At 40.9% G+C, this 72,089-nt stretch overlaps 1 protein-coding gene across 1 annotated transcript; it reads left to right on the forward strand.

Annotated features, from left to right (window-relative positions):
- The first annotated feature begins 5,310 nt into the window (after positions 1 to 5,310).
- Positions 5,311 to 60,007, forward strand: LOC134568877 (protein Wnt-7a). The gene is made up of 4 exons (XM_063427569.1): positions 5,311 to 6,071; positions 14,786 to 15,012; positions 25,644 to 25,915; positions 59,031 to 60,007. Exons 1-4 carry the CDS (start codon positions 6,001 to 6,003, stop codon positions 59,508 to 59,510), a joined length of 1,050 nt encoding a protein of 349 aa, XP_063283639.1. The 5' UTR covers positions 5,311 to 6,000; the 3' UTR covers positions 59,511 to 60,007.
- The last annotated feature ends 12,082 nt before the right edge of the window (positions 60,008 to 72,089 follow it).

Genomic DNA, 72,089 nt, shown 5'->3' on the forward strand with positions numbered 1-72,089 from the left:
ATACACTAACTGACAGACATACATTCAGCGACAGACACATACACATTCACTGACAAGACACACATGTACACTCACTGACAGAAATGCATACACACTCACTCAGTGTTAGACACACACACATACACAGTTACACACACACTCACATTCATTAGACAGACACTCATATACACTAACTGACAGATACACACTGAAACTGGGACACACTCACTGAAAGATACACACTGACAAACACACTGACTGACAGATATATATGCACTCAGTGTCAGACACACACATTGACTGACAGAAAAACATGCACTAGCTGACAGACACACACTGACAGACATACACATTCACTGACAGACACACACTCTCAGTGGCAGACACACATACACATACTGACAGACACGCATACACACACCGACAAAGATGCATACACATACTGACAGACACACACACTTACAGACACACAAGTAGGCAGCAATGGAGCTCTGATCCTCCTGCTCAGCTCCCTCTTAGTGATGTAATATTTCGGCTCCGGCATCACTGCGGTGCGCATGGGAGCTCAGGGCCTCCTTCATCAGGAGATGCCATCCTTGGGGGGCTCTAAGGTTGTCAGCCAGCCAGCTCTTGTGCCCCCCAGGACAAGAGGCTGGCAAGGCATCTGCCAGGGCGATTGGGTGGTGGCTTTTTTTGCCGCCCCCCTTGAAAGTGCCACCCAAGGCAAATGCCTTGTCAGCCTCATGCTAGATATAGCGCTGGCTGTATGTAATGTGTATGGTCATGTTATGTATAGCCCCATCTTGCTTGGGTTTCTTCAAGGAAGGGAGGTTATAATCTCTGGTGGTCCAATGGGGAGGTCATACTCTCTAGTGGTCCAGCATGACTTTACTCCGAAAGGTGGTCTAGTGGGGGTCCTGAGTCCCTGATGGTCCAGCGGCAGAGCTTATGATTTGCACTACTAGCAACTTCAGGCAGAACCCCCTCCCCCCTCCCCCCCCCCCCCCCCCAGACACACCTAATAGAAGCTCCACCAATCAGGAGAAGCTCTTGTTCTGGTCTGTGATGTCTGACATTATCCCATAAGTGTCTATTTATCAGGGATTTATGAGATAAGTAGTTTATCCCCCAGTCTATGTAGCATTATCCACATAAGATAAATAGGAATGATTTATATAGTAATGGTAGCTATACAGAGGTTACTATCAGGTTAAACATATATGGGTTCCCAGTTTGCAGTTATCCAAGGCGATGGGAGAGATCGGTCAAAGTTGCACATGTGCATGTTTTAAGCACAACCTGGACTACATTGTCCTTAGCAGGGCTGCTATTTTATAACTGCAACCCTTTGTACCCTCTGTATCATCAACATGACAGGTGTTCAGTGTGCACATAGAGGTCACATGTAACTCTGCCCATCATGAAAACAATACATTTTGTTCACACAGGCATTCGAGCATTCCATCCACAATGCACAAATATTCTACATGAAAAGTGTTGACCTAAAGTTTGGAGAATTCATATGTTGCAAAACATAAATCCAGTATACATTGGTCCATATTAAGCATTTGGTTATTTAATTGATTTTCATCTTGCTGCACAAAGTGCACATAGACTCTACATCAGGCTTCCCCAAACTCCGGCCCTCTAGATGCTGCTGAACTACAACTCCCATGATTCTATGAATGAAATAGATAGGCTGAGAATCATAGGAGTTGTAGTTCAGCAACATCTGGAGGGCCGGAGTTGGGGGAAGCCTGCTCTACATGTTGTGTCACTTTTAATGTATTGTCCTATAGCATATACAATTCATATACGTCTGTGAACAGGGAAGATCTTAAAATCTCGCTTACATTTTAACCCCTTAAGGACCAAACTTCTGGAATAAAATGGAATCATGACGTGTCACACACGTCATGTGTCCTTAAGGGGTTAAATATGCATTTAACACACTTTTAGGATTTATCACTAATCTAAAATGAAATTTAGAAAAAAAAAAACAACAGATCTGAAAACCATTTCCAACTTGGTTTCAGTATATTTGCCTTAATTTTGCAGTCTGGATTTTCATATGCTATGACTAAAGTGAATAAATACCGTCAAGTCCAAATACCTGTTATTTAGCCTTTTGCATTTAAGCTCTATACATTTATTCACAAATTCTTCATTATATGTATATCTGTCTGTGGTAATGGAAGTGAGGTTGCATTAATACGTGTGGTGGTTGCAATGGCTTGGCAAGGCCTATAACAGCAAACTCCTACATATATTTATTAATCCACAGGTTAGTCTAAATTGGACATTTATGGAAAAAGCAGCAAATTAATTTGGACCCCTTGGTTAGAGACCCCTTCTATTTGTTTAGTAACCCCATCCACATTTTTTCCCCCTCAGCCTGTCTATATTTTTCCTCTCCACTTCTTGCCTCTCTGATATTGCCCCCTACCCCATTCCCCCTTTTTCTTCATGTCTTTAGCATTGTGAGGTTACAATAGCTAATAATTAAATATCACAGCATAATATACTTTAGACTTTGGAAAATATTCCTTATTGTATTTCACATTATTTTAATGTTTTACATTTTGTTCCGATGCTGTACACACATAACACATGAGTCCTATGACGAGGAGGTCCAAGACAAATTAACACCGCCTGTCTGCTAAATCAAATAGCATATTGATTTCAATTGTTTAATACAGCCCTATGAGATCCCTTCACCTTTGTTAGGAAGGAAATGACTAATATATATTTATACATTATACTCAGACACCTTTCACAGCAGTTGCAAACACTACATTGTAATTAAAGTGACATAACATGTTCCACTTCACAATCCTTGTTACTATATTTCCTATAAATGGAAACAATTGCAACATATATAATCAAACTATCTCCCCACAAACATTTTTAATAACCTGCTGTTATTTACTCTTGATTTAACCCCTTAAGGACTAAACTTCTGGAATAAAAGGGAATCATGACATGTCACTCATGTCATGTGTCCTTAAGGGGTAAATCTTGTTACTGAAAGAGCTCCCTCTAGTGGATACATATTGATGTTACACTGGTAAACACATTACCTGAAGCTCCCTCGGTGACTAGACCATTGAGCAAACTCGGATAGAAAGAAGGTGTGAGAGTTCTCTAAATTCTTATTACGCAATACATTACAGAACAGGTAGGTTTAAAACTAATTTCAGGGGGAAAAAATGATTAGCTGTGTTTGTTTAACATGTAGGAAATCGTTCTTGTTCTAGTGGTTAATTTAGTTATTTCAAGGTTTTTAGGAAACAATCTTTAGCGTGTCTTTGAATTCCTTATAATAATGGCTGCAACCATGTTTATTTAACAATGAAACATTTTCCAAATTCCTGTAGGCAAGAGCCATGGATTCAGGTAAAAGATGATACAATGAGGGACCAATAACACCTCTATTCAAATCCTCTAACAAACCTTTCATTGTTATAGAAGCTGCAGTACCTTCTCTTCGCCAGCAGATGGCACATGAACAAAGATCCCAACTTAACCACTTTGTGTCTGAATGCACATTCAGTCTAAATTCTATTAGGTGAGACTCAAACACTTATACATATAACTAAATTTATTTTTTTTAATTGTAATTTTGTTAATTTCTTCTAACTGAAGGAATGTAACAAGTATAGTAGACAGTGAACATATAGGGTCATGTTTTTCATAGCAAGTGTATAACATTTGAAGATGAATACAATAACATTCAATGAAAGGGTTAATTTCACTTCTTCAATGTTATTTTAAGTTTAACCTTAGTTTATTTTCTAATTTGCGAATTGGAAACCACATTTAATAAATGCAACTTTTATATTGATGTTTAAACTTGTTTTTCAATGTACACCACTCTATTTTTCAGTGGATACATTTCAGAAGACTATTAAACATTACAGAAGGGAGATTTTTGCAAGTGTTTTGCTTTAATTCATATAAATAGATTTCAGAACAAGTGACACTGGAAATAGCTGACATGAAAATGTAATACAATGACATTTTAAAAATAGGGTTTGCCTTGAAAAAGAGCGCAACTCTGAATACTTTAGGAATTATTCACTAAACAGTGAATTGTGGAAAGTAAAAAAAAAAACTGAATTACGCAATTCTGAGTAAAATAACCAAGCTGTATCTATAGCCCAGTTAGATATTTTTTATTGATCTGATTTTACAATGTGGATTTAAATTCCCTATAATTCACTGTTTAGTGAATAGACACCTTTTTATTTCAATAAAATAAGATACAAGATACTTAAATGCTCTTTTTTTTTTTGAATATTTGTCCCCGTAATTTTATTTCTAAAACATTCTTTGTTTTTCCGTTATATTTTCAACAGTAAAAGTGTATCACACTTCGCTTTTCCTCTTCCAATGAAAAGTTAGATTGCAAGCTCTTTAGGCAAGATATCTGCATTTTGGTGGTACATAAGTAAATTGATATGGATTGTTTGTTTTATGTTTCTTATGTAGCATCTTTTACCATATACATTGCATTAATGTAATCGCTGTGTGACTATCCTGGCACCACCTAATTTACCAACTTTCCTGCTTGATTGTAAGCTCCGCAGCCCACAGGTGTCAATGCTCCTTATCTATTTTCATTTTTCTTACATTTGTCTCTTTGTCTTCTCTTTGGGCAACACAATAGAATATGTTAGTATCTTTAAAAGAGAAACCAATATATGAATATGTTCATACATACTTACATACATACATAGAATTAATCCAAGGCTGGTATAATCGCCTAATTCCAGCAAAGAACAACTGTGGACAAAATATAGGTTACCCCTCTTAGTACGTCTGTCTCAGGTGCTCAGTTAAAGGAGAATGGGTGACAATGAGTGCATGAGAAGGGGACATCAAATGAGGTACTGTGTATCTTACACTAAATCAACCAAGTCTCTGAGATAAATGACAACTGACTTAGACAACAATGCTCTTTTTCTTTATGAGGGCTGTCTGTTAAAATAAATGTTGATAAGATCTCCCTAGTCCAGCAGCTGTGAGTGAGCTTCCCATCTCTATCACAACCACTAGCCAGGATTCACACTGCACATCATTTGGAATGTCTGACAGGCAATGCATAGGAAGCACAGAAAATTAAAAGGAATACACACTAGTCAAAAAAAGCCAAGGAACATGGAAAGGGAGGGGCAGTTAGCTGGGTGGTAAAGTGATAAACCTGCCCCCTGTCAGTAATACAGAACAAAACAGGAAAAGCATCTAAACATAAAGTTCAGACCTCCATCCCTGATAGGCACTAAAGGGTGGATACAATTTTGCTCACTGTGATCCAGTTCTGTAAAGTTAATTTGGAAAGAGATTGATGTGAAGCAAAAAAAAAAAAAAAAAAAAAAGAGCCAGGAATGTGTGCAAGTGGAACAGGATCTGAATGTCACATTTCAAGGTATTTTACCTGCTGAGATCTGCTCCTCTCTGCCTATTATCTCATGAAGGGCTTGCACACACAGAGCAATATGACAGCAGCGACATACAAATTCTGCAGATCTTATTCTTCAGGAAACAGGTGAATACTTCGCTGCTGGGAGGATTTTTTTGAATTTTTTTTACATTTTCATATTTTTGCTTGATTTTTTATTTTTTGGACAAGAATTTTGTTTCTTTGTTGCTTTTGTTTCTGGTTCCAAACTTAAACCAAGTTTGAGAGAAGACACAACAGGGTTGGTGAAATTGTGATCACTACTAGTGCCTGTCTGCCTCACCCCCTCATCACTAAACTACACGTGTGACCCGCATACAAATCCCCAGTACCCCTCAGCAAGGAGGAAGAGGAGAGGGGGTGGGAGGTCCTCTCTGGCTGGACATGGTGAATATCCCTTGGGATTTACAAACACTTACTGACTGATCTGGGTGCTCACAATATTAAAAGGGGGCTGGTGTGTCTGTGATACCTGGAACTGCCCTGTCTGGGACCAACAGGAACCCCCCCTCCCAATCTGTCAGCTCTGACGTCTAGAGTGGACCCTGCAATCCAGGAATATGAACAAGAAGACCAGACGCTGGATCTTTCACATCTTTCTGAGTCTGGGGATTGTCTACATCAAGATTGGGTAAGTAACGTAATGTCACAGACAAAGACTAAAGAGCTACTGACAGGGGCCAGTGATTAAACACAAAGGACCAGTGACAGGATCTAGTGATGAGAGTTAGGGAAGGAATGGTGGTAGAGAAAGTTAAGTAGGAATCAAGGGGCAGTTGTCAGGAATCGCATTTCATTGCCAGTAACCAGAAGCCCAGTAATAGGGGCCAGCACCATTAATCAGGAGCCCAAGGTCGGTGACTCGGGGACCCAGGAAAAGTGCCAGCCATGTAGAATCATTATTACAGCAAGGTAGCCAATATTCAGAGGCTCAGGGGATTATTATTATTAGTGACGAGGGCCAGCACGCACTGAAAGTTTCCTGGGTAGTTTGCCATTCATTCATTTGAAACATTAAGTAAAAACTGTGATTTCCTTCCTGATCCCTCAGAATACATCTGGCGGCAACAGGTAACGAGAATCCCAGTACTTCAAAAAGCATCCAGCAGCTGGATATACAAAACCTCTTATACCTCACTTTATGCCCAACAGCTGCAGGTTCTCTATGGAGCCATCCAGTACCTGTAGGTATGGAGCTCCATTATCCCTTATAATGCATCCAGCTGCAGGCACAGGTCTCCCTAATCCCTTATCATGCATCCAGCTGCAGGTACAGGTCTCCCTAATCCCGTATCATGCATCCGGCTGCAGGTACAGGTCTCCCTAATCCATTATAATGCATCCAGCTGCAGGTACAGGTCTCCGTAATCCCGTATCATGCATCCGGCTGCAGGTACAGGTCTCCCTAATCCCTTATAATGCATCCAGCTGCAGGTACAGGTCTCCCTAATCCCTTATAATGCATCCAGCTGCAGGTACAGGTCTCCCTAATCCCGTATCATGCATCCGGCTGCAGGTACAGGTCTCCCTAATCCCGTATCATGCATCCAGCTGCAGGCACAGGTCTCCCTAATCCCGTATCATGCATCCAGCTGCAGGTACAGGTCTCCCTAATCCCGTATCATGCATCCGGCTGCAGGTACAGGTCTCCCTAATCCCTTATAATGCATCCAGCATGCAGGTACAGGTCTCCCTAATCCCGTATCATGCATTCAGCTGCAGGTACAGGTCTCCCTAATCCCTTATAATGCATCCAGCTGCAGGTACAGGTCTCCCTAATCCCTTATAATGCATCCAGCTGCAGGTACAGGTCTCCCTAATCCCTTATAATGCATCCAGCTGCAGGTACAGGTCTCCCCAATCCCTTATCATGCATCCAGCTGCAGGTACAGGTCTCCCTAATCCCTTATAATGCATCCAGCTGCAGGTACAGGTCTCCCTAATCCCTTGTAATGCATCCAGCTGCAGGTACAGGTCTCCCTAATCCCTTATAATGCATCCAGCTGCAGGTACAGGTCTCCCCAATCCCTTATCATGCATCCAGCTGCAGGTACAGGTCTCCCTAATCCCTTATAATGCATCCAGCTGCAGGTACAGGTCTCCCCAATCCCTTATAATGCATCCAGCTGCAGGTACAGGTCTCCCTAATCCCTTATAATGCATCCAGCTGCAGGTACAGGTCTCCCTAATCCCGTATCATGCATCCAGCTGCAGGTACAGGTCTCCCCAATCCCTTATAATGCATCCAGCTGCAAGTACAGGTCTCCCTAATCCCTTATAATGCATCCAGCTGCAGATACAGGTCTCCCTAATCCCTTATAATGCATCCAGCTGCAGGTACAGGTCTCCCTAATCCCGTATCATGCATCCAGCTGCAGGTACAGGTCTCCCTAATCCCTTATAATGCATCCAGCTGCAGGTACAGGTCTCCCTAATCCCGTATCATGCATCCAGCTGCAGGTACAGGTCTCCCTAATCCCTTATAATGCATCCAGCTGCAGGTACAGGTCTCCCCAATCCCAAATTTTATATTCCCTTCAAGCAGTTATAAGTACAGGGTTTCTTTATTCAGTAACATGTACCCCACATCTGCAGGTGGTTGGAAAACATTATTGTTAATGTAATTGTGCACGTGCAAATACCAGACTATATATATCTCATGTATCATAACACGTGTACAACACATTGTTTTACCTGTATCTGCATGTGTGTAATAGTCATTGGTATGTGCTCAGAGTGCATGTCTGCTGGTGGGAGTTACCACAATGAGTTCTCAGTGAATGAGACATAGTACTAACTTCAGGTCCCTCACCGTCTGCATTACGTGTCTCTATTAATCAGTGATATTAATCCAAGGATTGATTTCTGAGGATGATAGTTGCTAACAGCTAGACTATGCCTCGTTCTGTTTTCCCCATAAGGAAACAGATATTCAGTCATTGATTGAGTTGGGTTTACAGGATCTCAGCTGATTTACTGAATAAATTGATTCTCCAGAAATCACTGGATCAATCTATTATATCTGAAGGGATTCATTCGTTTTTATGGACCAATAATGTTCCACTCCGGAGGTTTCTCTAGAACGCCAAGGAATGTATTTTCTTGAACTCTATAGATACGTTGATCGTGTCTGTTTCTGGACTCACTGTTGAATGAGTTTGCATGGTTTCGAGAGATCTACTTTTTAAATTTTCTTCATCTCCAGGGATATATATATATATTTATATATATATAATGTTTTCTGGATATGTAATGGTAGATGCTCTGAAGAATGGGTTTGATGGGTCTTTCAAGATCAACTAAATAAGTTGAGTTTTTTTTTGCCTCACTGTCTCCAATTTTGGATTTAATTTGGGAAAATTCAAAGTTTAGTGAATAATCCTGTTAGTCGATCACCAACACATTTGTCAGTTTAATTTGAGTGAGTTGTATTTATATGTTATGTTATACATTATATATCCAACTGTTTTATTTTCCTGGCTTATAAACTAATATTAAAATAAACCAGAGCTTGTGGCAGATTTGTTTCAGGACTGCAACTCCAATAGTTCTCTTAAAATCTGCTCAGCACTGTTTGTCCAAGTCAAGAGCTCTTATATTCTAAGTAGACTTACATCCTTTCCATATTTCTGCTCTTACTCTCTTTAATTTATAGTTCAGGATGTTTCCTCACTTTTTGGCAGGGGACACACGTTTTTTTTCTTTTTTTTAAATCTGTGTTATAATTATAGAAAAAAACAAACTGATAGGGAAAAGGCGAGGTTTTGATGGGCATACAATTTGCACAATCTTTCCTCCGTACGTCATATGTCTTTATTATGGACTGCCTTTAGGAAGGGTTACAAACTTTCACTGACTGATGAGAAAGTGTATAGTGAGAGCTAGCAGACCAAATAAATAACATGGAGTGAACATGGGGCAAATATTTTATTCTCTTTGCTATTTAAAGAAAAAAAAAATCAATGAAGGAGACAGGTTAGGGATTAACCAAGTGTGATTATTATCTAAAAACACACACACACACACACACACACACACACTCTCTCTCTCTCTCTCTCTCTCTCTCTCTCTCTCTCTCTCTCTCTCTCTCTCCCCCCCCCCCCACCCCCCTTTGTGGGACATACATGTCACAGCCTGCCCAAGATTAATGTGAGTCACACTCCTAAACTATTTGTGACCTCTGATATTAAATCAGTCCATCTCCCCTGCCTGCATACTGAGAACAGTGCTTGGGGGAGAGAGAGAGTCTGTCACTCTCTAGTCCAGTGCCTTGCTTCCTGAGCTAACATTGTAAGAGTTTTTTTTCGTAATACTGAAGTGGCCATGGTATTTGGAGTAATCCTTTAACTCACTGTGCTGACGGAGTTTGTATTTTTGAATGTGCTATGTCGGTGATTTCTAATTATACATTTTATGTCAACTGAAAATGTTTTCTTTTACTTCTTAATGCATGATTTTTGAGTCTGTTCATTGTCTATCTTTAGTAAACATGATGCCATTAGAACATTAAATGCAAATGCCTGTCAATGTCACACATCCTTCTGCCATTCACACCATCCACCATGCAATGTACATTGATAACTGTGACTGGACTGCAAAACTAACTAGGCACCACATTATGGTAGGTTCGTATATGGCAAAGCATACCTCCTATACCTCTTAGCATTGAATTCTGTTAGTTAATTTCCTACTTCCCCAGCTTTAAGCCAGTTAGTTAACATCTAAAATGGGTACTTGGCTAGCCGAGCAAGAATTAACCATAAGGTGACCCTAGGTAGCCACATAGGGCCCACAAGTTAGACAGGGGCCCCGAACGGTGACTTTGCTTGTCCCCATCAACCTTCCCTATGTGAATAATGAAAAGGGGGTCCTGAGCAGGTGACCTGCCTGTGGGATATTAATCCTCTGGTAAATCCTCTGGTAAATAGGAACAGAGGTTGCCACCTTAAAGGTTTGCCTGTAATTGTTTACCAACCTGTATTGAGGCACTTGCTGTATGAATAACACACACTATATGAAGAATAGATGGTTTAATTTTCTGTAGCGTGAAGAATTTCAGTGATTTCCCAAGTGTACCCTTTAGCCCACGAGTAGCCCAGGGACTTTTAAAAAAAATAGGAAGAATTAGGAAAGGGGTTATTAGTCTAACTCCTCCGTCAGGTTGTAACTAATGTATAAAGTGTGTTAAATAATGTTTAATTTAGACAGATAGGATATGAACCAAAACAAGGGGTGTCAATATGGTTCATATTTCCTTCATACTTCCTTCAGACGAGGGGGGGGAATGTGCTAATGTATAGGTTGGGCAACGTTTTAAATCTTATCCTCACTTGAACTCCCACAAATAAGGTTCTGTATAGTCTTGTAAGGCAAATCCAGCGTGAACTTACCCAATAGTTCTATATAAAATAAGATATTTCTATCCAATTATTTCCAGGATATTATTTGTTTTTTTTTCTATGCTTTTTTTTCTGAGCGTTTTAAGAATAAATTTATAAATAGAATTATATATCACGTGTTTAAAGGGTTACTCCAAGCATCATAACCACCATTACTGCCGTTCCACATTAATTGGGCAAACCGTTTTGCATCAACTTGCCCTCTTAGCTTGGTCCTGCCAGACGCTGGACTCCTCTCCTGCTGGCTGTGATGACATTTGCCTTCTGCATCAAAGGAATAAAACTATGCATGTGCAGCATTTCATAGTAAAATGCTACATATACAGACTCCAAGCACCATAACCACTTCAAATCACTGGAGTGGTCATGGTGCTTTAAATAAACCTTTAATCTTCCAGACTGACAGAGTTTAAAAAAATGTTTATATCCAAAAAGATTAAATATACTAAAATTCAACTGATTGTTAATGGTCTGTATAAAACACCTTTAACTAAACTTAGAGAATTTGTGTTTTTTTTGTCACTGTATTTTTAGAAGTTGCACTGTTCTAGGTGTTTTCATGACCGATAGAAGGCTAGTTTCTGCAGAATTCTCAGCCAAACTGGTCACATTTTGCTACCAAGCATGTCATAGGCAGCCATCGTTACAGTCCAGCCACTAAAGTCATCTGATTCCAGCCGCTAACCTGGTCACGCATGATTATTAACCTGTTCACTTCAAGCCAGAAACCTGGTCAAACACTACTCTTAAAGGGATGTTCGAAACATTAACTCAACTTTGGCTTAGGTAGGTGGTTTTGTTGTATAATTATCAGCCAGGGGAGGTGTAGCTAGAGCTGCATAAACATCGCAATTCAACTCCTAAATGGGAGAGAATTGAGCAGTGAGACTGCTGGGGCATGATCTATACACAGACACAGCTAAAGTTGGTACTTAAAGGACCACTATAGTGCCAGGAAAACATACTCGCCGCCGGGCTCTGGGGAGAGGAAAGGGGTTAAAACTTACCTTTCTCCAGCGCCGGGCGGGGAGCTCTTCTCCTCCTCTCCTCCTCCTCTCCTCCCTTTCGGCTGAATGCGAAGAGCTTCGCGCGCATTCAGCCGGTCTCATAGGAAAGCATTATCAATGCTTTCCTATGGACGCTTGCGTGCTCTCACTGTGATTTTCACAGTGAGAATCACGCAAGCGCCTCTAGCGGCTGTGAATGAGACAGCCACTAGAGGCTTTGAGGGCTGGATTAACCCATTTATAAACATAGCAGTTTCTCTGAAACTGCTATGTTTATAAAAAAAATGAGTTAACCCTAGCTGGACCTGGCACCCAGACATCTTCATTAAGCTGAAGTGGTCTGGGTGCCTAGAGTGGTCCTTTAAAGGGTCCCTTTCACTGATCAAAAAATATCAAAATACACAGACCTGGTTATATGTAGCCTTCCTCTACAAGTTCATACATGTATGCAGCGTTGTGTCTTCTGCGAGGCTAACAAGGCATTTGCCTTGGGCGGCACTTTCTTGGGGACGGCAAAAATCGCCGCCTCCAAATGCCCAGGCAAATAACTTGTTAGCCTCACTTTAAAGGGGCCCAAGAGGTGGCCGATTGGCCACCTTTGGGCTCCCCGAGGCAGACAGCCACTTGCCTGCTCGGTCCCCAATTTATCCAAATCCCTCTGTAGAGAAGTTATATGTTCAGACTTTATTTTCTTACCTAGAATTGTGTCATCCACAAACACCAATAAATGATTTTCAATGTCCCCTTCAAGATTATTTATAAATAGATTAAATAGTTGACCCAGGACAGAATCCTGAGACTCGCCACTTACCACTCTTGTCCAATATGAACATTTTCCATTTGCAAATACTCTCTACACTAACATTAGTGGATGTTAGCTATCTGAATTTTGGATTATGAACATTTAGTTTATTGCAGGAATGACTGAAATTGTGTTTAATATTGGATGTGGTCTATGCCTATGTGACCATTACATTCTCAACTTCCCTTCAAAGTGACTCTAAATCCAGTAACACCTCAAAAAAAAAATGTTCTCTTATCAAATTCTCAAATACAGAGATAACAATTTTCAATGCTTTACTGGCCTTCAAAATCCACCCCCAACATTCAGTATTTGAAATTTGCTTATTCCCCTTCTTTTACATTTTGACATTTTAGAAAATGTACTTTGATGTGAGAGAACCCTATGGATTTCATATATCTTTATGAAAACAACTGATATTATATTTCATTCTATTATTATTATTATTGCCATTTATATAGCGCCAACAGATTCCGTAGCGCTTTACAATATTATGAGAGGAACAATAGGTTGAAGAGGACCCTGCTCAAACGAGCTTACAGTCTATAGGAGGTGGGGTATAAGACACGTTAGGACAGGAAATATCAAATTAGGTGGGAGTAACGCAGAGCTGTAGGAGAGAGTAAAGTGCTGCCCTATTGGAGAGACCTAGAGACAGGTATGTAAGGTAAAAGGTTACTCTGGGAGGCATAAGCTGAAGAGATGGGTTTTAAGGCCCTTCTTAAATGATTGAAGACTAGGGGAGTCTGATGGCGGTAGGCAGGCTATTCCATAGGAAAGGAGCCGCCCGCGAGAGGTTCTGCAAGCGCGAGTTGGCCGTACGGTTGTGAGCAGCGGTCAGGCGGTGGTCACGGGCAGAGCGGAGGGAACGAGGAGGGGCATACCTATGCATCAGTGAAGAGATATAAGAGGGGCTAGAATTGTTCAGTGCTTTAAATGTATGGGTTAGCACTTTGAATTTACTCCTATAGGATACAGGGAGCCAATGTAAGGACTGGCAGAGGGGTGAGGATTGAGAGGTCCGACTAGAGAAGAAAATCAGTCTAGCTGCAGCATTCATTACAGACTGTAGCGGGACATTACGGCTTTTGGGGAGACCAATCAGGAGAGGGTTACAGTAATCCATGCGGGAAATTACTAGAGCATGAACAAGCTCATTGGTAGCATCTTGTGTAAGAAAGGGGCGGATGCGGGCTATGTTTTTAAGTTGGAACCTACAGCATTTGGCAACAAACTGGATGTGAGGCTCAAAGGTGAGGCCAGAGTCAAGTATGACGCCAAGGCAGCGTGCTTGCAAGGATGGACTTATGTGGATATCACTGACTTGAAGGGAGAGCGAGAGAGGAGGATCAGTATTAGGAGAAGGAAAGGCAAGGAATTCAGTTTTAGAGAGATTGAGTTTCAGAAAGCAAGAGGACATCCAGTCAGAGATGGAAGAAAGGCAAGCAGTGACACGTTGCAGGACGGCAGGGGAGAGGTCCGAGAGTAGAGGTATATCTGAGTGTCATCAGCGTATAGGTGGTAGTGGAATCCAAAAGAGGCAATAAGTTTGCCAAGAGAGGCAGTATAAAGTGAAAATAGAATAGAATTCTAAAATAATAATAATAACAAAGTATTTAATCAGGAATGGTACATTCAGATTACTCTGGTTTTCAAGTACGTCCTGGGGATGTTACCTTAGCCCAACATCCAGGGGCTGTTACCATTACCCAATTTAATGGTACTCCTTTTATCTACCTCGGAAGGATGAAGGGCTGAGTCACCCCTGCCGGGATTTGCACCTGCGACCCATATACATTCTACCTAGGTTTTGTTGTATCTCATAATATTTCAAATGTTGTGCTTAGGTTAAATGAAAATGTTTCATGAGTTACTCAGAAAACAAAAATCGACCCTGTAAATACTCCTGATTAGATTGTAATCTCATTTGGGCAGGGCCCTTTTCACCTACTCTTCCCATATATGAAACATATTTTGTCAGAATTAATTGTTTGTCTTGGTTTATCTATTGTACAATGCTCCAAGATATGTTGGCACTATATCAATAATTGTATAAATAATTGTACTTGTAGAAATAGTAATGTCATTGGAAACTCACAATAGTTATGTTTTTTTTTTTGTGTCTTCTTTATGATAGAGGATTCTCTTCAGTGGTGGCGTTAGGGGCCAGTGTGATCTGCAATAAGATCCCGGGATTGGCTCCTAGACAGAGGGCTATCTGTTTCAGCAGGCCTGATGCCATCATAGTGATCGGAGAAGGTGCACAGATGGGTGTCAATGAGTGTCAGTTTCAGTTTCGGCACGGGAGGTGGAATTGCTCTGCGTTGGGAGAAAGAACAGTCTTTGGAAAAGAGCTGAAAGTGGGTATGTTACAAATGATTTGATACTGCAGGTCTACAGCCTTGTCCCATTATTCTGTTAACATTATCAGTGCCAGCATTCAAACTATTTAATAATTTTTTTTTTTATCAACAATTGAATTCTTAATCATTCACTTAAATTCTTCAGTTCCTAATTAAATAAGCTATTTTCATCCTTCCCTTTATCTTTTTACATTACGTTAATCTGTTTTTAATTTAAATTTAAGTTCTTTTTAGATGAGACTTTTTGCTACTTTGTTATTCTGCGTACGTATTGTACATGATTCGTTTTCTTGTCTAACCAGGAGTTTATTTGGAAATAATGTTCCACATTTTAAAAGGTATCCCTTAGAAACATATTCTACAGTGGTTTCTACCCTTGGCACTATTGTGAACTATTTCCCATGATGCTCAGCTCAGACAGCCATGACACACATTGATTGATGTAGTGAATGGTTGAGTATCATGGGAAAGGTAGCGCACAAAATCTGGGGTGCCTGGGTTAGCCTCAGTGTACGTTAATTGAGTTTAATCAAATGAAAGATTCTGGGCAGTTTGAATTAGAGACATTAAGGTATTTTCTCTTTCTTTGATATGTAAAACAGTTATATTATCAAGCTGAATTAATTCAGTCACAGTTTACAGTGAGCACTGTTTTCTTTTTGAAAATGATCTTGCAAAATCCTGCAAAACTGTGTTGGCTTGCCTAGGCAACCTAAAACTGTGTGAAGCACACATCCCATGATGTGTCAAGGATCAGGAAAGAAATGCTAACCAGGAGACCCTAGTCAGACAATTAGACTCATGAAAAGGATAATAGGGCCATGTTACCGGTCTGTAGAATGACCAGGATGACACAAAGCATGTAGTAAGGTGAAAAATAATAAACCTGTGAACAGCTAAGGTTTTTAGGGAAAGTTGAAGTCAAAGTTGCCAGAAATCAAAGAAAATTATAAGCCAAAGACAAGTCAGGGGTACCAGAGAGTAGGGCAAATGGAAAGCCAGCCAAAGTTAGAGCAAAATATTACAGTAAACAAGCTAAATGGACAAGATTGGAGCATGGTATTCTGGCCAAGTTAAGGTGTTTAGCTACTGCCAGAAGTAGCTGTCACTCAGTTGTTCAAAATGTTGGTCATGGTCAGGTGAACAGGCGTAGATTGGCACTCATGCATAATTCTTGGTTTCCTATTTTATGATATTATATTACTTAAGCTTGGGTGCAAGCAGCATTGTATAGAGGCTTCAGGATAGACAAGAGCAGACACTGGTCAGCCACAACATTAAAACCACTGACATTGATTATATGATTACAATGGCACCTGTCAAGGGTGGGATATATTAGGTAGCAAGTGAAAAGTCAGTTCTTGAATTTCAAATCAGCAAAATTGGGCACGGGAAACGATCTGAGTGACTTTGACAAGGCCCAAATAGTGATTGGCTAGATGACGGAGTCAGAGCATCTTCAAAACAGCTAGTCTTGTGGGGTGTTCCCAGTATGCAGTGGTTAGTACCTACCAAAAGTGGTGCAAGGAAGGACAACTTGTGAACTGGCTTTAAAGTCATGGGTTCCCAAAACTCGATGCATGTATTGAGCAAAGTCATCCCATCTGGTCTGATCACACATAATAGCTAATATTGCTGAAAAACTTACTGCTGGCCATGAGCTAAAGGTTTCAGAACACACAGTGAATATCAGTTTTCTGTGTATGGAGCTGTATAGCTGCAGACCAGTCAGAGTGCTGTCCAGAATGACCCCTGTCCACCACCTAAACCACCTTCAATGGGAACGTGAGAACTGGACCTTAGAGCAATGGAAGAAGGTTGCCTGGTCTGTTAAATCTCGTTTCCTTTTAGATCTGGTGGATGGTGGGGTGCATGTGTGTCATTTACCTGGGAAAGAGATGGAAGCAGGAAGCACTATGAGAAGAAGACTAGTGGGCAGAAGCAGTGCTATGTTTTGGTCAATGTTCTGCTGGGAAACCTTTGATCCTGCCATTCATGATGTTACGTTGAAACATACTACCTACCTAGAGCTTATTGTAGGCCACATACACCCTTTAACAGGCAATGGTGTTCCCTGATGGCAGTGGCCTCTTTCAGCACAATAATGTACACTGCCACACAGCAAAAAGTGTTCCGGAATGGATTGAGGAACATGAAAAAGAGTTCAAGATGTTGCCTTGTCCTCCAAATTCCCCAGATCTCCAGAGCATCTGTGGGATGTGCTGAAACAACAAATCCGATCCATGGAGGCACCACCTTGCAACTTGCAGGAATGAAAATCCTTTGATACCACAGGACATGATAAGAGGTCTTGAGGAGTCCAAGTTATGACACATCACAGCTGCTTTGACAACACAAAAGGGACCTACACGGTCATTAGTCAGGTGGTTTTAATGTTGCTGCTGATCAGTGTATGTTTTTATGTTACTTTACAAGTATTTCTTCTTTTATTATCACTAAGCAATGTGCATTGATATTGACCAGATACTTCAATAAAGCATGTCAAAGTAGAGAGTGGGAATTAAACTCAGGAAATAAATTTTAAAAAAAATTTAATCGGGCAAAATGTACAAATTAATTTTCTTCAAGACCATTTTTCTCTTGCCACAAGAAATCTATTGTGGAAGCACATTTTATTAAATTAAATTTTCTTTCATCTGTACTAATTCTCACACCACCTAATAATTTAGCCTTGGGCTAGTGTATGTTGACAAAAAAAATGTCTACGTGAAAACGGGTTGTATTACACACAAAAATGTGATATGTGTAGACAAAATAGATACATTTTATGTCCAGGGGCAACAAGAGGTGGAAATGTCACCTTTCAGAATGATTTGATTTTGTGTCAAGAGATGTTTTGCTGCCTTCTTGGGAGTAAATAATTTGCCTATCCCATCACCCTGTGCGAATCTCTCCCTTCCATATCTTACAAGTTAACATATTTAGGTGCTTAAAGGACTCTGATAGCTACACTTTTACTTAGTTGTTTGGAAAATACTTTTCTCATGATGGTAAAGCAGAGTTTGCCATTGGAAATTTAGTACTCATTCATACGGGGTACTGATGCTAGACATCACTGACATGAGGGAATGATGAAGCTCTTGAATGTACACCATATTCTCCACCTAAAGTGGCACTCCATCTCTAATATACATATCCTCACAACATGCAGCAATAAAAAAAGCAATGCCAAAGATGGATGAAATTGATTGGACTGAATGTTATGTTAGAAACCTAATTATTGAGTATCTAGGAAAGCAGTCCTTTTTCCGTTCATCAGGAGAGCATGATTCGCAGGCGTCAAAATGAAATTAATCACTACATGTTGAAAAGCCCCATAAACATAATTTTGGAGATCACCAAATAGACTAATTGACTACTAACTTACACAATGTAGGCCATAGTAGCAGGATTAAAAAAACTTTTATATTTTTTTTACTGTAGCTGATATTTTGCCCTAACTGTTGAACTAAACTTGTTAATTCATGGTTATTACCGATTAGAGAATATCCATTACTATGCAAGCTGGAGGAGGGTAATATGACTGCCAGGTGCAGAGGGAATGGACAACTATATAGTCACTAACTTATTGTAAAGCAGTTGCCTGGAGCCTATTGGTATTAGCAGTAGAAAGAGGGAAGTGCTCATGCCATTGTACAGAACGCTGGTGAGACCTCACTTGGAGTATTGTACTGGAGACCGTATCTCCAGAAGGATATTGATACTTTAGAGAGAGTTCAGAGAAGGGCTACTAAACGGGTTCATGGATTACAGGATAAAACTTACCAGGAAAGGTTAAAGGATCTTAACATGTGTAGCTTGGAGGAAAGACGAGACAGGGGGGATATGATAGAAACATTTAAATACATAAAGGGAATCAACACAGTAAAGGAGGAGACTGTAGTTAAAATAATAAAAAAAACTACCACAAAAAGAGGACATAGTCATAAATTAGAGGGGCAAAGGTTTAAAAATAATATCAGGAAGTATTACTTAACTGAGAGGGTAGTGGACGCATGGAATAGATTTCCAGTTGAAGTGGTAGAGGTTAACACAGTAAAGGAGTTTAAAGGACCAGTATAGGCACCTAGACCACTTCAGCTCAATGAAGTGGTTTGGGTGCCAGGTCCATCTAGGGTTAACCCTTTCTGCTGTAAACGGAAACTGCTATGTTTACATTAGGGTTAATCCAGCCTCTAGTGGCTGTCTCATTGACAGAAGCTAGAGGCGCTTCCGCACTTCTCACTGTGATTTTCACAGTGAGAAGACGCCAGTGTTCATAGGAAAGCATTAAGAATGCTTTCCTATGGACTGGCTGAATGCGCGCGCGGCTCATACCGCGCATGCGCATTCAGCCGATTACGGGGAAAGGAGGCAGAGAGTCCCCACCGCCGAGGGAGCCCGGTGGTGTAGAAAAGGTAAGTGTTTAACCCCTTCCTCACCCTAGAGCCCGGCGGGAGGGGGACCCTTAGGGTGGGGGGAACCTAGAGTATGTTTTCCTGGCACTATAGTGGTCCTTAAAGCATGCGTGGAATAGGCATAAGGCTATCCTAGACTTAAGATAAGGTCAGGGACTAATGAAAGTAGTTAGAAAATTGGGTAGACTAGATGGGACAAACGGTTCTTATCTGCCGTCACATTTTATGTTTCTATGTACATATTGAATATGTTTTTAGACTCTGCTTGCTAACCCCTTCCTACTCTTATTAGCATCACACCATATCTCCCTGTTTATTGTCATCTATTTGTGTGCATTTAGCACTAAAATGATTAACTTCAAATTGATCAGCTAAATGTGAAAGGTAGGTTTCTAAACAGTAAACTGCTAAGTGAATACATTTTTTGGGGAAAGTAGTTGAGTTAGATACATTATTCAGCCATTTCCCCAGCTCAGAAATATTGGCCTACATGTTGTAGCCTTGTATACATGTTGGCCCTATTCACTGCCTTTCTAAATAACCCTCATTAGGTTTCAACTAAATTAAACATTACATGTTTATTTTCCAAAAACAATTCAATCATGGAAACAAATTAGCTTCCCTTTCTTAAGATGTCAAAGGGTGTAGTGCATTTCCTCGCTAAGATAGTCTTGACATCCATTTTCCACAAACGGAAAGCATAAACAGCATCCATGGCATTAATGAGATAACAAATTAAAAAACAGATATAAAATAAGAATATACACACCACTGAATTTCCCTTATTTGTTACAAATCTCCAGGGGACGCAGGGCCCTCAAGCCAACACATGTCTTACCATTGCTTTCAGTAAGGGCGCTGTGTACATCTCATAATGTTCTATGAAGCAGGTGTTTGTGGGATACACACTTGTCAGCTTTCTACTGAAATCTGTACAGCAAGAGACAGACACACATGTGATTACTTTAATTCAAATATACAAAAGTATTTTTTTAAAGTGATATAAAGTGTTGTTCACCAAAGTGAGAATTCAAATTGACTTCAAAGTAAATTTTAAATTTAAGGCCAAAGTAGCTGGTATGACAGTATAGCTGATTTAGATAATTTTTCTAGTTTGGCTGTTTTGACCTTAAAATTTAAATTCACTTTGAATTTTCACTTTACTGAATAACCCTGTAAGACTACTTTAAGAGAAACAGCCGTACCTCTCAAAATTTCAAATGGACAAAGAGGGGCACTTTAATTTTAGGGGTGTGAGTGATGGTGTGGCCAGGGGTAGGTTAATTACATAACAATTTCTGTTATTAAAATGTTATTTAAATCAAGAACAATGTATCTTATTCAAACAGACTGATTTCTAAACACATTTATTGAGAATGTTTGCTGTGGAGCTCAGTTATGCACTCAGACACACCAACAATGCGGAGCTCCAAGAAAAGAGGGACATTAGAATAGAAAAGGGGGGCAGGGGCATTTGGGACCTAGGGACTGCCTCTCCTAAACAGGGACAAAAGCGTTTATTTCTTCTCCCATGAACTTGTGTATACACATGTGAGCACCTGTTAACAAGCTTTCTTGCAGCAGTAATACACATGTAAGTTCTTGTGTGGGTCAGGGGAACAGTATTTTTCGTTATGATACAGATTTTGGTGTGGTATACTGCCCCAATTACTTTTCTAAAAAATGTTTAGGGCTTGTTTTTTTTTTTTTCTGAAAATGTTTACAGAGATTGGAAATGTCATACATAAGGACTGTGGTTTTTCATGATATTTTTTTTTAATCTGCTAAAATGGAATTAAAAAAAAGTAAAAATCAAGAAGACCACTGGGATTTCCTTGGTCATTCTATCTGTGGGTTTTATTGATGTTCAGTGTTATTTTCTCCTAATTTGAATTAGGGATTCCTTATTGGCTGAAGGTGTTATGGTAGTAATGCATATAGGTATGCATGTAATTAAATACATATATTTATTTTACATTTGTGTGTTTTATTTTTTTAAGGTTTATAATTGTGGAACACCTCATAATGATACATTTAAGTCAATTTAAATGATGATATCTATTTACCAAAATGTCTTCTAAATTGAAATGTGGCAGTGTTAGTGCCAGAGGCACTAGGCATTCCTTTGGTACTCTAACTTTTAATTAAACATACACTACCAAAAAGGATTATATTGCAATAGTGAATACCTATTCCCCTACTTAGTATTGTAATTGGATATCATGTTAGATTGCTATGAGCTTTAGTTTTTATTCTGTACAACTGACCTTTATTGGCACATTGCATTGCAGTTATATGTCTGAAACATGTATAAAGGTTTGTGTACTGTTTTAAATGTGCCTCTCAATGCTTCATTTTTTTTAAATTTGAGTATGTGCATATTAGTGAATGTTATGAATCAGATGTAGCAAGGCAATTAGCTTTAAGTGACAATCTTATTGTTACTATCAGTGTTTTAGGTGGGATCAATAATGTTGCTGTCTGAAATACTTGCAGACCCAACACATGCAGTGTGTAAATTATGATATAAGTATAAACGGACACCGGAGTGGCCAGGCTTAGCGTACAGAAGACACTTTGGTCAGGGACAAGCCAGAGTCAGGGACACCAGAAATCAGGATTAACGAGGTACAATAGCCGAGTCAAGGAGTATAGATAGGAGAATAATCAGAAATAGCTAACATAAAAAACAAACAGACAATGAGAGGTATGTAACACGCTATTGGAAATGAAAATAGAACCACAACAGGGCATGGATCTGAGCTCTAGCAATTAACTAGATAGCCACGCCCCTCAAAATGTTTGAAATCTCAGATTTTCACGGTTTATGATTTCATCATCGTCATTACATTAGCATGAAAGAAGGGGGTCGGGACCTGATGAGTGTCAAGGCTACAGGAAGGGTTTGTTCCAGTAGCCCACTTGTTGGGAGATTGCCCTGGTTCCCTAGCATCTAACACAGAGCTTGTTAATCTTGGTGACATCCGAAGTCCGAGCCAGCAGCAGACTCTTCTCAAGATTGTCAATCTCTCTCAGTGTTGCAATCTGCCTCTCCAGATCTCCAATCTGAGCTTCCAGAAAAGCCACTTGCTCACACCCACCACAGATGCATGGACCCTGGACAGATTCATCCAGGCATGCAGCAGGATGTGCACTGAGTAAAACTCGCAATCTTGCTAGCACTCATCCCCAGTTACCAAAAACACAAATGAGCTAAACAATATTTACCCTCTTGGTTTAAACTTGCTTATAGTTGAAACTCCTGTTGTTTAACCCTTTAAGGACCAAACTTCTGGAATAAAAGGGAATCATGACGTGTCACACATGTCATGTGTCCTTAAGGGGTTAAACTCCTACTTAAAAGAGACTACTTGAAATAGCCTACTTTCAAGCAAACTCCAGTGAGCAAGCTCTGTGAGTCAGTAATGGGTTTATATTGGCAATACAAATCCCACACAGGCGGAAATTAAGGTGCACTGCCCCTAATTAGCTCAGCAGCAGCAGCACACACAAGGAGGGGAATATAAACAGCAAGATAAAAAAAAAGAGGGAAAAAGTTTTAAACAAAAACAGCAAGGAGAAAAATATAAATATAAAAGGGACAAAGCTTTAAATAAAAACAGCAAAGAAATAAAAAATATATTTAAGAAAAATGGAAAGGTTTTTAAATTAAAACTGCAAAGAGAAAAATATCAATAAAAAAGGGCAAAGTTATAAATAAAATCAGCAAAGATTAATAATATCTATAAAAAAGATGGAGAAAAGTCTCCTCCCTTCGGAGACTGAGCCGCAGGGCAGCATTTCAACATGATAACGACCCCAAACACACCTCCAAGACGACCACTGCCTTGCTAAAGAAGCTGAAGGTAAAGGTGATGGACTGGCCAAGCATATCTCCAGACCTAAACCCTATTGAGCATCTGTGGGGAATCCTCAAACGGAAGGAGTGGGAGCACAAGGTCTCTAACATCCACCGCTCCGTGATGTCGTCATGTAGGAGTGGAAGAGGACTCCAGTGGCAACCTGTGAAGCTCTGGTAAACTCCATGCCCATGAGGGTTTTCAGGCAGTGCTGGAAAATAATGGTGGCGTCACAAAATATTGACACTTTGGGCCCAATTTGGACATTTCCGCTTTGGGGTGTACTCACTTTTGTTTTTGTTTTTATATATGTGTACTCACTTTTGTTGCCAACAGTTTAGACATTAATGGCTGTGTGTTCAGTTATTTTGAGGGGACAGCAGATTTACACTGTTATACTGGCTGTACACTTACTACTTTACATTGTAGCAGAGTGTAATTTCTTCACTGTTGTCACATGAAAATATATAATAAAATATTTACAAAAAAAAGGGGTGTACTCACTTTTGTGAGATATTGTATGTATATATATATATATATATATATATATATATATACACACAAAAATATTCAAATCCATGCACTCACGCTCAAACTTCATATGCATCAACGTGTATACTGTACTTGCCGGGTGCCAGTCCCTATGGGGATGTAGATAAACACCAAAGGAAAATGAACGCCAGGGCATGTCACTTGATCCTGAGGAAGGTCCCTGCGTGGACCGAAATGTTCATATCTTTCATTTTATGGAATAAAGAAGTTTTTCATTACAAATACCGTGAGTGCAGCCCTAGCGTTCATTTTCCTTTGGTATATATATAAAGAATTGGGGACCATTAAGAAAGAACAGTGCATATATACCCATTACCCACCAAGATGACAGCACCAGTAAGTTATTGTGTCTAAACTTACCTCTTCTGCACTCCTCACTTCTTCAGCAGCAATAACTGGGGTGAAGCAAAATGGGGCTTTCACCATCTTACAATGAACAATGGCTACACAGACTAAATAAATAAATAACGTATGTGCTGGAACAAATTTTGGAAAAATACCACTCATGTAGTATTCATATTCTTTTATTTCATGTGTTCTAGATTACTGTCACTCTCACAAAAGCAAAGACACATCAGTAATCTAAAACCCAAGTTGTAGTTTAAAACAAAATGTATGTTTTATGTATAAGTTCACATTTATAACATGCTAACGAGACGCAATTGTCATTCAGCTATGCAAAGACCTATTTAGGTCCTGCGGGTGAGGATTTCGGAGCTTAAGGACATTGTTCCTTTTTTTTTTAAAGCTCTTTGTCTGAAAAGGTTTTAGAATCTCATTGTATATAGGAACTTGCAAAACATCCAACATTCCCTTCACATTATAGATTACTGTTTTAGAGAAATGGGATATTATTGCTAGCCAGCGAACCAATTTATGCACAGAGGATTTTTCTCAAAACTAGAGAATGTGAACTGATTTTATTGAACGCTGATTATAACGACCATATTTAAAGATACTTGGACTTAAATTAAACTTCTGCTGCTGTGAATTCAATTATTCTGTTTCAGTTAGATAACATTAGAAAGACATTATCATTTGTATCAGTTTCTAGTTGAAATTTCTATGTCTATGCTAAATCTGTTTCTTACATCTATGTCAGCTATTGGTAACTTTCTTTTTTTTTTTAATGGGTCCCTCCAGACACCTAAAGCACGTTAGCTTGAGAAAAAGCTTCATGTGTGAAGAGTGTGTCCTAATTTTCTTTTTCATTTTGTAAACAGTATATTTTTTTAATAGAAAGTGATACATTTATAAATTAACCTGGTTACACCCCCTTGGCTTATTATTAGACAACAGGTCCTGTTACTTCCTGGTTTTGTTAGCTCAGTGGAGATAAACTCAAGAGGCATCAATTGCTCAGAGTGTCTGCCTTTCAAACACTTCTCATTTAGCTGCATTGTGAAGTCTGTGATTGGACAGCCACATGAATCTGAGCGGGGTTGGAAGAGGAGGGTTTACAAATCATGGCCAAAGCACACAATGCATTGGAGGAGGAGAAACATGGTATTTGTTTTTCCCCCTCACCATACTATGGCGCTTATAACACGTGTTGACAGGGAGCCAAAATTGAAGCCCTCAGTTCTAAGACAGAGCAACATGGATTTCTGTGTTTAATTTTATTTATTTTTTGACCTCACAAACACATAGTTGTTAAAAATAGAGAATAAGTAAACATAGAATTAACAATCTAGGTAAATGATTGTTCCCTTCAATAAACTAAAGCCTTACTCTATCAAGGCAGGACCACCATTGTTTCTCGTTTCCTGTATTTAATGTTGATGCATTATTGTGTTTTTCAGGTAGCAGGGAAGCAGCTTTCACATACGCCATCATCGCTGCTGGAGTGGCTCACGCCATCACTTCTGCTTGTACTCAGGGGAATTTGAGTGACTGTGGCTGTGATAAAGAGAAGCAAGGACAGTTCCATAGAGAAGAAGGTTGGAAATGGGGGGGCTGCTCGGCGGATATCAGATATGGAATAGGGTTTTCTAAGGTTTTTGTGGATGCACGGGAGATCAAGCAGAACGCAAGGACGCTCATGAACCTACACAATAATGAGGCTGGGCGCAAGGTATGAATCTCTGAGAATAGAATGGTATTGTTCAGTTAACATGGTAACATTGTATAGTAATATTATTTGATAGTGAATATAATTCTAATGTAATATCTAATGTAATTAGATCTGCAATATTGTGTTGTCCAACAATGGCAAGAGTCTTCATGGTGGCCTGAGCTTCTCAAGCACTAATCTTACAAGCTTCCTTTAAATCCCACCATTTAAACACCCTGGAGAAAGTAGAATCAAAAATTGTCCTTATTGTTGGCCAAAATTCCAGATTTGATGTGATAAATGAACATGCTACATTTAAAAGGGTTGATGTCTATCTTCATTATTTGCTCCTCTTTTCTTGATTCAATTAACTTCCATTTTTTTGAATTAAATTTTTGTAAGTTTTTAACATTTGGTTTACACAACCAACCTAACACCTTAAGGGTGAAAATATGTTGTACTGTGACACGAAAAAATAATCTGAAAAAGTACCTAATGATCCTAATTTTTATGAAACCACTAAATAGGATGATATGGTGTACCACACCATATCATCCTATTTAGTGGTTTCATAAAAATTATGCATATTGTACAATTCAGAAGGTACTGTTTGAAAAACACCAGAATGTGTTAGGGTACATATCTAAACAAATTACTTCATGAAGACCGTTGACCCCTCAAAACAAGCCCAGAATGACGTTTTGGAGCTAGCAACCCATGGTTGGGTTAAAAAAAAATGCCCGAAACACTGAACAGGTAAATCCATAATTCTAAAGTAGAAGAAAAGATTATTGCACAAACATTACTCTGTTTAGAGCAAGCTATCCAGTGGAACTCTGTGTCCATATAAGGAGGACGATAGGAAAAGAATCAACCTTGAGGCCAATGGTAAATTCTAAATGTCCTGGAGGGATCAGCAGGAAACCATCTATTGCAGTGATGGCGAACCTATGGCACGCGTGCCACAGGTGGCACGCAGGGCCCTCTCTGTGGGCACGCGGCCATAGGTTTGCCATCACTGCAGAGTAGGCGCCTGCCTGCCCGAAACGGCAGGCGCCTACTCTGCTTCCGTGTCGGCAGGACCGGAAGCAGGGGGGAGGGATCGAGGAAGCAACTCTCCTGTCCTCCCTCGAGCTGTGTGGAGCGTTGCCGCGCGTTACCATGGCAACGCTCCACACAGCATCGCGCGGGAGGACAGGAGAGCTGCAGGACCTGTCCTGTCCTGCATAACACCACCGGACCACCAGGGATGGCTGTGTTCCCCCCCTCCCCTTCACCAAAGGTAACAAGAAGGGAAGGGGGGATACTGATTTAATTACCTACCCCCCTTACCTACAGCACCCCCTACTCCCCTTACCAACAGACCCCTACCATAGCACCCCTACCCCCAGCACCCCTACTCCCACTACCCACAGCACCCCTACCCCCAGCACCCCCACCCCCAGCACCCCTACTTCCACTACCCACAGCACCCATACCCCCCTTACCCACAGCATCCCTACCCCCAGCACCCCTACTTCCACTACCCACAGCACCCATACCCCCCTTACCCACAGCATCCCTACCCCCAGCACCCCTACTCCCACTACCCACAGCACCCTTACCCACAGCACCCTTACCCACAGCACCCCTATTCCCACTACCCACAGCACCCCTACCCCAGCACCCCTACTCCCACTACCCACAGCACCCATACCCCCCTTACCCACAGCATCCCTACCCCCAGCACCCCTACTCCCACTACCCACAGCACCCCTACCTCCCTTACCCCCAGCACCCCTACCCCCTTACCCACAGCACCCCTACCCCCAGCACCCCTACCCCCTTACCCCCAGCACCCCTACTTCCACTACCCACAGCACCCATACCCCCCTTACCCACAGCATCCCTACCCCCAGCACCCCTACTTCCACTACCCACAGCATCCCTACCCCCAGCACCCCTACTTCCACTACCCACAGCACCCTTACCCACAGCACCCCTACTCTCAGCACCCCTACCCCCAGCACCCCTACTCCCACTACCCACAGCACCCATACCCCCCTTACCCACAGCATCCCTACCCCCAGCACCCCTACTCCCACTACCCACAGCACCCCTACCTCCCTTACCCCCAGCACCCCTACTCGCCCTACACACAGCACCCCTACCCCCAGCACGCCTACCCCCCTTACCCACAGCACCCCTACCCCCTTACCCACAGCACCACTACCCCTAGCACCCCTACTCCCACTGCCCACAGCACCCCTACCCCTAGCACCCCTACCCCACTTACCCACAGCACCCCTACCCCCAGCACCCCTACCCCACTTACCCACAGCACCCCTACCCCCAGCACCCCTACCCCCCCTACCCCAGCACCCCTACCCCCCCTACCCCAGCACCCCTACCACCCCTACCCCCGCACCCACAGCACCCTTACCCCCCTACACACAGCACCCCTATCCACAGCACCCCCACCCCCTACACACAGCACCCCTACCCACAGCAGCCCTACACACAGCACCCCTACCCACAGCAGCCCTACACACAGCACCCCTACCGCCCCACAAACACAGCACCCCCCCACACACAGCACCCTTTCCATCCCCCACACACAGCACCCTTTCCTCCCCCCACACACAGCACCCTTTCCTCCCCCCACACACAGCACCCTTTCCCCCCCTCACACAGCACCATTTCCCCCCACACACAGCACCATTTCCCCCCCACACACAGCACCCTTTCCCCCCCACACACAGCACCCTTTCCCCCCCACACACAGCACCCTTCCCCCCCCACACACAGCACCCTTCCCCCCCCACACACAGCATCCTCCCCCCCCCACACAGCACCCTCCCCCCCCACACAGCACCCTTTCCCCCCCCCACACAGCACCCTTTCCCCCCCACACAGCACCCTTTCCCCCCACACACAGCACCCTTTCCCCCCCACACACAGCACCCTTCCCCCCCACACACAGCGCACCCTTCCCCCCCCACACACAGCGCACCCTCCCCCCCCCACACACAGCACCCTTCCCCCCCACACACACAGCACTCTTTCCGCCCCCCCACACACAGCACCCTTTCCACCCCCCCACACACAGCACCCTTTCCGCCCCCCCACACACAGCACCCTTTCCGCCCCCCCCACACACAGCACCCTTTCCGCCCCCCCACACACAGCACCCTTTCCGCCCCCCCACACACAGCACCCTTTCCGCCCCCCCCACACAGCACCCTTTCCACCCCCCCACACAGCACCCTTTCCCCCCCACACACAGCACCCTTTCCCCTCCCACACACAGCACCTTTCCCCTCCCACACACAGCACCCTTTCCGCCCCCCCACACACAGCACCCTTTCCGCCCCCCCCACACACAGCACCCTTTCCGCCCCCCCACACACAGCACCCTTTCCGCCCCCCCCACACAGCACCCTTTCCGCCCCCCCACACAGCACCCTTTCCCCCCCACACACAGCACCCTTTTCCCCCCACACACAGCACCCTTTCCCCCCCACACACAGCACCCTTTCCCCCCCACACACACAGCACCCTTTCCCCCCCACACACACAGCACCCTTCCCCCCCCACACAGCACCCTTTCCCCCCCCACACAGCACCCTTCCCCCCCCACACAGCACCCTTCCCCCCCCACACAGCACCCTTCCCCCCCCCACACAGCACTCTTTCCCCCAAACACACACAGCACCCCACCCCCCCACACACAACATTACACACAGACACATACACTGCACCCCTCAATGCAGTATATGTGTGTGTTCAGCAGTCTTTATGTATTCAGCAGTGTGTGTGTGTGTGTGTGTGTATTCAGCAGACTGCGTGCGTGTATTCAGCAGACTGCGTACTCAGCAGTGTGCGTGTATTTAGCGGACTGTGTGTGTATTTAGCAGTCTGTCTATGTCTCGGTGTGTGAATGTGTTCAGCAGTCTGTGTGTATGTATTGCATTTGTTGGAGATACTAATATAAGCTTCATTTATATCATTATTTAAAATTTGTATAATTTAACTCTATGTTGTGTTCTTCTTTTAAAACAAAAGTTGTTAACTGTACGAGTAGTTTTTTCTAAACGTAAACCTCAGTATTCAGGTTTAATTGTCGTGTTGGCACTTTGAGGGAAAAAAAAGTTGGCATGTATTGCAGTTTGGGCACTCGGGCTCAAAAAGGTTCGCCATCACTGATCTATTGGACAACTGCTAGCTGTGTACTCTGCAAAGTTATCCTTTGTGGATCTATGACAAGAAGACTACCATTCCTGGAGAAAATATACAATCTTTTATTTGAGGTTTGCAAAAGGTACATCATTAGTTATACTGAAGTGGGTAAACATTAATATTACGATTTATGTCTTAGAAAGACCTCTGTCAAAGCCCAGACATCAAGCAGAGTGAGAAACTATGAAAAATTGGAAAATAGAAAAATGGTCCTCATCCAAATTGATAGAACGTGAACAATTTTGTCAAGGTGAATGCTTAAATGATCTAGATGTGCACAACTGGTAGACACTACCCCAAAAGAAATGCACCTTGAACCGCTTAAGGACACATGACATGTGTGACATGTCATGATTCCCTTTTAGTCCAGACGTTTGGTCCTTAAGGGGTTAATAGCAGCCAATGGTTGCGCTACCTCAAAACGGCAAAAGTATTTTTTGTCTAATTTGTTTAATTCGCTTTTTGGTGTTTAATTGACATTTGTGTCACTGTGTGTTAGGCATGTTGTGTAAATCTAATGGTAAAATCCAGATAAAATTAATTTTAATTCCAAGTGGCAAACCTACAAAATGTGGAAATGCTCATGGGTTGTTATTACATATGTAATCATTTTTATGCATAGTCTACATTGCTTGTACAGATGGCAAATGATCTTTCCTATGAAAAAAATAACTTTTTGTGCTTTTACAGCATTTGATCATCAAATTGTAAGCAATTTTATCAGGGCCGTCATCCCCTCTTGTGTCTAAATGTCAAAGCTTGTTTTGTCACAACTATTCATAGCGTTTGTTTATTTGCTGTATGCACAAGGAACTATGTTTATAAATGATAATGATAAAAATGAATCAGTGAGCTTACCAGGTAAATTGGTTACTCTACAAACTTTCTTGTGGGTCACCTTTGAACTACATACTCTTAACTGGACATCCATTTTAATTGCTTTAAATGAATTTCTCCTATTGGTGCCTTAGTACGCTTATATTGCACTGTGTTCCCTTTCTGGGTAACACACAACAGTATAAAAAATATTATTGCATGCCAAATACAGCCTAATAATATTGTCATTGGGAGGAGACAAAAAAAATGTCTATGCAAGAAACACTTTGTCTTCTATAATTGGTATGCACAATTCATTTTTCTTCTAGTATCAGATCAGGGGAACTATTCCATTATCAGAAAGAATTTAAAAAACTGTCTTTTCTTCTCATAACCCCTTAAAGGGGCACTCCACTGACAGAATGTATATTTATTGTGTCATTGGAGTATTATATAATATATATACCATATTTTTCGCTCCATAAGTCGCACCACACCATAAGACACACCTAGTTTTTAGAGGAGGAAACCCAGAAAAAATAATATTCCGAACAAACTGTCCCATAGTGTTTCTTAACACTACCACTCCCCTGTCCCATAGTGTTCCTTACCGCCCACTCCCCTCTCCTGTCCCATAATGATCTTTAACGCCCCTCCCCTGTCCCATAGTGATCTTTAACCCCCATCCCCTGTCCCATAGTGATTTTTAACCCCTCCTCCCCTGTCCCATAGTGTTCTTTAACCCCCCTCCCCTATCCCATAGTGCTCAACCTCCCTCCCCTTGTCCAATAGTGTTCTCCTCCCCTCATCCCATAGTGCTTCCCCCTCCCCTCATTCCATAGTGATCTTCCCCCCTCCCCTTGTCCAATAGTGTTTTCCCACCCCTCATCTCATCTCATAGTATACCCCCCCTCCCCTTGTCCCATAGTGTCCCTTAATTACTTACCTGTATTGTCGCGTGGGCCAGCAGAACAGCGCGCACCGCAGTACAGGAACTTAAATTTCAGTTTCCGGTTTCTGGCCGGACTGAAAGGAAGTGTGCAAACCGGAAACTGAAATTGAAGTTCCTGTACCGCGGTGCGCGCTGTTCTGCCGGCCCAAGCTACAATACAATACAAGTAAAGCTTCACATTCGCTCCATAAGACGCACAGACATTTCCCCTCACTTTTGAGGGGGAAAAAAGTGCGTCTAATGGAGCGAAAAATACGGTATATAAATGAAACCAAGAGGGCTGCTGCTGGGGCCAATCTACACAACATACAAAATCCAGCGCACTCACTCATTCATTAAACAGCGATTTCAAGTTTCACAGAATGGAATTTTTTTTTTAAACACACCTCACCTAGGAACAAAATAATGGGGGTTTAGTTACATTATATGATCATATATTGCATAAGTCTGCCACAACGTCAATGTACCCCATTCTTGGCAGGTGCTACTCTAGCAGCCTTAGGTGTTTTTAAATTAAACTATTACATTCTGTGAAACTTAAAATCCCATGAAAACATGCATGCATTTAATAATGCATTTTTCTAATTAAAGGCTTGCAAAATCTGCAATTCTTATGTTTGTGTAGCTTTTGTAAGACCTCCCCTTCTTCCCCAGCCCAGATTTTCTGTGGCTGTCCAATCACAGACTTCTAAATGCAACTCAATGATAAGTCTTTGCAAGGCAGGTGCTTTGTGCAATTGCCTCCTACCTGAGCTTACCTAAACAACCAGGAAGTTACAAAAGGACTGTCTTATTGACGGCAAGGGTGCTGTAACAACGTTAATTTATAAAAGTGCCAATTTATATTGATGTCTGCACTTTATAAAAAATGAAAGAAATACAGAGTACACTTCACACATTAAGCACGTCAGTAAGCTAAAGCTTGTTTGTGTATTTAACCTTTGTTGTTCATTTCCAATAGTTACAAATATTAGGGCTATTACAAAGTAAGCAATGAAAATAAAAAAATTTTAAAAATCAGGCTAGATGAAGGTTTATGTAACATCTGCTTCAGCTATGACCATTATAAGGAGTGGATACATTACAGTGTACAGTGAAACACGAGAGCCAAATAAGCTGATTGTAGGACCATGAGACAATGGACGGAAAATTAGATGAGAAATTTCATAGTAATGGACTGTACTGTGGTTGATAATCTTTAATTGCGGACTTACAACATTGTTTCATGATTTCGAGACAGTGTTGGAGTTTCAACTTCATTCATCATATATAGGGATTGCGGGCAGTTATACTAGAAAGTAGGTGAACTTTGACAAATCGACATTGTTCTAGTAATATGTGTTCCCTTATTCTTTTGGTGTTTCTATCTCTAATAAAAAGCAAGTAGTACTGCTTCAATACAAAGAGAAGAGAAATTTGAACTGTATTTAGACTGCAGGAAGCTGTCACTTCTTTGCAATCTTATACCATTGTATGAAACACTGAAACTCACCTATAATTTGTGTTAACCATTTTACATACAATACTCTGTGTTCTTCTAAATTTATATTGAGATTTAGCAACTGACATCGCCATCCAGTTCAGACAAGGTAAAGCCAGAACAAGTATTGGAAACTAAGAAGAGAAATAGGAACATCATTTAATTTATTGTATTCTCTGTATGCTCTCTCTATGCTGACTGCCAGGTGCAAAGGACGAGAGCTTATAACAATGGTTGACAGGGAGCTAAGTTGGAGGTGCCCATTGACAGGATAAAGACGTGTGGACTTCTTGATTTATTTTTCACACCTCACAAATAAATAAATAAATATATAAATATAATGTTAATGCTACAGAAAGACAAACTAGAATGAAAATAACAACGGGAAACAGACGAGTACACACAGTTATGCACTCAGCGGCATGCTGGTGGCGGCATTAAGGAATTATTACACCTCCTTTATACTACCGTATATACTCGAGTATAAGCCGACCCGAATATAAGCCGAGGCCCCTAATTTTACCCCAAAAAACTGGGAAAACTTATTGACTCGAGTATAAGACTAGGGTGGGAAATGCAGCCGCTACTGGTAAATTTCTAAATAAAATTAGATCCTAAAAAAATTATATTAACCCTTAAGGACAGATTACGGATATATTCCGTCATGATTCCCTTTTATTCCAGAAGTTGTGTCCTTAAGGGGTTAATTGAATATTTATTTACAGTGTGTGTATATAATGAATGCAGTGTGTGCGTATGAATGCAGTGTATGCGTATGAGTGCAGTGCGTGTGTATGAGTGCAGTGTGTTTGTATATGAGTGCAGTGTGTGTATGAGTGCAGTGTTTGTGTATGAGTGCAGTGTGTGTGTATGAGTGCAGTGTGTGTGTATGCGTGCAGTGTGTGTATGAGTGCAGTGTGTGTGTGTGTATGAGTGCAGTGTTTGTGTATGAGTGCAGTGTGTGTGTATGAGTGCAGTGTGTGTGTATGAATGCAGTGTGTGTGTATGAATGCAGTGTGTGTGTATGAGTGCAGTGTGCGTGTATGAGTGCAGTGTGTGTGTATGAATGCAGTGTGTGTGTATGAGTGCAGTGTGTGTATGAATACAGTGTGTGTGTATTAGTGCAGTGTGTGTGTGTGTGTATGAGTGCAGTGTGTGTATATGAATGAAGTGTGAGTGTGTGTGATGCAGTGTGTGTTTGTGTATGTGTTGGTGGGGGGTGGGCATTTTGATTATTGTTATTTTTTAATTATTATTTTAATCATTTTTTGTTATATTATTATTTATTTTATTAATTATTATTAAATTTTTTTGTTATATTGTTATTTTTTTTAATTATTATTATTTTTAATATTTTATTATTATGTATTTATTTTATTCGTCCCCCCTCCCTGCTTGATGCATGGCAGGGAGGGGGGCTCTCACTCCCTGGTGATCCAGTGGATGGGCACTGTGTAGGAGGGGGGCTGGCAGAGAGTTTACTTACCTCTCCTGCAGCTCCTGTCAGCTCCCTCCTCCTCCGCGCCGGTCCGTTCAGCACCTCTGTCAGCTCACAGTGTAAGTCTCGCGGCCTCACTATGACCCAGCGGCTCTCGCGAGACTTACACTGGGAGCTGACAGAGGTGCTGAACGGACCGGCGCGGAGGAGGAGGGAGCTGACAGGAGCTGCAGGAGAGGTAAGTAAATGCAGTCAGCCCCCATTGTCTGTATTATGGCAATGTAATTTGCCATAATACAGACATTGACTCGAGTATAAGCCGAGTTGGGGTTTTTCAGCACAAAAAAATGTGCTGAAAAACTTGGCTTATACTCAAGTATATACGGTAATATGGGGATCATACTGACCCCTGTAGGTTCTTTATTTTAACAGCTAGTGCTGCCAGTGGGCAAATATTTAAAAAAGCATTTATCAGCAACTTTTAGCTGTTGAATCAGATAAGGTCATCTTTTTTTTTTTTCAAATTTATGTTTTATTGTTTTAGTCAAAAAGGTTCGGGGTACAGAAGAGAAGGTAGGAGGGTTAGTCAGGCATATGTCACATCCAGCGTGACATAAAGGGACACTATAGTCACCTGAACAACTTTAGCTTAATGAAGCAGTTTTGGTGTATAGAACATGCCCCTGCAGCCTCACTGCTCAATCTTCTGCCATTTAGGAGTTAAATTCCTTTGTTTATGAACCCTAGTCACACCTCCCTGCATGTGACTTGCACAGCCTTCCATAAACACTTCCTGTAAAGAGAGCCCTATTTAGGCTTTCTTTATTGCAAGTTCTGTTTAATTAAGATTTTCTTATCCCCTGCTATGTTAATAGCTTGCTAGACCCTGCAAGAGCCTCCTGTATGTGATTAAAGTTCAATTTAGAGATTGAGATACAATTATTTAAGGTAAATTACATCTGTTTGAAAGTGAAACCAGTTTTTTTTTTCATGCACGCTCTGTCAATCATAGCCAGGGGAGGTGTGGCTAGGGCTGCATAAACAGAAACAAAGTGATTTAACTCCTAAATGACAGTGAATTGAGCAGTGAAATTGCAGGGGAATGATCTATACACTAAAACTGCTTTATTTAGCTAATGCATTTAGGTGACTATAGTGTTCCTTTAATGGTTGCGTAACAGCATAATATGAATACGTTTTGAACATTTGTTTCACCATGACAGTAATGGTAACGATACAGCATAGTACAAGTGTGCGTTGAACATTTGTTTCATCGTTACCTTTAACAATACAGTGCTAATGGCGAGATAAAGCATCAGGTGTCTCATTGCTCCTCCCGTCTTCTCAAAAGTCTGGATGGTATGAGCAAGGAACTTGGGAGGGGGGCCAAAATTGGAAGGGAGGGAACTGTAGGGGGATTGGGAGGTATAGGGAGAGGGAGAGGGAGAGGTGCGTGAGTAATACCTATAGTCGTTTGGTTGTTATCCTAGCCCAGGGTCATTGTTAAGGTCATCTTTTAGGCAACAAGTGCCCGATAAATGAAATTAAATCAGCTCTGTCACCATCTGGGTTCTTTGCACAGACAACACCGCTGGTCATAGGGGGCAGAGGAAGGTAGGTTATACTTACCTAAACTCCGCCACCCTCTTCCATCGGATCCTCCTCAGCTCCTGGCAGCTTCGGGGAGCTGTACTCACATGCAAGAGCACAGAATTGTAGTCTATGGAGTTCCCATGAGATTGTCCAAAGAAAGAGCTTTTTTCACTACAGCCATCAATGATGAGGGTTGGGGAAAATGACAAACTTGACAGGAGATAGCTGCCTTTTGTCAAGCTGTGTCAAGCTTAGGAAAAATATTGATTCAAAGTAGTTCCTACTTTGGTCTCAGTATATTCTTTAACTGGCTGGAATTTGAACATAGTCAATGTGAGTATTTCATAAAGATTTTATCTTTATGAAATACTCGTTTTTTTTTTTTTTTTACATTGCTCTTTTAAAGCACCTCAGACAATATTTTCAATATAAAGTATATGTATCATTTTCAATATTCAAATCAATAAATATGAATCGTGTCTATTTAATTGAATCTATAAACGGCTGATATGGAGCCAAAAAAACTCCCTTTAAAGACCATCGGCTATAATTTAATTGAGTCCTTAGTGTACAGATTAAAGAAATCCTTATTTGAAGGTGTACATAGTTTGCGGATGTTTAATTTAAGTAAGAGGATGATGCAACCCCTCTGGTATTTTTGGAGGTCACTTTAAACTCTGTATTGATGAGTAAAGAATATTTACCCTGCAGTAGTGGTTGGTACTTCACAACCACGATGTAATAGATTATCCCATAGTTTTATTTCCCTCACAGAAGAGCCTTTATCCACATTTCTTAAGTGTAATATCAAAAGAATGCTAGATATTTATTCCAGATTAAATATCTGATAAATGTATTTTTTTTTTTTTTTAAACCTTCAATAGAGTAAAAGTTTAAACATATTGTTGTGAGTCTGATATTAAAAAGTATGCACTTTAATGATACATGTCATTTTTCAGGATAACTCTAGAGTTCTGTGTGAACCATTCAGGCTGCCGACATATTCACTCATTATCTATACCATTGTAGGGCTGGCAGGGGTTAGCCGCTAGCATGTAGTAGTTTTGAGCTGCAGTCTTCTTCGTCTAATTAAAAGTTGCAGGAGGTTTATTGGGAAGTCTGTTGGCACTTTCTTATAGGACTATGGAAGCAGGGAGGAATTATTTCCTAGCTTAGCATTGTGTAGGTTTGTGCATGGGCTTGTGGGCTGCAATGCTAATACACTCCAGACCTGGACTGGCTCATTGGGCTGTTTCCTGGGAGAAGGTCGTACCTGTAGCCTTCATACCGTCCCACTTTCAGGTGCTGATTACGGTGCCCTGTCCCACTATCCTTCTTCAGTTCCCTGGTGTGGAAACTCATCTGCTGCGTCATGGCAATCCTGTTGAGTCCTATCCTAACAAAATATTTGGCTGATTTCCTCTTAAAGGAAAGTTCCTAGTGCTTTAGTGCCCTTCTAACTAGTTTGGTTATCTCCCCCCCTCCAAGAAGGTTAAAGGTGATATTACCTTTTCTCTGGTTCTCTTGTCTCCACTCTGGGAACATCAGGGGAAAGTCCTTGGGCAGCATGTTGTGAAGCAGGTGCAAGGACTATGCATACCAGTCAAGGAGTTCCTATGTGTTTTTTGCGCAGACCCACTCATTATGGCGTCACTAGTGATTTGAGTCATGTCACTGGCTTGCCCCATCAGGGCCCTGTCCTGATTTTCTCCTTTCAATAGTTGGAGGTGTTAATAAGTGACTGCAAGGTTAGATGTGCTCATTACCTTCGTAGCACATGCTGGTTGGCATTGGTCGCAATTGAGTCATGGGAACTAGTCTGTCTGTCTGTCAGGCATGAATGGACCTCTGCAAATGTTCCAGTATGTTGTACAGGTCATACTGGTTTCAGGAATCTGTAATATACATTTACACATGCCTAATATTGCCTGCTCTTCCCTGCCTTATAACCAATGTCTCTTCAAACTGAAATCTGCCTTATGTATATAACACTGAAACTACATAACCAAAATAGTTACCTGAGATCTATCCCAAAACCCAATATTCTTTTAAATGATAGAGGTTTTTGGTACTACTGCAATGGCCAGTGTAAACTCCTCTTCTACGTCATGGCAAACTTGTACAACTCGCTGATTTCAGCTTAAAGAAAGGTTCATAATGTTGTAGCCTTCTAATTAATTAGGTAACAAACCCCCTCCCCCACCAGGCCAATCTCCTGCCCTGTCATAATGTCAGCCAATCCAGTGCTTTCCCAATGCAAAACGCAGCGTTGTGCCAATCAGATGGTCTCTATTAGACCATCTGATAGAAGTAGCCACGTTTTACTTGGCTACTTTGGAGGAAGCACCTCTAGTGGCTGTCAGAGTGACAGCTGTCAGAGTGACGGCCACTAGAAGCATTTCAACTGTGCAACATAAACACTGGCGTTCCTGCAGAACTTCAATGTTTTTGCTTGCAGGGACAAGCAGACAGGCATTGAGATAAAGGGGTCTGGGTGCCTATAGTGTCCCTTTAAAAGTAAAATCTCTAATGAGTCAGAATTACATGTTGTTATGAATCCCTATAAATGAGTTTAACCTAAATATGAAATACCCATCACCTGACCTCACGGTCAACCCTTTGCTGTTTACTAGAAAGTGTGCTGTAGTGTTTATGGAGTTTGGAGTTGTGACAAATGCTCCTTCCCCGTTTGGGAGTTACTTTGACCTGCCACCATTAACTGCTTGCCCTGGGTGCCCATGGTTCAGCACTTTCCCTTCATACGAATGGAACCGAACGCTGACTCTCTGGTGGCCGTTCGCATGAACCAAACCCACGAATAGTCCCAGAGGTACTTAGCCGTGACCACTATGGAATTAAATTCGGCATGAGGACTTCGTGGGTTCCTGGTCACCTCAGCGGAACTTAGCCAAGAATGTTATGGAACTGTTTTCAGCATGGGATGACTGTGCGGTTCCTGGACAACTTGATTCGCGTTTTTTAACCACTTTAACCCCTTAAGGACACATGATATGTGTGACATGTCATGATTCCCTTTTATTCCAGAAGTTTGGTCCTTAAGGGGTTAAAATCCGCCAGGAGAGTGCTTTTTGGAGGGAAGGTGCCTGATACTAAGGGGAACAATCGCTACTTAAGAACCAGATGGAGCACCCCATATTGTGGCCGCAGGGGCTCCCGAAAGTTGACCGGCAAAAGCACCAAACGCCCTGGGCATAGGACCACGTGTGCGGCTGGTCAAAACTTTAACACGGTGGCGTTTCCCCTACACTGCATGGATTTGAACGCTATTTGGAGAACTTGGGTGCTCAGATCAGGGCTATTTAATTATATATTATTTGTATGGTTATTTTATGTTTTTATTATGTTTTGGGGTATATTTATGTTTTATATTTTTATGTTTGCATCTCTGTTCCTGGGAGATAATTAGCTTACTGGTCTTTAATGCAAATATCTGCCAGGCCCAGAGATTTCTGGGAAGGGTTTGTGCTGAATACAATGGAGACCCCCTGCTGGGGTCTGTGCATAAAAGGCAGAGTGTGTCGTCTAGTTACTGGGAGGGGAAGGGCTATAATCACTGCTTAGAACCTGATTCCAACTCGTGCAGGATTCGGCTGATAAAATCCTTGTAAGGACTAGAGCTCCCCGGACTGTGTGCCGTCCAGTCCCTGGGAGGGAACAGAGGTAGTCCCCTATCCTGCTGCAGGACGGAGAGTCTCCAGGAGGACCCCAGTCAAGCTACGGCGACTGGGGCAGGAGCGCTGAGGTTTTCTCCTGTTTCAGCTAGGAAGCGGTCCTTGGCGGAGGTACCCAGCCCGGGTATAGGGATCTCCGCTACAGGAGTGTTCCTTTACTTTTTGCTGCTATATTAAACAAATATTACAATTAAAGTTTAGTGTTAATTTAAACAAATATCTGGCTAATTTACATCCTTGTGTTTAATGTCAGTTATAGGAAGAAAAATTTTAATAATTGAAGCTATGTTTCTATTTAGCTAACATGGCTGAATACTTAGAATACATAATTTCTAAGTTGGTTTTGTAAGCAAAATGATTTAGATGTTGGGAGTTGGCTTTATTTAAGGGTCAGGCACAGCACTTCCTGCAGCCCGGAGTCAGATTCAACAATAGTTGAGAGGAGAAGGTAATTTTTCATTTTGTGACAGGATCATTTGGCGAGAATCAGGCCGACTTCTTTCCCATTCTTCTTTATACTTCTGTTTTATTTTCACTTTTTTATTTTACGGCTTTTAGTCACCTGTCAGTATAATTTCGCCTCCATCCTTAGAATATTCAGCTTTTGTGTGGGATGAGATTTCAAGTGAATACCTTCATAGATAGGACATTCTTTTCCCAATCTTTATTTCAGCAGAAGCATTTCTTATATCTTAGATGTTCCTAGTGTTAACTATATAATTGTAATTATATAGCTGTTGTATAGGACAGAATGGCCAACATTTTAAACAGGTCCATACTGCTTTCAATTTTACTATAAACTGGGATGTACAGGGGAATAATACGATAATTTCTTGGTAACAATGTTTGCTGTAGTTATTACTAATATTTAGTGCTTGTACCACCAATGTGAGATATCTGTGATGAAAATGTATCCAATATCTCTCTAAACAATAAAGGGTCATATGAAAAACTATAACAACTTTGCATAAAATATTCTGCTGCCTTTCTTGTTGTCCACAGTATCTTAACCCCTTAAGGACACATGACATGCGTGACATGTCATGATTCCCTTTTATTCCAGAAGTTTGTTCCTTAAGGGGTTAAAGGAGTAGAGAGTTGGCAAAAAGCGCTACAGCTCTAAGACTGGCTTGAACCATTGACATCAAAACAGGAATTGTACCTCTCCCTTTGCTGTCCAAAGTTGGTCCAACTTTTGAATGTACTGTGCAAATGCCACACTCACAATTTTGGAAAAGAGAGAGAGTCAGCCCTAAAAAGGGGCATGTTGAGATTGCACACCATATCTATTGCATTAAAGTGCTTTGCTCATGGGTTGAATGCCCTCAGTGCAATATACACAATGCTAGTGTATCTAATGATGCACTCATGCTGTGCTTGCTGTGTACTAGGAATTGTGTCCACAAGTGAAGGGCAAAGCAAGGACTAAAGTACAGGACTATATATTTGGGACTGTCACACCAAACTCAGGACTGTTGGAAGGTATGGTGAGAGAATGAGCAGCCACTCATCCCTACCCGTTTAGTGTATTAGGACTGAAAGAACAATGTGATGTTCTGTACATGCTGTCTATTGAGTGTACGTGTTATTACAAGAGACATCTGTTATAAAAGAGGTGCAGTTTCTTTACATTTGAACTGTTGCTTTCTCCCTAAAAACACCAAAACATTAGCTCGAAAATACAGTATACAGGATTGAAGAATGGTCTAATCTGGAAATGGAAGACATTTCAGATCTTGTACGGATTTCTGGCAACAGACACTCTGGCAAAAGTGCATTCCTGAGGAAGAGCTGATTAATTTTTCACTAAGAAATATCAGACGATTGCAGGAAATTGAGACCCACTTATTTTGGGCTTTAATTTTATTTTAATAGTATTACTTGGCAAATTTAGTAACCTGCCTCTGCTATTGCAGAGCTAGAGAACAGTTCTCAAACTGCACCACAACAGGTTATGGGTGTCAACAGTACATTATTTTAGGGTGTGCACTCAGTAAAAAATACTAAATCTATGCATTACTGATAAAGTATAAATGTTAAATATAATGTAAAAAATACATACACAGATTTGTACACTCTATTTATCATCATGTGTCAGATATATATTGTTTATAAATCGATGGTGTTAATACATAGTCTATAAAAGGACCAGCAAGATGTAACCCATTGAGACTTGAAGAGAGGAGATTTCACCTACAGCAGAGGAAAAGGTTCTTTATAGAAATAACAATAACAAATTTGTTCTCTGCCTTAAGAGGCTATTTTATCAGACTCTATACATATTTATAAACAATGTATTTTGGCAAAACAGAGTATTTAAAGGAACACTATAGTCATCTAAACAACTTTAGCTTAATGAAGCAGTTTTGGTGTATAGATCATGCCTCTCAGGTTTCACTGCTCAATTCACTGCCATTTAGGAGTTAAATCACTTTGTTTATGTTTATGCATCCTTTGTCAGACCTCCCCTGGCTCTAATTGACACAGACTGCATGAAAAAAAAAAAAAAAAACTGATTTCACTTTCAATCAGATGTAATTTACCTTAAACAATCGTATCTCTTTCTCTGTAAATTGAAATGTAATCACATACAGGAGGCTCTTGCAGGGTCTAGCAAGCTATTAACATAGCAGGGGATAAGAAAATCTAAATTAAACAGAACTTGCAATAAAGGAAGGATTAATTGTAGATGACTCTTTACAGGAAGTGTTTAGGGAGGTTGTGCAATTCACATGCAGGGAGGTGTGACAAGAGTTCATAAACAAAGTAATTTTACTCCTAAATGGCAGAGAATTGAGCAGTGAGACTGTAGTGGCATGATCTTTACACCAAAACTGCTTTATTAAGCTAGAGTTGTTTTGGTGACTATAGTGTCCCTTTAAGGTTATAATAGTTAATATGTGTGTAATAGCGTGTTGCTCCAAGGAGAAATCTGACTTCCACTAGTCAAAAAAAGTGCTTTTTGAAAGTACATACATTTTTGTTTCTGCCTTCTTTTGAATCAACTGCAATAACACAGATATGTGAAATGCTGAGTTTTTATTCAGCCTTTATGTCTATGTAGTTATGAAGATAATATATAACTTTATAGTCGAGGTGTTTTAAAAACTAACCCAAACTCTCCTAAAAGAGCCCATGAATACCACAGAGAGGGGATAAGAAAAGAAAAATGTTTCTACTCCTTGCACATGCTTATGCACAAGTTGAGGAGCCCACGTGCAAGTGGCCCAGAAAGGTCCAGATTGCAGGGCCGATGTCTGCCACAAAGACAAAATATGTAAGTATCAATCGAATTACCTCAGAGTTAAATCAATTACCACAAATTAATAGGACAGTTTACCACCACTCTGCAGGACGGCAGGCTTGGAGGTCTCCAACTCTATCAAGCTAAGCAAAAACATACTGGTAACAGCTGCTACCACAAACATGTCACTTTTTATAAAACATATTGGAGCAAATATAACAGAGAACAGCTACATGGGGGAGCCATCTTGGTTCCACTTGGGTTGTTGTTCCACATGCCTCCTTCAAGTATACTAATAAAGTTTATACCTCAGCTTTCAATACTCCTGGATCACAGTGTTTATATTAGTTTCAGTACATGTTTGCTTACCTAGACCTGAGCACCAGTTTTTGTTGTCTGCTTTGCTTGGCCCTGCATGAGGAGACTGGGCTTGCATTAGATTGTGTTGACTCTGCAATGGTGACTGTAGGTTAGTTCTCAAATAAAATGTAACTACACCATGGTAAACTGGAACTGGAATGGTTTTATTGCAAGATAATTTTTTTTATATAAAAAACTCCTTGCACCATAATTGCTACAGTGCATTGCGGGTTCCTCTAACGTTTCGGTCATTAAACCACAATGTATGCCAGGTGCAGATCCAGAGCTTAAACTTTAGCAGGGTGCACCACCATATCTTGTGACATGGCAGTAGAAAAAGGAAAAACGTTCTTATACATATAAAGCAGATATAACTGTAAACAGCGCCACCATCAGGGCATGACAACCCTGATGCCATGATAGAAGTGCAATCTTCAGTTTCCGGCATTTTCTCTCTCCAACTCTCACAATCCCCTAGCAGTCAGAGTTTTGCCGCAAGTTACCAAGGCAATGCTCCGCGCAATATGCAGACCGGACTCACAAGAGTTGGAGAGAGGAGCTGCTGGTTGCTGAAGATCACGATTGCTGGGCTCCCTCTTCACTATACATGCACATGGCAGCCTGCACAATGACACTGAACTCAGTGTCATTGTGCACACATGCATTATTAAAATAAAAAAGCCCCAAAGAATGCGCCCCTGTCCTACCGCACATATGTACGCACACGCACACATATGTACACTACACAAACACACACACACACACTGCATCCCATCCATTACACATCATACACTACACAAATACACAATGCATCCACTATGCACACACTGCATCCACTACACACACTGCATCCACTACACACACGCACTGCATCTACTACCCACACACTACACACCTCATGCACTACACAAACACACAGCATTTGCTAGACACACACACTCTGCACCCACTCTACACACAATACATCCATGTAGGGCACACTTGGGGTGGGCACCAGGGACCCAGACCTTGAGCTGTGAAGGGGCCCCAAAATTTCTGATTGCAGCCTTAACTGTGAGTTTTATTGTGATACAGATGTAGAATGTTACTAGACTTATGCACTGGGTGAAGCATTTTTCCTGATAACAGAAAATGTTCCAGCATCTAATTTTGGCCTAATCTTGGCTCAGCTTGGCAGAATTCTGGTACTGAAAAACTGATACTGCAAAATATATACATAATATAATATTATGTGGCCACCTGGTTCAAAGATCACGGGTAAAAAAGTAACCAATAGAGGGAAAACAGAAACAAAAATCTATATTTATCAAATATATACAAAAAAATAAATAATTTGTCTTACTTTGCTTTTTTACTTCCCACCATCTATTGCTCACTTGACCTGTGAATAATATCAACATTTAGTGACTATCCCCTAGACAGATTAATATTTTTTTCCATCATTTTTTTTTTAATGCGATAGAATCCAGAGTCACAAACCAAAACGAACACGTCCAGCTATTGCGTGTTTGGCTGGTTTGTGATTCAGGTACGTTTCGTCTCGAAGTTTGGGAATTTATCCAATCACCCGATCGCCCCTATTTGGACAAATTTCAGGAGACCAATCATGCATAGAGCTCATTACCAAGTATTATTTCTCTGGACTACCCTATATCACCTGTCCCCATACCTGCCAGTTCCTTCACATATTGCATATCATATACATTACTTTAGTACATTTTCTGTAATTTGTGAATGTGTATTTCACATTCTGCAGTGTTATGTTTGTGCATAGCATGAGACTGTGTTTCTATTTCTCTGTGTGTGGATAGCAATGAGATCTATTTGGGGGTAAGGAAAGGTTTAACTGGAAGAGGAATATGTGTGTAATAGCGTTTCTGGGGGAGGCAAGGGGTTACTTGGCATGGGGAATGTGCCAGCCTAATTTGGGCAGTTAGAGGGTTAATTGTCAGAGAAATTAGGCAATCTAAATTGGGGAGGGAGAGGTTGAACTGGCATGAGGTTGTAGGCTTTCGACTATAGACTTGGTTATTTGGCATTGGGAAATGGGGAAATAGAGGTTAATTGTCTGGAGCAGTTGGAGGCAAAAAAAAAAATCTTTCGCCAGGGCCCTCTGTTCATTAGTTCCGCTACTGGACATTGACTTATATGTTATCACTTGCATTTGTATCATGGTAGAGAATGATACAAAACTTTGCAGGGAATACGTATTATATGTGTTTGCTTGGCTGCACAACTTTAACAGAGTACAGATCATAGCAACCTAAGCTGAAAACATGTCTCTTTTTCACACCTTTCTCACACTCCCCCTTAAATGTAGAAGAGATAGATTTGTGTGAAATCTGATAAAATTCCGACACTACTGAGATTACACACAATATTTTGTTTTCAAGGGAGATCACTAGGGGAGATTACGTTTATCGGAGAACACTCAGATTGCATTATAAGTAAGGTAAACCATGACAGATACGTTCTGTGTCTTCTCAGACTCCGGAGATTACTAGACATTAATGTTCTGAATTATGGATGAGATTTTAACAGAACAAAAGCATAACTCCTAGAGATAAATTTTGCATTAAGCTACTTTTATCAGTTTCAGTTAATCACAGAAGCTGTTATATGTATTCTTAAATTCATTTTATCCTCCCTCTCATATGCGATTAAAATCTGTTTTGAGAATATGCGAAATAATCTCTAGATTAAATGTGAAACAAATGAACCATTCCATCTATCTGTAGAAAAATGACAATGAATTCCATTTTGTTGGACCCCATACCTAGAACATATTTTCAGTTGGAGCAGGTACCTGTGAGCTATCAGGAATCTCCTTTTTGCCGTATGATTTTCAGCTAGCTCATGGGATTAGATGGTTAAATATTAGAGCAGCTTTATCAGACTTTGTCAGCTATAATGTACAAATGATGGCAAACAAATGTGGACATTTGTTAATTCTGCTGATTTGGGGGAAGGAAGGTTTATATGAGATCTGTAACTCACGGGTCTTTTTTCAGTGTTACTTCTTTAAAGTCTGCTTTGTTTCAAATTGTGGCCCCAAAACTATGATGGTGTTCAGTAAAAAGTCAGGAGAGATCTGGAAATCAATTCCTGCAGCAGAACTCCACCAAGAACCTTTAGTCAACTATTCGCTGATAGTTCCTATAGAATGTCTCCTCATAAAGTTCATACAGCAGCTCTCCACAGAGCATGGCTGGGCCTGTTGGATTCTTGGTGGGTTGATTGAGAACCAGGTGACACTTAGTAAGGATAGTATTTTCCTGCCTTGACATCAGTGGTTGAACTGATGTAGAGAGTGCTCTGGTGCAAGAATAGTTTTGGGACCCCTGTAGCGCTAACATTAGAAAAAAAGGTAAATCCCCATCTGTCATACAAATCACACAATGCTTTGCCAGTTCCGGATCTACCATGTGCCCATTCGTGCAGAACTGTATTTCTGTGTAGTGTTGGCATGTTAATGCAGCTGTGTGTTTGTATGTACTGCTGCCATTTTAAAAGTAGAGGTGTACTTATGTGTAGTGTTTGAATGTGTAGTTGGCATTTTTTACTGGGATGTATGCACATATACTGCCCCACTCATACACACTGTCACATACACACATATACACACAAAGATAACACATATATAGACACTGACACAAATCCTATGCCATTTAGGAGTTAAATCCCTTTGTTTATGAACCCTAGTCACACCTCCCTGCATGTGACTTGCACAGCCTTCCATAAACACTTCCTGTAAAGAGAGCCCTATTTAGGCTTTCTTTATTGCAAGTTCTGTTTAATTAAGATTTAATTAATTAAGATCTTATCCCCTGCTATGTTAATAGCTTGCTAGACCCTGCAAGAGCCTCCTGTATGTGATTAAAGTTCAATTTAGAGATTGAGATACAATTATTTAAGGTAACTTACATCTGTTTGAAAGTGAAACCAGTTTGTTTTTTTCATGCGCGCTCTGTCAATCATTGCCAGGGGAGGTGTGGCTAGGGCTGCATAAACAGAAACAAAATTATTTAACTCCTAAATGACAGTGAATTGAACAGTGATATTGCAAGGGAATGATCTATACACTAAAACTTTTTAGCTAAAGTAATTTAGGTGACTATAGTGTTCCTTTAACACCTGTTATTTTTTTTATCTGGGAGAGGTGTCTTTAAACAAGAATACTGCATTATATGAGCTTTGAAACTGCTGTTTAGTGAATGAGTGATTGCACTGGATGTTGTATGTCAGGGGTGCTTACAAGGTAGATCTCCAGATATTTTAAAACTACAGCTTCCATGATTTTTCGTTATTCTAAAGCATTCTAAAGGCATGCAAAGCATCATGGTAGTTGTAGTTATACAACATATGTGGATCTACCTTTAGGTCTATATTTCTGTAACGTTTTAAAACAATCCAAGTGCTAGTAACATCTTGAAAGATTCAAGCAAAAATTAGCTTCAGGTATAGCATGAGATAGTGAAATGATACAATTAATGACAGATTAGGAAGTGAATTTCCTGTGTGTTCTGGAAGATCTCTCACTGAGGTCTAATGTAGGGAAATTTGCAGCACTTCATGGCAGTTAATATCTTCCCTTTCATCTCCAGTACCTTGATTATACAGCAAACACACTCCCTCTACTATTTGGAATGACAGGATTTCTTTAAAGATAAGAAGATAAAAGAACAATGTGTTCTCAATATATTTAGTAGAAATACCAGGATATTAAACACATCCTCTGTTAAATCTTAAGGAGGGTGTTAACCATCAATTTGTCTGTTCTCCTTGATACATATCTTGGGTGACTGATAAAGCCTCATGGTATCTGTGTATTCACTGCCATAGAAATGGTGTACTTTAGTAGCCCAGATGTTAGTGAACTACATTTCCCATGATCAGGGCTTGACACTTTAATTCCTGTGCTACTAGACTGGAGTAAAAGTTACTTGCCACTTCAAACCTGAAGAGGCCTCGGAACACTCACTAGGAATACATTTTTACTCATCGGGACTGGATTTTCACTTGCCAATGCAATGAAAAATTGCATTGGCAATTTTTATATAATGTTCATTCTTTGGTGTTCGTATGGGAACATTGCCTTGTTTTCTGTGGAACTATTTTAGGACAACACCTCATGGCTGACCGGTCAATACTTAATTCGAATGGCAATTCCAAACCACTGAAGGAATCTGAGTGCTATTTTGACAAAGTGGGCGCTCAGACTCTATCTAGTCAGGGATATGACTTTGTGGGGTTACTACACTACTATAATGTATTTTTGGGGTATTTTGTATTATTTTGTATTGTTTCCCATAACAGAGATAATTAAGTTATCCGATTTTGGGCTCAATTATCTCTCAGAGACAGAGACCTTTGGAAAGAAACCTGTGTGTTTTTGCTATGTGGACCCCATGCTAGGGGATGTGCATAAAAGCCGTGTGTGGCCAAATAAAGCTCAGTTGACTCCGAGAACTTTGTGTCATATAGTTACTGGGGGATAGGGGGAGATCTTGGATTATTACAGCTCTTTTTTCAGCTTCAAGGAAGGAATAGTGGAGATACCTAGTCGTGGTATTGAAGCTCCGCTACAAGAGTGTTTGCATATAGGCTCCCTATATGCAAACACTCTTGAAGCGGAACTTTGATACCACGACTAGGTATTAAGAGCCAGATTAAGAGCCCAGTGGGCCTGGTGCTGACAGTTATGATCGACCAAAATCACTAAAACAATCATAGCTCCCAAGCATCATGTATCTGATGGAGATGGTGTTGGAGGGAAACTCAAAGGATGCAGCTATACGTAAACACATACACTATGCTAATCTCTCTCTAATTTAGGCTTTCATCTTTCAAGTAAATCCATATCCCCTAACAGCAGAGTTCAGTGAAGCATGAAATCAATGGGCAGGGTAAAAGAGTGTGCCACTGGCACGTGAATCACGTGACCAGACCTGCCAAAAGAGGTGAACATGCCCAAAAAGGGGGCATGTCTGCCCAAAGAATTGGAAGGCCAGCCTGGATGGCTGCTCACTTCCTTAAACTCAACCTGTCCAAAACAGAACTTCTGGTCTTTCCTCCCTCAAGTGTTGCTACTCCCATGTCTCCCTCCAAGTCAACGCATCACCTCTGTTTTTGTTTTTCTTAAAGCTGGTATGATCATGTCATTTTATGTTCATTCCCTAAGACTCGTTGTTAATTGTTTGTTTAGCTAGTGTCACTACTCTCACTGATAATCTAGTAAATTTATGTTCATGGTTTATGACTTTCACCTATCTGATCCTATCTTTTTATCCCAAATGTTCTCTCCTTTTAGTTTTTCATCTCTAATTAATTACCTCAATAGCCCCATGTCTCCCCACCCATTATAGTGTGTTTTATTTATTTTTTTTTTTTTTCTAACCTCAGACCTTATATTTCAGACTGGGCCCCTTAAAACAGCATTAACACCCAGCACTCCCAAGCAACCAAGTCCTGCAGAATCTTCTGAGCAGAGGTATCATCTCTGGAAGATTGCCCACCCTACCCTCCCCACACCATCCCACCCCATGGTCAACAACTTGCTTATAGATAGTGCACATCAGCTGGTTTCCTTAAAACACCAATCAAGTCACCAAACCTCTCCTCACTTGAATTCAATTAACACACTGCATCCTTACATTGGCTTAAACACTCATTAATATTTGTGTGTGTCTGTATATATGATCTACATATCTATATAATACACATTTTCTCTAATGTTCTCCCTTTTATTTTTCACTTTAACACTAACTTCTCTGATCACTAAAATATCCCTATCCTTTCACTCACCTGTCCCTGGCAACACAATCATCATTACTTCCACCTTGCTCCCCTCCCCTCTCTATTCATCCCATGCACTCTACACATACCTTTCCAGCCTATCTCCACCAACTCCTCCCAAATCCTCTACATACATACCCTCCTACAAAACTTTCAAATCCTACTCCCACCTTCACTTCCTTTCTATCCTTCTGCTCCTAGCAGCTGGTGATGTCTCTCCAAACCCCGGTCCCCTCTCAACAAACACAGCACATACTAACCCAAGGACCCACACTAATCTCATACCCATCTCATGTTCCTCTAGATCCTCCTTCAATACTGCCCTCTGGAACGCACGCTCTGTTTGCAATATAACTAAATCCACTGCTGTCCATGACTTCTTTATTTCTCGTTCAATAAATTTACTAGCCTTAACAGAAACCTGGCTCTCCCCCTCTGACACTGCCACCCCTGCATCTTTGTCCTTCGGTGGTCTCCAACTTACCCACAACCCAAGAAACTCTGAATGTAAAGGTGGTGGTGTTGGGTTTCTCCTCTCCCCTCACTGCTCTTTTAAACCTCTTCCCACCCCCCCTTCCCTCTCTTTCCCATCATTTGAAATACACTCAATTCGCCTTTTCAAACCCTTCTCTGCTAACATTGCTGTTATTTACCGTCCCCCTGGTTCCACGCTTCTCTTCCTTGACCACTTTGCTGCCTGGCTACCCTATTTCCTCTCTTCTAACATTCCATCCCTAATTCTCGGGGACTTCAATATTCCTATAAACCCACCTTTGACCTCTGCAGCCACTAAACTACTTTCAATGACTTCCTCCCTCGGGCTATCGCAGTGGGCAAATTCTCCCACCCATGTAGCTGGCAATACCCTTGACCTAATCTTCACTTATGCATGTACAGTAACTAATATCTGCAACACTCCATATCCACTCTCTGATCACCACCTCTTATCATTTGCTCTTGCGTACCCCCTCACCCAACAACCTCAGCCTACCCCCCCTCAACTCAAGAGGGACCTTAATTCTCTTGATCTCCAACAGTTGTCAGCTGACATTGATTCACAACTGCTGTCCATCCCTTCCCTCTCCTGTCCTTCACTGGCAATCTCCATATATAACTCTACTCTTACATCTGCCTTGAACACTGCAGCGCCACTCCAAACCAGCACCTCGAGGAGGACCCGCCCCCAACCATGGCATACTAAATCAACGCGCTACCTGCAAAGATGCTCCCGTTGTGCTGAACGCTCCTGGAGGAAGTCTCGTACCCAATCAGACTTTCTCCATTATAGATTCATATTGTGTTCATACAGTGCAGCCCTTGCCCTTGCCAAACAGTCCTATTTTTCCTCTCTCATTAGTTCATGTTCCCGCAACCCCAGGCGTCTCTTTGACACCTTTAATTCTCTTCTTCGCCCTGCTGTGGCCACCCCCAAAACTAACCTTACTTCTGATAACTTTGCATGTTACTTCACTGACAAGATTGAACAGCTAAGGAAAGAATTCTCCCCTCCTTGCCTTTCTGTTTCTCAATCACACATAAATCATGCCTTTCCTACCCTTCAGACATTCTCCCCAGCTACTGACCAAGAGGTGGCTGCTCTTCTTTGCTCCTCTCGCCCCACCACTTGCCCGCTCGATCCTGTCCCATCTCACCTTATCAGATCTCTCTCCACTTGTCTCGTGCCTTCTTTAACACACATCTTCAACTGCTCGCTCTCTTCTGGCATTGTCCCTGCTGACCTTAAACATGCCACTGTAGTACCTATACTAAAAAAACCATCCCTCGACCCATCCACCCTTTCTAACTACCGTCCCATATCCCTGCTCCCTTTTTCCTCAAAGCTTCTGGAAAGACTTGTCTTTACCCGTGTGTCTCATTTCCTCAATTCCAACTCTCTCCTTGACCCCCTTCAATCTGGCTTCCGCCCTCTCCACTCTACAGAGACTGCCCTTATCAAAGTCACTAACGACCTAATCGCAGCTAAATCCAAAGGCCACTACTCCATACTAATTGTTCTTGACCTCTCAGCGGCCTTTGACACCGTTGATCATGCTCTCCTTCTTCAAACTCTTCAATCGCTTGGTCTCTGTGGCTCTGTCCTCTCGTGGCTTTCCTCTTATCTCTCCCAACGCTCATTCAGTGTCTCCTTTTCTAATGATACCTCCTCCCCTCGCCCTGTCTCGGTTGGAGTCCCCCAAGGCTCCGTCCTTGGTCCCCTTCTATTTTCTCTTTATACTGCCTCTCTTGGCAAACTTATTACCTCTTTTGGATTCCACTACCACCTGTACGCTGATGACACCCAGCTATATCTCTCCTCCCCGGACCTCTCCCCTGCTGTCCTGCAACGTGTCACTGCTTGCCTTTCTTCCATCTCTGACTGGATGTCCTCCCGCTTTCTGAAACTCAATCTCTCAAAAACTGAGCTCCTTGTCTTTCCTCCTCCTAATACTGATCCTCCTCTTTCGCTCTCCCTTCAAGTTTGTGGTACCAACATCAGTCCATCCTTGCAAGCGCGCTGTCTTGGCGTCATACTTGACTCTGGTCTCACCTTTGAGCCTCACATCCAGCATGTTGCCAAATCCTGTAGATTCCATCTTAAAAACATAGCCCGCATCCGCCCCTTTCTTGCACCAGATACTACCAAGGAGCTTGTCCATGCTCTAGTAATTTCCCGCATGGATTACTGTAACCCTCTCCTGATTGGTCTTCCCAAAAGCCGTACTGCACCCCTACAGTCCGTAATGAATGCTGCTGCTAGACTGATTTTCCTCTCTAGTCGTTTCTCTCACACCTCACCCCTCTGCCAGTCCTTACATTGGCTTCCTGTATGCTATAGGAGTCAATTCAAAGTACTAACTCACACCTATAAAGCACTGAACAACTCTAGCCCCTCTTATATCTCCTCACAGATCTATAGGTATGTCCCTTCTCGGTCTCTCCGCTCTGCCCGTGACCACCTCCTGTCCGTTGTCCGCACTCGTACGGCCAACTCGCGCTTGCAGGACTTCTCGCGGGCGGCTCCCTTCCTATGGAATAGCCTGCCTACCGCCATCAGACTCTCCCCTAGTCTTGCATCTTTTAAGAAGTGCCTTAAAACCCATCTCTTTAGGAAAGCTTATGGCCTCCAAGACTAACCAATACCTCACATACCTGTCTCTTGCCCTCTCCTAAAGGGCAGTCCACCTTATTTGATTGCAAATTCCTGTCCTAATGTGTTTTACACCCCACCTCCTATAGAATGTAAGCTCGATCGAGCAGGGTCCTGTTCAACCTATTGTTTCCTGTAAGTTTATTTGTAATTGTCCTACTTATAGTTAAATCCCCCCCCCCCCCCCCCCGGGGCGGGGCTTGACCGCGGAACGAAGCAGGCGCCATTTTCCACAGCTCCGACGGCGCTCTGCACAATCCACCGAATATCACAAAATATCCAGCCCATCCAATCAAGCCAACATAAACATCCACACACTGACGTCCTCCGGTGTCGGCACATGCCGTTCTTTGCAAACCCCGGACAAAACCGGCGACGGAAAAAGACCGCGGCCTACCATCTCCCTGCACGCCTGGAAGACCTGTTGGGGCGCATCCCCCTCCAGAGAGAGTGGGACTGGAGCACGGAACACCCCTCACCAGCACATCAACCCTCAGCCATGGGGAGACACTCCCAGAAACCTCAGCAAGGTACAACAAGCGATTCCCAAGACATTGGGGCTCTTTTGCAACGCCAGGCCCAGCCCAAAATGGCGGCCCCAGTATCCCAGGAGGTCCCTGTCGACCCTCATACCCAAACACCTGACCCCCCCAAGCTCACACCCTACCACAAACTGCAGAGATAACAGCTGCAGGCTTCCCTGATCTGACAGCCTGGCTACCAAGCAGGACATTAAAAACTACCTCACTGAATTTCGCCAGACACTAGCCACGGACATAGCAGTCATCCAGGCTGACCTACAGGTGGTTACAGACAGGGTCAGAGCCACTGAAGAGGACATCATGGATGTAAGGCAGGAAGTGTCCAATGTGAAGGACTCACTGCAAAAGGTCCAAAAGACGCAACAAGCTTTCACCGCGCACCTTGCCACGATGGAGGACCACTCCAGACGTAACAACCTGAAGATAAGGGGGGTGCCTGAGTCTGTCACCATGGCAGAATTGCCCCACTACCTGAGACGACTAACAGCCTCACTACTGCCACCACAACAAGCCAAAAAGCTTGCATTTGATAGCATGTTTCGCCTACCAAAATCACCAAGGGCCCCAACAACTGCAGTAAGTGACATCATAGTCCGCTGCGCTTTAGCCCAAGACAAACAGGCACTCTTCTCAGCCCTACGTAACCAAACACCTTACACATTTGAAGGTGCTGAATTGTCCTTCTACCAGGACCTATCCAGGTCCACCCTGCAATGGCGCAGAACACTCCTCCAAACTACGAGCCAACTGAGAAACGTGGGAATACTATACCAATGGACCACACCACAAGCTCTTACGGTGAGCCACAATGGGACCAGTCACAAGATCACCTCAGCTGAAGAGGCACCGGCATTGCTGCGGACACTGGGACTGTCCGCCCCTGGAGAGGAGTCAAGAAACCGGAGGGGAACACCAACCTGGGACCCAGCCACAGTAATCGCCTTCACCCCACGAGACCGCACGACTACAGGAACTGGGACATGACTGGGCTCAGAACCCAACAGGCAAAGGGCAGCTATGGACTGCACCCATTCCATTATGTTTTTTCCTTGTTTTATTAGCTCTTTCTGCTTTTTGTTCAGCCTCTGGCTAGCCATGGCTACCAAACCCAAAAAACCCTCCTTGCTTAACAACTGGCAAAGGTCTGTCCTCCATATGAGACCCTACAAAGAGGGGTAACAACACACAAGATAGACATAGGGCAAGATACCCACCATGACTCCCCCCCCCCCCCCCCCCCCCGCAGCCCCCTTGGTTAGGGGCACTAATAGCTAAAAAAGACCCAACCTCTATTAGCCGCAACTATTATATACACTAAACCAGAACACCTGCTCGGCACCTGAGGCACTAGCTGACACTCACACTCATGTACTTCAGCTCACGGCAAACTACACAACACTTGAATGCCAGTAGCAATTCCAATTGTTCTAGCATAGAGTTGTTCAACTCAGCTCTCAGACACGCCTGCCTAGCTCCCATACAGGCAGCACACACCCACAACCACAGGTCGCAGGGTCTGGATAGTGACGCTCTTGCAGCACCCACTAAATTGAAACACAAATCCCAGGGTGGTACCTAAACCTAATCTAACATGCTATAGCATACTATATCACAGCACGGGATACCCTCGATAAAAGCTAAACGTTTACTATTGTTATATTTGTGAAATGTATGGTTCAAGCCAGGATTCCTGGCCTACTGTTTTAGAAAAAAAAAAAAAATGGTGCAAATTTTTCAACATGCTCTGGACACGCAAACTACTTTTATTGCATTATCTGTCAATGCCACGTCTTTACCTGCATATGTTCTTTTCCTTGCACCACAAAAATAAAGAATTAAAAAAAAAAAAAGAAAAATAGTTAAATCCCCTCTCATAATATTGTAAAGTGCTACGGAATCTGTTGGCGCTATATAAATTGCAATAATAATAATAATAATAACCTCCACCTTACAGGCCCGCTGCCTAGGTGTACTCTGACCTCTCCTTCACCCCATATCCCGTCAATTGCCAAATCCTGCCGCTTCTATCTAATAAACATAGCTCGCATCCGCTACTATTTAACACCAGACTCAGCTAAGCTGCTGGTTCATGCCGTTGTTCTTTCTTGCCCTGTCTACTGCAATCCCCTTCACAGTGGTCTAACGTGTTCCCACCATTCATTTTCCACACCTCCCATACCTTCCCCCTCTGTCAGTCCCTACATTGGCTTCCAGTTGGATATAGGGCTAAATTTAAGATTCTGGTGCTTGCTTACAAGTTCCTACATAATGCAGCTCCCACCTACCTATCCTCCCTAATACACAAGTATGTCCCATCAAGGCCTCTGCACTCTGCCGAAGTCCTACGTCTATCCTCTGTCCGTACCCCCACATCTGATGCTCGCCTGCAAGACTTCTCTAGGGGTGCACCTTTTCTGTTGAACTCCGTTCCCTTCTCCGTTAGACTTTCACCCAGTCTCCACTCCTTCAAAAGCTCTTTGAAAACACACTTCTTCAGGAAAGCATATCATCTAAACTGTTATTGGGTTTTCACCCCCCCCCCCATGACTAATCTCCTGCAACTGTCAAAAATAACCTACTAAGTGATAACTTTTCTAGAAACCTATTTCATTACCCCTACTTTTACTCTTTGTGTTACTATACCCCACTCCCTCTAGCATGTAAGCTCATTGAGCAGGGCCCTCCACCCCTCTGTTCCTGTGCGTCCATTTGTCTGGTTACAATTACATGTCTGTTAGTACACCCATTGTACAGTGCTACTGAATTTGCTGGCGCTATGTAAATAATAAAATAGTAATAATAATAATAATAATAATGTATAAAACATGTTCTAGGCTAAAAAAAAAGCAAATGTTGATCACAGATTGGGTTTGCGTTAATACAATGGGGATTGGAAATGCCCAATCTGGTTTATTTCCTAAGTAAATTATTTAGAAGAGAATCATAATCCGTGTATCAGTCCCCTTGCCAGGTATGTCAGGGCCAGAATACTCTTAGCTCAGCTAGTTCCTGACTCAGCGGACATATTGTGCATTTTTTTCTTTATTCCTCCAAGGACAACCAACCCATTGGTTTGTTGATCCATTATACCAGCACACTCAGCTTTTTTCAATCAAACTGTTTATTCCCTTAGAGCGGTACTATTGTGTGGAGCTTGGCTGTTAATGAAATACAAGGATAGGAAATTTATGCTGTTTGGATGAAGCCTATTAAGAACACATGGGTGGACAGACAGTATATTGACTGTCTAAATCAGTAGGTCAGCTTGGTACCTAGTTAAAATCTGATAGGACAGTTGCAAGGTTTACTTATTTTTGTTCCCTATTATGATTTACAATTAAATAGGGCAGAACGCTTGTGTTAAACACTAATGTTGTGTATTTTTATTTTGGTATCATAGGAAATTATCTCTGTTTAACAGTGTCCTTTTAGAGTTTTACTAATATTTTAATCATAATATATAGAAAACATTTATTAGTAGAAACAGTACTAGTCGGCAAGATAAGGTCCATTAGGGAAATATTAATTTCTAATTCAATTAATGGAGTAGATGTATAAAGTGAGGCTTAATTTTGCATGAATATATGTGAAATTAAATTACCAGTCCCCAAACTTACATGAGCAGAGCTAGAACACTTTCCATAAACCCTGTTGACCTTTTTTTTATTTTGGAATGCAATAAAAAAATATTTTAGCCCATAAATATCTGCTTCATCTTTGATCCAGCACTGTCTTCCACCTTGCAGAGGGACACAGTTATCTGCCAATTTTCTGTTCTATCCGTGTCTGTACATTGCAGGTATTCTTTTCTGCCTGAAGTAACAGCCTGCAATACCTTGTACCAATGTTCACTGTTACTATACATACTGTTTGTGAATATTATATGAACGCTCAGATGGTCTTAACATTCCGTAAGCACATTTGTAGGAAGCTGCAATCCCCCAGAATTCTCTGGTTTCCTTGTAATAACCCATAAGCAGGCTATTTAAAACTTTTTAGTTATCAATTTAAATCACATCTGCCAAATGTGGCAAACTGTATTTTTGCCCATGTATCAGACCCGGCCTTGGAACATTTTATTCCCTAATATTTTTTATAAAGAATGGATGGATAAATTGAATATTTAAACTGGTCGAATTTAAATTTTCGTACTTCAGGTTTCCATGTACAAAGATTTTTATATGAAATTGCTCTTCATGCCTAATTGTATGCTAATTGTCTATCTCCTCTTCAGAAGGGTCATCGGTTGCATGAAGTCAAGTATAGTGTTAGGTGGGAGATCCTTTAAATGTAGCTGTGACAATATAATTTGTTAATTTAGTATATAGTCTGTTGAATTAAGTCATATGTAAAGTTAGATAAGAGATCTAAGATATAAACCCCTCAAAAGTGGGATCTTAAAACACTCAGTTTTTTAATTTGTATGTGTAAAATTAATTACTGGGAATAAATGAAATGTGGTAATGTGGTCATTCGATATAGAGACACTGATATGCATCAGCCATTGTCTTGCTTCAGAATGTAATGACCCTCACATAACCAAGGGCAAACTAAGAGAGTTTCAACATAATCATCTAAATAGAGACAGCTTTAAATAAGCTCAGTTTTTTTTCTAATCCTACCCAATTAGACAGGCCTAAAAGCCAGGCGTTAATTTCTACTTGCCAGAGTTGGATTTTCACTTGCCAGTGTATAGTGGAGAGTGAAAATTTTGAGCCATACCAGTCTAAATTTCCAGGGCAAATGTTTGTTATTTTTGTGTTAGCTTTTACTCTTTTTGTATTCTGTTTTATCTAAACACATTTTATAATTTGTAGAACATACATAATATATTTTATTTTTCTTTTTTATGATACAGATCCTTGAAGAAAACATGAAACTAGAGTGTAAATGTCATGGCGTGTCTGGATCCTGCACAACAAAGACATGCTGGACCACATTACCTAAATTTCGGGAATTAGGATTTGTCATGAAAGACAAATACAATGAGGCTGTCCATGTGGAACCAGTACGTGCCAGCAGAAACAAGCGGCCAACCTTCCTGAAAATTAAAAAGCCTCTTTCTTATCGCAAACCCATGGACACAGATCTGGTGTACATTGAGAAATCTCCAAACTATTGTGAGGAGGATGCTGTGACTGGCAGCCTGGGAACGCAAGGCCGAATGTGTAACAAAACAGCCCAGCACAATAGTGGCTGTGACTTAATGTGTTGTGGAAGGGGTTACAACACCCACCAGTACGCCCGAGTGTGGCAGTGTAACTGTAAGTTTCACTGGTGCTGTTATGTAAAGTGTAACACGTGCAGTGAGAGGACTGAGGTGTTCACCTGTAAATGAGAAGGTTGTCAAGCCGAACAAACCTGCTGATCATGGGATCTACAGCCGTACATTTGCACAGGTGCTCAAGAGTGGCTTCCAAAACTTTTTGATTTTTTAAAAACACCATTTCCACCACCCATTCCTGTATTGATAAGTACTCCTAATGTCATTGTTCAATTAAAGATGGGTGGAAAAAACTCATACAGTATGTAGCCAAACCTGAGCAAGAGACAGAGATGTCTCCATTTAACATTGCACATGGTCTTCTTTAGGAAAATGTTACAGAGCAAAAAAAAAATCTATTAGACTACTAGGAGAATGGAACTTACCAATGCTTTGATCTAGATGGTTATCACAAATACACTGACCACTTTAATAACATGGATGGGGTAACATGGAACTTGTGTGAATTCCTGCTTAGCGTTTGCAGATTTAGATTGTGAAAAAAATTTACTTTTCTAAGTGATTTCCATTCTCACAAAATGTAATTTAGAGTTTTCATACACATTGATGGCTCTCATCACTGGTTGATTTTTTTTTTTTTTTAAACACACATATATTTTTTTTTTAAGCTCGGTCATTATTGGCACAGTGACTTTAATATTTAACAATTTATAATAAACTAATAATTTATTTTAGAGAACAGAACAAACCTACTGCAGTTTGCAATACAATAGATTACACATTCTTCTTTCCAGGAGAAATATACTGGGGATGTATATAGTATGTATTAATAAGATATCAGTTTTAGATGTACACATTGGGACACTACTGGCATTTATAGGTGTTTAAAGGCCAAAAGCAGGCATCATTTATTGAATACTGTATTGCTGTTTGCTGCTAGTTGTCTGGAATAATCAATCTCAATATCAGCTCAATATTTAACTGTCTACTGGTTGTTGGTTTTGCTTTTTTTAATTATTCTTATTATTATTATTATTATTATTATTAAACAATTTGAATTCCATAGAGGGTCAGTGGAAAAATCCAGACAAAAAAATAAAAATGAAATGCTTTTTTTTGGAAAAATTGACCATAGGATAAAAAGATTATATTTTGTAAGAGAATATTTTTATATGATTATTTTATTTATACTCTGTCTGCTTGTATAATTCTTTAACATACTACACCGAAATGCAAAGCATTCAACCCGTAGATTTTTTTTTTTTTTTTAATAGATACCTGCTGATCTAGTCTGTTAACACAAGGTGTAAAAGAAATTACATGGATTTTTCATATATAATCCATAAATATTTAAATTGCACAATAGTTATTATTTTTATAAATATTTGTGTAACAATTGTGTTTCCTGAATGATTTACAGAATACACAAATTTGCTATAGGAGTTGTAGCTTTCCATTTGTTACATGCCTTAAATTCATCACGATTAGTATTAAATAGTTAATCACTTATCCCATCCGGAAGAAAGAAAAAAAAATTCTGAATTTGCTTTTTGAATGCGTCGTCATTAAACAGTGGCGTTATTATTTGTAAATGTGCTGTGTTTGCTGTCCATTAAACCTCTATATTGTGCTACTGTCAAATTTGATTTTATCAGTGACAGACTGTAGACTATGACTGTATAAACTAACATGACATTCTCAGTCTGATTCTCACACATAACTTGCAACACGCACGGATCTCAGCCCAGGTTAAAAAAAAAATATGTATCAACATTAAAGTGCAAGACACATGTCATTTTCCTCACCCCAATTATTTAGAGCAGCATATTTAATTTGATCAATTTTTTTCTTATTATTTTGATGTAAACAGTATTAGACGAGTATACATCATTGTATAAAATGTCAAAATAGATGTTAGGTTAAATTAATTTATTGTCCGACTACTGAACTGAAGAAAAAAAAAAATGCAAATATTTTTATAAAGAATATTTTCTTGTTTTTATCACCTAATGAAAAAATAATAATGCTAAGACTTCTTATAAAATATCCATAATCATTTATAGAAGCCGGTAGTTCTGGAAAGAGAGCCTCACGTTTACTACGTAGTAAGAATAAGCTAAATTTGCTGTGCCTTCAGTGTATTTTGCACTCTGAAATACATGCAATTTGCAACGGTTTCAAATGTTATTCATCAGCATGATTTTCTCAAAACTATTTTTTTTTTTTTTTTATGGCTTCTTCCAGGATTATATTTTAAATTTATAAGCGGTGTGAAACCAATGATATCGATTCCTCAACTCATTTTAGTCACAATAAAATTTTGATCTGAAATGCTGCTTTTGTTTTTATTTTTTCTAGTTTGCTTTTTCCATTCTTATTAAGCACGATGATTTGAAAGTATATTTTGATACAAAAGCCTTTAAAAAAAAATAAAAAAAATTCTAAATGTGACAGTGGTATACAGTGAAAGAAAAGATGACCATCATCGTGAATTACAGTTTTCTATATATGGTTGAGCATTTATTTTCATTTTAAGTTCAGATTTTATCCATAAGCATCAAAGACGATTACTATTTTGCTGTAACCCTAAAAATGATTTTTCAAAGTGTTACAAAGTTACATAGCTGAAAAGAAACACGTGTTCAAAAAGTTCAGCCTTTCTCACATTTGTTTTTGCTGTTGATCCAAAAGAAGTCAAAAGCATAGTCTGAAGCACTTTCCAATTTTGCAACACACTAGGAACAAATTCCTTCTTGACCCCAGAAGGCAGTTCGATATCTCCTTGGATCAAGAAGCAATTTTCCCACAAATTTAAAATTATATCCCTGAATAGTATGTTGTTTAAACATCTGTACAGACTCTGATAAAATCACCTCTTCAGGCAGAGAATCCATATTGTTCTTGTTGTAAAATCCACTTTCCTTTGTCTTAGACTAAATCTCCTTTCTTCCAGTCTAAATGTGTGACTTTGTGTCTTATGTATAGTCCTGTTTATGAGTAGATTCCAGAAGTTACACTAGTTGGTAGCTTGACATTTTGATCTTTTTCTTCTTTCTACATGCCTTATCAACCCCTATCCATTAGGGGAATAACAAGGGGTTCCTACAAAGGTACACCCAAACATTTCTGTAAGTCGGCCCTGCCGGTGCAGCCGCACCACATGGACTGGGAACTACAGGGTGAGCAGTTCCATCGGATGGCCAATGCCTTTAGGAATACCTGATAGACGTGTACTAAGATGGCCCCAGTTGTGAGCTGTAAAGCTTTAACAGCGCAACTAGGCCCCTGGCACGGAGAGCTGGGAGGAAATGAGAGAAAGTCACTTCCTCCCAGCTGATATACTCTGAGCCCGCGGGTGGCAGGGAGAAGGGGGCCACAAGCTGTGAGGGGGCAGACCAGGAGAGGATCAAGCCCCCAAGGCCCAACATTCCCAGCCAGCAGAAGCCACCCTCCTCCACCCAGAAGGTAGGAAACTGGATGTGGCTAAAAATGTTACCTGTATTTTTGTGTGTGTCATTGCTTATATCTGTGTGTATCTGTATGTATGTTATTGTTTGTAAATGTGTATCTGTATTTGTGTCAGTGTGTGTATCTTTGTCTGTATCTGTATGTGTATGTGTGTCAGTATATATGCATGTGTGTCGGCGTATATGCATGTGTGTCTGTGTGTGTATCAGTGTGTCTGTACAACTGCGTATGTCAGTGTGTGCATGTGTGTGCCTGTTTATCTGCATGTGTATCAGTGTTTGTATCTGTGTGCCTGTACATCTGTATGTGTGTCTGTGTGTGTATCTGTATGTGAGTCAGTGTGGATTGATGTGTCTGTGCAACTGTATGTTTTTCATTGTTTGTATCTGTGTGTCAGTGTTTATTTCTGTGTCTGTGTTTTCATCTGTGTCTTTGTGTATCTGCATGAGTTACATCTGTAGGTGTATCAGTGTGTATGTACATGTATGCGTCACTATGTGTATCTTTATGTCTGTATCTGTGTGTCTGTACATCTGTATGTGTGTCAGTGTATGTATCTGTATGTGCATCAGTGTGTGGATCAGTGTATTTGTGTGTCTGTACATCCATATGTGTGTCAGTGTGTGTATCTGTTTGTGTCCGTGTTTGTATTGTTTTGTCTGTATATGTGTGTCTGTACATCTGTATGTGTGTCAGTGTTTGTATCTGTGTATCTGCATTTGTTTCAGTGTGTGTGTCTTTATGTCTGTACAACTGTGTGTGAGTGTCAGTGTTTGCATTTGTGTGTCTGTGTATCTGCATGTGTGACAGTGTTTGTATCTGTGTGCCTGTACATATGTACGTGTGTCATTAGACATTAGACTGTGAGAGTAGGACCTGCCAAAGATGGGGTACATTGACGTTGTGGCAGGCTTATGCAATGTATGATCATATAATGTAACTAAATCCCCATTTTTTTGCCTAGATTAGGTGTTTTTAAAAAAAACTTTTACAGACTAATAAAGTCTGTCGACATTGAAGTTGCTGTTTAGTAGATAGGAGAGTGCGCTGGATCTTGTGTATTTATTGTATAATATGGCCCCCAGCAGCACCCCATTTAAGCATGTTTAGGTGAGTGCAACCATCCCCCCATGTTTCCTATATATATTTGGGAGTCTAGCCAACTCCTTGGTTCTGCACCCCTCCCTGTTACAGGTGCCTCATCTCAGGTCCCTATTTAGCCTTGTACTGCAGAGAGCCTCAGATGGAATTTTTCCCCAAGTAAGTGGTTAATCTCATAAGAGCAGACATTAGACTGTGAGAGTAGGACCTGCCAAAGATGGGGTACATTGACGTTGTGGCAGGCGTATGCAATGTATGATCATATAATGTAACTAAATCCCCATTTTTTTGCCTAGATTAGGTGTTTTTAAAAAAAACTTTTACAGACTAATAAAGTCTGTCGACATTGAAGTTGCTGTTTAGTAGATAGGAGAGTGCGCTGGATCTTGTGTATTTATTGTATAATATGGCCCCCAGCAGCACCCCATTTAAGCATGTTTAGGTGAGTGCAACCATCCCCCCATGTTTCCTATATATATTTGGGAGTCTAGCCAACTCCTTGGTTCTGCACCCCTCCCTGTTACAGGTGCCTCATCTCAGGTCCCTATTTAGCCTTGTACTGCAGAGAGCCTCAGATGGAATTTTTCCCCAAGTAAGTGGTTAATCTCATAAGAGCAGACATTAGACTGTGAGAGTAGGACCTGCCAAAGATGGGGTACATTGACGTTGTGGCAGGCTTATGCAATGTATGATCATATAATGTAACTAAATCCCCATTTTTTTGCCTAGATTAGGTGTTTTTAAAAAAAACTTTTACAGACTAATAAAGTCTGTCGACATTGAAGTTGCTGTTTAGTAGATAGGAGAGTGCGCTGGATCTTGTGTATTTATTGTATAATATGGCCCCCAGCAGCACCCCATTTAAGCATGTTTAGGTGAGTGCAACCATCCCCCCATGTTTCCTATATATATTTGGGAGTCTAGCCAACTCCTTGGTTCTGCACCCCTCCCTGTTACAGGTGCCTCATCTCAGGTCCCTATTTAGCCTTGTACTGCAGAGAGCCTCAGATGGAATTTTTCCCCAAGTAAGTGGTTAATCTCATACGAGCAGACATTAGACTGTGAGAGTAGGACCTGCCAAAGATGGGGTACATTGACGTTGTGGCAGGCTTATGCAATGTATGATCATATAATGTAACTAAATCCCCATTTTTTTGCCTAGATTAGGTGTTTTTAAAAAAAACTTTTACAGACTAATAAAGTCTGTCGACATTGAAGTTGCTGTTTAGTAGATAGGAGAGTGCGCTGGATCTTGTGTATTTATTGTATAATATGGCCCCCAGCAGCACCCCATTTAAGCATGTTTAGGTGAGTGCAACCATCCCCCCATGTTTCCTATATATATTTGGGAGTCTAGCCAACTCCTTGGTTCTGCACCCCTCCCTGTTACAGGTGCCTCATCTCAGGTCCCTATTTAGCCTTGTACTGCAGAGAGCCTCAGATGGAATTTTTCCCCAAGTAAGTGGTTAATCTCATAAGAGCAGACATTAGACTGTGAGAGTAGGACCTGCCAAAGATGGGGTACATTGACGTTGTGGCAGGCTTATGCAATGTATGATCATATAATGTAACTAAATCCCCATTTTTTTGCCTAGATTAGGTGTTTTTAAAAAAAACTTTTACAGACTAATAAAGTCTGTCGACATTGAAGTTGCTGTTTAGTAGATAGGAGAGTGCGCTGGATCTTGTGTATTTATTGTATAATATGGCCCCCAGCAGCACCCCATTTAAGCATGTTTAGGTGAGTGCAACCATCCCCCCATGTTTCCTATGTACGTGTGTCAGTGTGCGTATCTTAATGTGCCTCAGTGTGTGGATCAGTGTATCTGTGCAACTGCATGTTTTGCGTTATTTGTATCTGTGTGTCTGTGCATCTGCATGTGGGTAAGTGTTTGTTTCTGTGTCAGTGTTTGTACCAGTGTCTTTGTGATTTTGTGTGTGTCTGTGTACATATGTTTCTGTATATATACATAAAAAATAATGATGGAGCAGCAACATTAAGTTAATCAAATCAAGATATTTTCCACCAAAAAGTGGACCTAGCAACGTTTCAACACATACAGTGTCTTTGTCAAGCTACTGGGGAGTAACTTTTGAAGCTTGCACCTATAGTATACAGGAAGAGTGTTGAATCTCCTAAAAGTAAATACTGCGTGTGTATGTATGTCAGTGTTTGTGCATTTGCATGTGTATCAGTGTTGGTATATGTGTGTTTGTATCTGTATGTGTGTCAGCATTTGTATTTGTGTATCTGCATGTGTGTATCTTTGTGCCTGTGTATCTTCTTTAGAGCTATCATCATAGGGAACAACTAATATTAGTATGCACTCTTTTGTTTTAATTGAGCAACAGCAAGTATAGAAACAATACAGATTGTACAAAACTATTGCTTACCTATGACTCTTGGAGTCTGACCTTTTATCCAAAGTTGAAGAAGTGCCCATTACTGCCAATATCTGTCCATATCACTGTGCAACACTCACCCAGGAAGCACCTCTAATGGCCATCTGAGGAGTGGCCACTAGAGGTGTTCTTATGCTGTAATGTAAACCCTGCCTTTTCAGAGTTTACTGCAAAAAGTCTGTGGGGACTGATTATACTTATAAGAACAACTACATTAAGTTGTAGTTGTTCTGGTGACCATAATGTCCTTTTAAGCCCTTAAGTACTGAGCCAATTGTAAAAGTTGTGATCAAAACAAAACATAAACAAAACCTGGAATTTGCGCTGTATGTGGTTCAACCATAATCCACTTTCATATAAGTGTACCCACACTTACTATATAACATTTCGTTCAGGAGAAACAGGGATTTCATTTAACATCAAATATTAATAATTGAAACATAATTTAATATGAAAAAAATTTAAAACAAGTGTGAGAAATTAATACGTTTTATTTTTCAAGTTCTGCGTGGCTTTTTAACTGTGATTGTCATAATACTGTTGGATTTTACAAAAAAAGAACCAACACATATTTGTATTCAGAAATGTCTCACAAGTACAACAGTACCTTCATGTACAGGTTTAACAGGCTTTTGGGAACAGGAGTCAAATATAGAGCTTTCCACTTTTCCATGTTTGAACATTGAAATTTGCCAGATTGGTTTGCTGGGCCTATGTTGCCTTTGAGACCATATGGCAGTCCAGGAATAAAAATTAATCCCATCATGGCATTTTAGTAAGCACTTAGTCCAAACCCTGGCCAAAGTTAGCGTTTATATTAGTTTTTTTAAATTTTTCACAAATAAACTACCCATTCACTGATGATATCAGTATAAAAAATTTAACTGCTCTAAGAGTAGTAGAGTAATGTCTCACGAGTAAAACAGTACCCGTCATATACAGGTTTTATGGTGTTTTTGAAAGTTACAGGGTCAAATATAAGATTTGCCTATTTCTGTTTTTGCTATTTGAAATATGCCAGTTTGGCTATGTTGTCTTTGAGACGTTGAGACGTTATGGCAGCCCAGAAATGAAAATTATCCCCACCAGGGCATACCATTTGCAAATGTAGACAACCCAGGGTATTCAACATGGGGTATGTCCAGTCTTTTTTTAATAGCCACTTAGTCTAACTCTTGCCAAAGTTAGTGTTCATATTAGTTTTTTTGCATTTTTCACACAAAGACTGCATTTTCATTGATGATGTCATCGTCATGATACATTTTATAGCTTTACACACTCAGATTTGTATTCAGCTAAGTCTTCCCCGAGTAACAGTCCCCCATGTAAAGATTTTATGGTGTTTTGGAAAGTTACAGGGTTAAATATAGGGCTTGCCAATTAAATTCTCTGGACTGTCTGTCTGGGTTGTCAGGCAGGCCACTCAAATTATAATTAATAAAATCAAATAATTATGTAAAATTAATAGTTAAATATATATATATATATATATATATATATATATATATAAATATATATATATATATATAAATTTATAAATATAGAATTTTTTACATTTTTGTAATTTTTATTTACATTTATATTTTACATATATATAAATATATATATATTATATATATTACACACACATTTTTATTTCATACATATGTATAATATATTATAAAATAATTAGAGCATTTTACGGTATAATATATTATACATTTATAATACTAATATATATCTATATATTTTCATTATAAGTGCATTTTAATATATATATATATATATATATATATATATATATATATATATATATATATATATATATGGGGAAGGCTGAGACGTTAGAGGAAGCCTGTAGTTGTGGAAGGAGTTACACGGCCTATAAATACACAGACCTCCCCTTCCTCTGGGCTGAGACTTCCTGGTTCAGTACAGAACCATCTACTTCCGGTTAAAAGATCATCAACACAAACTGCCTAAACTCCTTTAGTATAAAACAGCCGCCTCCTTCGAAGCTCATGGGGTACTGCCAGATCCGGCCAAGCCGTGGCTTTTCCGCGTTTGCACGTTTATTACAACGTTTATTACAACAAAACCGTAAGTTTGTTCATTCAGCCCACATTGGGCCACGCTGTCCCTGACATTCAACATGTATTCGCCCCATGTTCAGCCTTTCACTAACTAGGGAGGCATTCACAGTTTAATATGTATGCTGCCCTCATTCGGATTCGGCCCTCATTTGGTCATATCAATTTTATCATATGCAATTAATGTAGGCACCCTGCATTTTATATGCAGGTTCTATTTAGTTTTTCATATTTGCAGATTATTATTGATGGCCCATATGGCCTTGGTTATACTTGTCAGCTTTGAGCACTTGTCAGCATTTGTTACTTATTTTCACCAGGTCTCTTCCAGTTTCAGTACCTATATGTATTCTATGTCTGCCATTGGGGTATTCAGGCACTCATTGGGCCTACATTGTTTATTATATGGCTAGGTGTTGCTACTGACTGTCTAAATTTATGTTATGCCCAAACTTGGGCCTATACATGTGGTTGCATTCATGGTACTGCCTGTTAATAATCTTATTTCACTGTCCATTACTACTAACATTGTTGAAACCCTTTCTGGGCTCAGCACAGGTCTGGTCAAGTGTACTTTAACATAATGTTGGTCATAATTATGTCTGGTTATATGGACATATTCACGGCCCTCCTCTAAATGCTATTTTTACACTTCAAATCAAGACATGCCCCGAACTAGGTACGCCACCAGGGTCTCACCAATAACATACTACATTGCAATCGGTCTACTCAAATATTTTCAACATTCATTAAACCCCATTCAATTGTATCGTTATGCACCTGTAATTTCTCATTAGACCCTCATTTGGCCGCCCTGCATCTTGGTATTGTTATGTTGGGCCGTCATTTGGCCTTCACTATCATAGGAAAGTGAAGGGTGCGCTAAACAGTGTGAAAACAGTAGGTATACTTATTAATAGAGTGGTAACTGTATATATGTAGAGAAAAAATAAAGGCACAACCTTTAATGAAAAAAGGGAACAACTTAAAAAAAAAAGGCACAACCTTTCATTCAAAAAACAAACAAACAAAAAGTTAAATTATTAAGTCCCCATGAGAGATGCAGGACATCACACATATACCTTTATATTAGGCCCTTCCTTGGCCTTCCACAACATATGCTAGTGGGCAACCTACTACGCTCAGTGCAATGTTACTCAAGTGTCTCATCATTGTCATCTCTAATTAACAGTCCTACCATTCAGGCCTCTAACGGGTCAAGTTGGTTATATACATAAAAACGAAAAGATATTAAAAGCCACTAGATACAATAAAAACCTTGGTCTTCCTCTTCAATACCTCTACACGGGGCCCTCACTTGGCCTTCACTCCCTACATTACATATGGCCCTCTGTGGGCAATCCACTACGACACAATTTCTGCCACACATTTGGGTAATTACATACAACATTTTCAGATTTTCAAGGGTCAGCTACAAACCTGTCATACTACGGTTGACTATTCCTCTCAGCTTTGTTATGCCCGTGCAATTCCTTTCTTTACGGCCCTCGCTTTGCACTCCTGAGAACCAAGAAGAACCCCTCATTACATATTTAATCATATTCAGGCCTCCTCGGTCTATCACGGTTTTACCTAAGCTTTGTATAATCCACAACTCCTGTCACAGGCACTTACTAGATCTTACATATTTTGCATCCTGCTAGTAAACAAGAGATGTTCCAATCTTTCTCATACATACTTCAGGTCCTTCTTGTGGAAGGACGCACAGTGGGAACTTATAATTAGACACAGAACTACTAGATATCTCTTTCAAATCCATATTGACAATCATAAGTTATATTATCTGGGTTTCTACTATCCCTACTTATGATTCTGTTGACGTTTTAATCCTTAACCACAACACAGGTACTTTATACCTTTACCTCAATACGCACTCACACCATACTGCACATATTTCCATTAACGTTCCCATTGTGTCTTTAGGTTCCTCTCTATAATATTCCTTTCTCAAGCTCAACCACGCACTAGTTGGGCAAGATACGTACATTCCAACATGCTTTCTATCAATTAATTATGTTTCTATTCCCCTACTTTCCTTAGGGACAGATCAACTGACTGTTAATAATATTGGTGTGTGCCATATTATTGTATATTTGTAATTCAGTCATGCACGGCCTACTCCCATCCTCATGCGGAGGTATTTGTCCATCGACCCAACTCATAGCTAGAGCCTTGCTCTTACCTCTCTTGGTTTTAGAGATTGCCTCACATGTCCTTTGAATCTCTTACTTGTCACCGAGAGGCCAACATTCCCGTCACATCATTCAGTGGCCTCAGTCCCTCGGCCAATTCATAGCTAGAGCCTCTCAGAGCCACTTGGAATATAGTAGGGCCTCGCCTTTCCCTCATTTAGGTAATTTTTCATCATTTGGCACTATGCCAGACACCAGTTGTTATACTATTGTTACATGTCACAGTGGTGTCCAGAAAATTCACAGATCTAGTGGAATATTCCTTTTTTTAGTTTATTTAGAGATTTCATCGATATAGCGATAAGATTTGTATGGTTTGGTGTGCTGTATTTCTGGGAATCTCTGTTCAAGATCTGCCATAAACAGATTAGCATATAAGGTGTCATCTAAGTGCCCATAGCATTGCCCATGGTTTGCAGGTAAACCTCATTGTTAAAACTGAAATAATTATGTGTGAGGATGAATAGTGCCAGTTCTGTGATAATTCGGGGTTGTATTTTTGGTTGTCGGCATAAGAGAGGAAATGGAAGCAAGCATTGATGCCATCTGTATGTGGGATGTTGCTGTACAGAGATTCCACATCCATGGTTACAAAGTTGGTGTTAGCAGGGAGATTGGTGATTTGGCTGAGTTTGTTAAGGAAGTCAGTTGTGTCATTTATAGTGATGTCGCGAACATAAAATTTTCCGTTCGCGAATGGCGAATGCAAACTTCTGCAAATGTTCACGAACGGGCGAACCGCCATAGACTTCAATAGGCAGGCGAATTTTAAAACCAACAGGGACTCTTTCTGGCTACAATAGTGATGGAAAAGTTGTTTCAAGGGGACTAACACCTGGACTGTGGCATGCCGGAGGGGGATCCATGGCAAAACTCCCATGGAAAATTACATAGTTGATGCAGAGTCTGGTTCTAATCCATAAAGGGCATAAATCACCTAACATTCCTAAATTGTTTGGAATAACGTGCTTTAAAACATCAGGTATGGGTGGGGGCGTGGCTAGTCGTGCAACTAAGCAGACGTGTTGGCAGGGAGCTCCTGCTAAACACCCTGAAAACAACCCAAAAAGCCATGAAAACCAGCAAAACTAACCCTACAGCTAGAACCCTAGTGACCCTGAACCCACCAAGAGAGAGATGGGGCGCAAACACCATAAACTACTGATATCGGAGGCTTCCACGCTACCCGACATCAGGCGGTCCTTCGACAGGCCGCAGAGGCCAGCACAACCTAAAATGGTGCCGGACAGGCCTCGAGGCTCCAGCGAGTCGGAGTTGTCCCCTGACGAAGAGGGAACTGCGACAACACAAGCCCCCAACAGAGTATATCAAAGGGAGGACTCCGACTCAGACATGTCACCCTCTACCAAAGGGGACATGAAAAGGCTCCTGCTTGAGCTCCGGGGGGTGTGGAAGAAGGACCTGGACGGAGTGCGAGG

The sequence above is a fragment of the Pelobates fuscus genome, chromosome 7 (genome assembly GCF_036172605.1).
Source record: "Pelobates fuscus isolate aPelFus1 chromosome 7, aPelFus1.pri, whole genome shotgun sequence".
NCBI classification, from domain to species: Eukaryota; Metazoa; Chordata; class Amphibia; order Anura; family Pelobatidae; genus Pelobates; species Pelobates fuscus.

What these genes read in the sequence shown, in the direction of transcription:
- LOC134568877 (XM_063427569.1), top strand. Translation starts at nt 6,001, where the DNA reads ATGAACAAGAAGACCAGACGCTGGATCTTTCACATCTTTCTGAGTCTG. An exon ending in ATTGTCTACATCAAGATTGG is followed by an intron (nt 6,072 to 14,785) that starts GTAAGTAACGTA and finishes TCTTTATGATAG; the next exon opens with AGGATTCTCTTCAGTGGTGG. An exon ending in ATAATGAGGCTGGGCGCAAG is followed by an intron (nt 25,916 to 59,030) that starts GTATGAATCTCT and finishes TTTATGATACAG; the next exon opens with ATCCTTGAAGAAAACATGAA.